The sequence below is a fragment of the Epinephelus fuscoguttatus genome, linkage group LG16 (genome assembly GCF_011397635.1).
Source record: "Epinephelus fuscoguttatus linkage group LG16, E.fuscoguttatus.final_Chr_v1".
NCBI lineage: Eukaryota > Metazoa > Chordata > Actinopteri > Perciformes > Serranidae > Epinephelus > Epinephelus fuscoguttatus.
This window is the reverse complement of record NC_064767.1, coordinates 12,802,566-12,874,654: the sequence shown is the minus strand read 5'-3', so window position 1 is coordinate 12,874,654 and position 72,089 is coordinate 12,802,566. Positions and strand designations below refer to the sequence as shown.

The following is a 72,089-nucleotide window of genomic DNA, read 5'->3' as shown; positions in this document are numbered from 1 at the left end:
TTCATCTGTTGAGGAGGAGAAGGGAGATAGAAGACTGTGCTGTGGTGAATGGAAACCAATGAGTGCAACTCTATCTCAGCCCGTTGCTATACACGCTATATATGTCATCGTGCCAGAAGGGCAAGGAAATGAGCATGCGCAGAAAGACCGGAATGAACTTAAAGAGGAATGAGCGTATACAAGTGCGAGAAAATCTTTCATTCGGAATTAGAAATGGAATATTCCAGCCCCTTGCATCAGACTGAATTTTCAATCGCATTGGCCATTTTCATTCCGAATTAGGTGTTTACAAGATCACTTTTAATAGGAATGAACTTTCATTCTGAATGAAAAGGGGATTAAACTGTCCATGTAAATGCACTCACTGATGAAAAAAGCTGTCCTTTCACATTGACGTGATGCACGGCCAGTCTTCGTTATTGTTTAAATGTGCCCGGTGGCATCAGGGGGAAATGTGGTGGGACAGCAACAAAATATAGGGTGGCGAAAGTTCAAATCAGGCTTGTGGTATGGGTGGTGGATGAGTCCAACAACCACCGACTTTTTATCTGGGAGGCCGGCGTTCGCTTCCCGTAAGATTCTAAAGCCAAACCATGTTCTTTTTTCCTAAACCCTACCATGTGCCAACGCAGTGTGTTTATTTTAAAAGAGACTGTGTGTAAACTGTACATTTCCTGTGAAAACAGGAGTGTATTTTGAAAATAGACAATGCATATAACAGAATGAACTTGCATCCCAGAATGTCAACGACCAATGCACCCAGGGTAAGTTGCACATTGTATTTTGAAGTGGAAAGTCCATGACCAAATGTCAAAATGTGACAAGGTCAGAGTAAGAATGTTTTGGTTTTTGTCTTCCAAATGTATGTCACCTTTTTTCAATCATCCTCACTGTGCTCCTAATCAGTTTTATATATAAAATAAAATGCCATCCACAGCTTTAAAAGAGCAGCACATTTTAGTAAGGATGACAAAGTGTCCTCACACAACTTTGAGTCGCCTGACTTGGATTGTTTTTGTGACCCTACTATCACGGCATGGGAGGATTCTGTCTTTGCATCCTCATTGCATCATTCCATTCCAGTCACTCTGTGGAGGCAGCCCGGCCTCCATTAATGTTTGACCAGCTTTAGAATGAGCTACACGTGACTCCGGCTGCACATTTCTGCCTGTCAATGAACCAATCTGATAAATAAATGTGAACTTGTCTTTGACGCGTCCATGTTGCAACTGATGTTGCAACATGGATGCTTTTTTACGGTAAAAAAGGATCAGCGTCAGAATTGGTTGACGTGGTTTCTCATTACTAGCAATGATACTTCACCTCTGGGTACAACAGCCAATATTTCAAGCAATCCAGTGTAACCAACAGATTTCCGGGCCAAGACTTCCTTTTCTGTGCGCCGGTCATTGTTTACAGTTTGAATAGCAATTTGAGTCAGATCCAGAAAACATTTTGACGAACTCAACTTAACCCTAAACACAAATATCTGCATCTGAAAGATGAGTTAGTAAAAGCGACATCAGACAATAGGTGAAGGGTTCTGAGATTGCATTTCAGCCAACGCATTTGGCCTTGTTTGCTCTCCACATGGACTGTCTACCTGCAGGCAACCAAAGCCCTCTCAAACGTAATTGGTCAACACTGCTAGGATCTACAAACAGAAACCAAAACACCTCAGTGCCTAAATCTTGTACTGCTGCCCACAGATTCTGCAGTCATACATATAACAGGACAATTTGAAGACACTATTGGTTAAGTGACTTGGAATTTCCGTCATTCCTTACTGTCATACCCTCTGAATTCACCTAAAGGAGAAAGGAATGTAAACAGGAAAAATGAACAGAGAGAAGGAAATGAGACTAGGCCCTGCAATAAACAGAAAGACAGTGAATGCTGCCGTGGAGACAAATGTACGTATGCAGAGGGAATGAAAAACAAAATGATGGAGGGGTTGCAGAGAAAGAGGCGGTGATCCACCAGGAAATTACAGGTATTAAAGGAATGTGGTTCCATCAGCAGGCAGGTGGAGATGAGCTGTTGCCTGGGGGGCAGGTTGAGTTCAGGATAAAGCTGTCTTTTGAAGCTGACATGGGATCAGCTTTTCCATTTTCCATAATAAACCCCACAGTGAAAACTGGAGGTCCACCAGGTCAGACTCACCTCTGGAGATCAAACTGGGATATAGGTATACTGTAGGGATTATCCAACCATTACAAAATGAAATGCTTTTCACAAAATGGATGCTTATATTGGATCGTTTTGTCCCAATGATCAGCTATGACTTATTTTTCAAAAGATCAACAGTCAAGGCTCAAAACGTTGGTGAATAACAACATAAAAAAATGAAAGAAAAAAAAACTCCCCTAAAACACCACTATGACCCATGAAAATGTTATGTCATGGTAGTGTTAAGTGCTTTGAGTAAAGATCTGCCACATGTAAGATAAATACCCAGAAAGAAAAAGTAAAGCCAGTACATTAAGAGTTAACTTTATCATATGAAACAGGAATTTTCTGGCATTAGAAGGTCATCCCAGTCCAGCCTGCGGTCTTTCCTTTGTGCATGCCAGAGAAAGGGAGTGAGCATTCTTCCTGCTGAATATGAATCATCCATGGACAGCAGCATGGACAATTGAAATGAGTCTGAGGAAAGCAAAAAAAGATGTCTGCAGGCAAAGAAGGCCTCTGTTTTCATCCTCAGTCCACATGTACGATAAACAGAAGAGTGTGCATTAGTTTGATACTGTTAAAGTGTGTGGTGTGTTGCAGCTGTGGAGTCTGCATGTCAGAGTCTGTTGATGTTTAATTATTCATTTAAGGGTCTTGCAAAATGTGGGAAATTTTGCATAGGCCTACATTCATAAATTGAAATGCATGTCATAAATTTATTGTTCGTAATCAGTGTGATGATTTTTGGTGGGCGGAGCTTAGCTGGAAGCAAAACAATTCTCCACAGACATTAGCTAGGCTAAGTTCTGTTGGCTTGTTTTTGACAACGGAGGAAGATGTTGAGAGTGTTGCATTCAGAAATACTCATTCTGAGTGCGGGAGCGCACTCCGGCACAAACTGGCCCATTCATAAATTTGGAGCGCTATCAGTACCGACCCCTATCTGTCTGGGGAGACGGAGCAGCAGAGTGCTGATCAGAGTGAATGTTTGATTAACTTAACCGTTAATTCATATAGACATGTAACGCTCCGTTTCTTCCACCAACAGGGCTCTCATTTTAGTGTAGAGTGTCAGACTGAATTTACCAACGCACCATGTCAGGTCACTCACTCTCTGGAACGGCGAGTGTTACTTGAATAAGTAAACACTGACCAGCAAGATCAGACTGGCTGACCTGTACACTCTCACTCAGTGCATAGGTGATGTCACAGGAAGCCAATCTTACAAAGGAGGATGACACTTGAACTGTTTCCTCCAGATTGTTTTGCTATCAAAGCTAACGCTAGCTAATGCGCTAAAAATTTAGCATCACAGAGAAATCCAATATTCCTCTTAATACCTCCCCAGTTTCTGATGAGGCGGACATGATAACCCTTAACACACATAACGTTATTCATCCCTACAACAGGAAATACTTTTCCCCTAACCTAATATGAAGTGTGCGCAGCACATGTGAGCATTTCTAATGATCGCCTCCATCCAGTCCTTTCGTCTTATTGCATTTAACCATAGTTGTTTTGAGCCATGACTCCTTCTATTCTGGCTCCCAGTAACACAACAAGATGATGTTTTAAGACTCCTGCTAACACACTGACATTATTGTCGCGTCATCCCTAAATGGGTCTATAAATCCATGAGACAGACTGCACATTTAGATATAAGGAATGGAGAAAAATAAAAAATAATAAAAACAGTTTACATGTGCAGAAAGGGCCAGAAATGGCTTTTCATGGTACCTCACCTACAGGGAAGAATAAATTGTAACATGGACTTTTTAAGTGGTTACACTGGGTCAATCCTGTTGTGCTTCTGATCAGTTGACCACAACACCACCAAAGAGTGACCTGCCTAATTCCACAGAAACTGGATGTGTTTCAGTAACAAAGAGTGTTTTCAGCCGACATAAGTTAACTTCTTTGTCATACTTGTTTTTCGATTACTGAGTCGTCACTGAATCCAACCTTGTATTACCTGAATAACTGTCTGCTGCCTAAAACAGAGCACTGTTTTTGAAATATGCAACTGTGGAGGTGGGTCTGGTTAGCAGTTAGTTGCATGGGGGAGGTGTGGGAGGATGGCTCATGAGAGTAACACAGATGAGTTGATCGTCATAGCTGCTGCTGGTTTGTGCTGATTACATCTCTCCCTTTTTAATGCAGTGGTGTGATGACCCTTGGATGAGTGTAGCCCTGACCAAGGACAAGGACACTGCCTGAGTTTTTGATTTAAGACTAAATGGACTGGAAGACATGAAAGAGGAGCCCTGCAGCCATAGTCACATGCTGTGGACTGATTTTGTTGTTGTTGTGTGCTGGGCCGCAGTAAATAAAAGTATTAGTGCTGAATCTGTTACATCAAAGCCACCTATAATGCATTTTCTCTATTTTTGCACATCAGTTTGAAATAATGTCTTTAATTAAATGAGATATACTTAGTTTTTTTATTTGGCAGGTATCTTATACATAAGTGCTCACCAAGACACTGTAAGATATGGATATATTAGACTGTAATATAATGTTAAAACTCAAGATGAATGTAGCAAAGGACGAATTTCTCTAATAATTCCCTGACATTTTGTGACCTTGTTGCAAACAAAACTGATGGGATATTTCCAAGTGAGTTTCTCATCAATTAAAATTCCAACAAATCTTGTTAATGTGACTATAAAAACTTCTTCACCATCAAAATATAATTTTGCTGATTTATAAGAGGCTGTATTGGTGGCTCTTGCATGTATCACTGCATCTTTCAGGTCAGTGTTAACTGACCCACTGATGACTGGTCACACTGTTGAGACCAGTGTGTTTGTATTTGTGTTTAAAGGCGCAGTGACGTATTTTCAACTGTAGTGTAATTTAATATATCTCGCTTAAATAATGAGAAGGTATTCATTTCAGCTTTGGTTGGCATCTGTATGGACGAATAAAAGGAGTAACACGATCACATGTACTTATTGTAATACTACAGTGGCTTGTTGATTCAGTAATTCTGATTGCACTAGATATTTAGCGGTTACTAAAACCATTATTTCCTGCTCATGTTCCATAATAAAAACTCAAGGGAAGGTACCTCCTCATTTAACAGCTGTTACGCTGTTAATGTGAAACAGATGGAGGAAGTTTTGTTTTGGTAATAATAAAATAGAACTAAAGGAGCAACAGTAAATCAAAATAACAGTAAGGAGCATAGCATGTATTATATTTACAATAATACATAAATAATGGAATTTATAATAAAGTCGTGTGTCTTTTAAAAGCCTTGCACAAATAAAGGCCTGGTTTCCTGCAGGTAAATAAAGGCACCACTTCCTGATTACTTAACCACCTGCATACATTTTTTATGTAACTCAGATGTTTGTAAACACAGGACTGTTTTTATGTTTTGCTACTATGTTTACAAACATCGCTCGTGTAATCAAACCTTTAACAGCATAATAAACCATGAATAACTTTTATTTGTTGTTGTGTATGAGCCACACTTTTAAAGGACGTGTTGGGGTTTTAACTTTGTACTTGGAGTTTGATTACATTATATTATATTTGATTACACTGTGAGGACTAACTGTGATTTAGCTCATGTCTATGTTTATTTTGTATTTCATTTTATTATTTATTTTTATTTTATTATATTTTTTATTTTGATATATATTTTTTTAAATTTAGATTTTTTGTTTTAGTTTATCCTTAACCTAATCCCCATACACATTTATTATTATTATTATTATTATTATCATTATTATTATTATTATTATTATTACTGTTGTTGTTGTTGTTGTTGCTGCTATTTTTTTAAATATACAAATTGATGGAACTGATGATTGCATTCAAACAAAATGGTAGTATATTCATATATTGGAAAGGTATTGTAGACAACTGTGTGGAAAAATTAAGTGAAAACTGTGTATTTAACTGATTAAAAATATTCTAAAAAAAATATCAAAATTACTTTGTTTTTGGATTTTATTGTTATTAACATTATTTCAAATATTATTAAATATTTAAGCACTTGACCTAGTGTGTTTTTCGTGATGAGCTGCTCATCAAAAATTAATTCAAAAAGCATACTGTGCAAAAACTAACCAAAACATTCATAACAAAAGGGTCAGGAGTCATGAATACTGTAGCACAAATATAGAAATTTATTTTTTTGAATGGGATGTACATGACACACACCTTCAAGTTAGATGAAATGCTGGGGCACAGACCTTTCTTCACAGTGAGAAAAAAATAGATTATTCAAGAAAGAAAAATCTTGATTCCAGCCACACATACTGTACACTCATCAAAAAAATTGCACTTGTTAAAACAAGCAAATAATATAAACATCTGGTCTTCAATCATTCCTTTTTTCCACATACTGCATCCACCCCAAATTCCCCAACACCTCCCCTGTTCGAGACAACCAATCACGTGCAGAGTCTCTCTTGCGGCACATCTGTTGATAGCAGCTCTGTTTCTCAGCAAATTCACCTCAATATTACATCATCAAAACATTTTACATCAGAGATGTGCAATTTACATGGAGGGAAAGAAAGGGCTGCATGACTCAAAATTTGAAAATTAAGGCCATTTTGAATCATGTTTGATTATTTTCTCATTTGAGGGTGCAAAAGTTTAGTGTGCATTTTTCATTAGAAATAAATCAGCTATGTGTCTTTTAGTAGAGAAGCATTTTGTCGCCATGCACTCCTGGACTTTCCCTTCAATATGAAGGATTTAATCAGCTCCATTTCCACTTCTTCAGTTTACAGACATCACATTGAGAGGGACATCTCAATCAGTGCATATTTAACCATGACATCAGGCCCTCAAAAGGGGCTTAACATTTGTTGTGGGCTGTACAAATAGTCTGCATTTTAGTGGGAAGGCACATCAATATTTTACAAAAGAGGAATCTGAAACATGATAGATTTTTCCCATTATCCCTCATCCTCCAACCACTGATCATTAGGTCTCTCAGACCAAAATGACCCCCATACAGCAAAAAGCAGGTCAGTTGAACACTTTACAGTTAGGTTTCTGTCTGGTTTGTACACTTCCTCTGCTATAAAAGCAGAGGCTGTTTGCTTCAGTTTACTTTCTGGCTGAGAGCCAGTCTAAGCTCAAACCCACAGCTGGATTTGCACTGAATGCCCCGTCAGTGTCCATTATCTTATTTTGATGCCATTTCAGCAACCATTTAGAGGTTTTCACCAGTAAGGCACGGTGTTTTCAATCTGACCCCAGCTCTGCCAGCCGGGGAAGAGTCCGCTGGACATGCGTGGGCTGCCAAACTGATCGAACTCCATCTCCAGCACTTTGACACCCCCGTTTTTGTGTTCTGCATCCTTCTTCTGCCCAACAGAAGTTGGGGGCGTAGTAATACTCAGGTCCTGTCCGTTCCAGCCAGCATGCTGGATAATGTAGTTTTTGCCATCGTTATTGTCCCAGAAGGTCTGGCCCTGGGCTTTATAGCAGATGCAGAACTCGACACGATTCTGTGGTTGGATGACGGCTGGCAGCTCCAGGACGAATGTAAAGGTGTCAGTATCCTGACAGCTGTAGACGTTGTTCATGAAGGTGCAGTCGATGTCAGTGAAGCTTGCCCATGAGTCGAAGGTGGCACGCAACTGCACCATCTTCTCAAACCCCATGTTCCGGACCTTGATGGTGCCGGTCAGCGAGCGTTCCTGCAGTGAGCAGTTCTCCAAGCAGACTGAATTTTTAATCAGGCGGTTCCGGAAATCCAGATAGTCGGCTGAGGGCTGTTTAAAGTCCAGCGCCAAACTGCGAACTGAACTGATCTTAAGATCCATTGTGGCTGTTTCAAGGTCTGTCATGTCAAACTGCAGTTCCTCACTAATTCCCCTTCTCTTGTTTTGATATGGCTCATCGTCAAACTTGGAGAAGACATGGATGGCGGTGAGTGACATTCCCTTCGAGTCTGCGAACACCACCTTCTTCTTGCTGGCCTTATTGTTGTTCCAGCCCACACAGTTGCCATCATCCACTGCTTTCTGCTGGCTGCTGAGGCAGGGTCGCAGCGGCTTGTAGAGCTGCTGGTTGCGGCTGTGGGTGGTGGACTGGTTAACCCGGTTCTTGGCCCTCTGGAGCTCCTCGTAGGAGCTGAGGAAACCACGCAGGGGAGGTGGAGAGTGGCTGATGTAGAATCTCATAGCCACGTCCATCGGCATTACTGGACCAGGCATTGCTGATGGACTGAAAGACCTGAGCACACTGAGGGAGGGAGAGCAGAAGAGAAGAAGGGAGGTGGTGTGAGAGGGAGGGAGGGTGGGGGAAGAAATGTGACGGAGCAGGAAAAGAAAGACACAGACGGGGAGAATTAGAACTGTGGCTTCACTTTTTCTACTTTAAAAAAGTTCTGCCTTGATGTAACACGTTACTTCTGCAATCAGGAAGACAGCGGTACTTTGCAATGTCTGCACATAATGTCCCCATCTCGCAAATTATGGGTTTTACAATGGCTCAACTTTGCAGATAAATTTAATTACATTTAGACTCTGTTTAAAAATCTACACATGAAAACATGAAAAATGATACAGATCTAAATGTTACATCTCAGCATGACGCACTTTTGCAAGAATCAAAACTTGTTCTGATCCTTACCTTGCAGCACTCATGAAGTAAAGAAATAAACTGTTCCAAGGAGGATAAAACTCTTTTTTTTTTTTAAAGTTTTCGGCCCCTTCGACTTCTCTCTACAGATTATCTTTTCTCTCAAAGTGCATGCTGTGGTCACGCCTCCTTCTCTTCCACCTCTCTCTTGCTCTTCCTGTCTTACAGTGCAGGGGTTTGCTCAGCACTCAGGGATTTCAACTGCCACATCGAGACAATTTGCATATGCTGAAATATGGTTCCTCCAACAGCCAATGAAAAGTTAGTGAAATCCCTTGCCAACCAATCGGCACAGACTTGCCCTGGCTGACAGCCAGCTGATAGGGGAGTGTCGCCTGCATGGGCCTCATGGTTGGGATGCCTCAGGCTGTTGCCTCAGCTGCTATTTGAGAAACATGACAGACCCCTGCTGGTGCTGGGATGATATTCACATTAGTCACTGCGGATTGCTGCTTGAAGCCTCTGGCTCTTCATGACTGGGATTCCCACACTGAATCACGGCAAGATTATTTTTGCCCCGGTTACTTTGTCACTGCTTGGCACTGAGTGTAACTTATTAGAAAAGATAATGAGTTACGGGAAGAAGAGTTGTGAATTGTCTTATATGATGGCATTTTTTAAAATTTTAAGGGTATTCTTTAAATATAGTACAGAAAGAATTCAGATAATACTTCTCAAATCTGCTTAAACTGATGTTTTGTAAGTCACGATGTCCCTTTCTGGTGTCTTAAACCATTCACTAATGATGGGTGATCACATGTTCAAGGTGTTTAAATATCGCACTTCTTCAACAGAATTTCATTTTAGTTTGTGTGTTAGTTTGGCACATCTGTGGATCAACAAAAAACATAAAAATAAAAAATAAATAAATAAATAAATAAATAAATAAAATAAATGCAAAGACGATTTAACAGTCAGCGGTGAGATGCCTTTAAGGGAAGAAATATGTTTGTAAAGGTAAAAAACAGACCGACGTCACACTGACATGGAGACAGTGTGATGTCTGAAATGTGTTTTGCGGTGTTATATAACGAGGGTGATGAGTTGATCTGATGTGATGCATCTGATGGCTTTTTAACACCTCAGCTTTAAATGAAATAATTAACGTTGTCACTGTGACCTCGCTGGCTTTTCCTCCCTATTATTGGTCTTACAGAAATGTCAGCGCAGATCAGACCAAGAAAGCACTCTTAATTAGTGGTTACTGAAGGCTTTAATACTTTCAGTGTTAAGAATGTTCAGTTAAACATATTCGTGTCCAAAGACGGAAAAAATGTAAGTGTAAAGGATGAAGTTTAGGGGTTTTGGCTTCTTTTTCCTGGTTGCAAGTGTTTTGACTTCAGGATATGTTGACAAAGATGCTATTTTTAAAGCATGTTTGCTTTATTGATTTCAGCCGTGGGTTAAACATTATCCTCACAGTCATCAAACTGAGCAGAGTCGACTTTATTTGGAGCCCGATCAGGGAAGTTTCTCCACAGCCAGTAGCAATGGGTGAACTTAAATCATCCCTTCTACTTTTAATTTGTGCACCAGAAAACAATTCACTCAGCCACACTGTGAAATCTCAGCTGAAGGTCATCAGGTCTCAGGCGACTGCATTTTTCAGTGACAAGGCTGAGAGTTGAGAGCCCTGTTTGTGCCCCCTAGAGGCCATGCTGCTTCAGGACTTTTGTTCTTTCTTTAAATTTGGAGTTTGTTGCTGTGTCTTGGAGTGGGGTTCATTTTGACGTGGAGCCAGATGCAGACTGCTTTCTTACCTTTGCAAAGATCAGAGAGCATCGCTGAGGGGCTTTCCCCCTCCACCAGGCCTCTGTGTACCTCTGAATCACCTGCAGGGAGACTTTGACTCCAAGTGCCAAACATGCCACTTCCACATGCTCATAAAGACAACAGACAGTATTTACCGCAGCCTTAGGTTGCACAAATCAGTCCCGACATTGCATCAGAAAACATATTTCTTTATATAGCAGCATTTACAACCAAGTAAACTCAAGAGTGACGAAATAATGCTTTGAAAGGTGATAAAGATAAACAATAAAACATTTTGAAATACTGATAACAGGTTTATATGAAGACAAACAAAGTAAATATTATGGTTTATAAAGAGCTCTTTCCAATGGGTTTGTATCAGGAAGATATGGGATGTAACCAAACTTTGTTATTTAGACATACTTCACATACAGTGCTCTTTTGTCTGACAAAAGAGATCTCTCTGCCAAGATCAATTGACGATTTTTGCTGTGGTGCAAATATGGGTATTTACACTCATTGGGCCCCTACTGTCACGCAGTGTTCATGTGATCACGTCAAATTTAGAAGTCTGGAATTTCAAACAAAGGTTAAACAAACTAAAATCATACTGAGGCAGCAGATGTGCAAGTCAGGATGACCTTGAAGGTAAATCAAATCAGTTTTGAAAGCTGGGAAATGACAAATACATGGGAGGAGGACTGCCAGCGGTTAGATTTCTGTCTCTCAGAAGATGTTACTTCACAGTTTGTTGTAGTTTATGTGGTCGCAGCTGTTTATCCGAAACTGTGTTGCACAAGGTGCACACAGAAAGGGAGTTATCTTAAACCAACAAATGAAAGCTGCTGAGTCTCACTCCACAATATGATAAGACATTCACCTGGCCATCTATCCATTCTAAAATCAAATAATTCAGTAATATACAATCGAAGTTAATAAAATGACAAGACAAAATTATAATTATAAACACTACGTATAAACTAATCATAATAATATCATCATCAATATGTGTGTCTCTATTAAATCAGACTGAATATGTCAGCTTGAAAAGGTATGTTTTCAGACAGGATTTGAAAGCAGAAAGGTAGTCGATATTGCGAATGTCGTGGGGGTGAGAGTCCCAAAGGCAGGGGGCAGAGCGGCTGAAGGCTCTGGAAGCCATGGTAGTCAAGAGAGAGGATCGAAGAGTACGGGAGGACGTGTAGATATGAAGGAGTTCAGACAGGTACGAAGATGTAATACTGATTTTACCATTTAAACCAGGGATACTTAACTTGCTTTGCCCGAGGGCAAAATTACTCGGACCTCTGTCTGGGGTCATGGGATCCTCCTTTGGCACTTTTTTTTTTTGCTCTATTTTGATGCTTGTTTGTGCACTTTGGCACTTTATTTACAATCAGAGTACGACAAAAATTCAATGTGAATCAATTTCGTTACATGGTGAATTAGAAAAGGATTGGTAGGCCACCTGGCACCATGCCGTCAGTTGAGTATCAGTGAGCTAGCCTATCTGCTAAATCAAAAAAGTGTTTTCATAATATGTAATACTAAAAACACCATCAGGTATACAGGCTCAACTTTGCATTACTATTGTCTTGTTACTCTACATTTACAGATTATACTTCAACTTAAGTAATATTTTTAACGCTGTTTTATTTGAAATGGTGTTTATTTACATTATGGTAATGCTACACTTCACTCCGTCACAGAAGCTTCATGTTTCAGTTCTTGTAAACGTTCTTCTTCTCAGTCTGTTTGGAAACATCAACGTTACGACACAAACCCAACAGAGCTGAAGACGACAGGAAGGTTGTGACACTTTTGGTAACGCAGAGAGCCACACAGAGAGGCCGACCTTGTAGGACTGTTGGCTCCTGTGTGATTCTGCGGCTGCCAGTTGGCATGGTTACTACGCACGTAGCAACCAGTTGATGGCCTGCAGACAAAAGGGGATCAGGAGAGGGGCTGTCAGGGGGAGGTGATTGGCTGACAGCTGTCACATGACTTGGGTTTATCTTAGCAGCTTAGAGGAAATGACTCCGTTTCCCACAAACACTTGAGTCCTGCAGAGTAGTGCATAATATCAAGCATACCTGTATGACAGCCAGCATAAAAATACTCCCTGCCATGTGTTATTTAATTTGACCGCAATATATTCAGGTCATTACAATGAGAGAAATAGTATCCAGTTAATGGTCAAGGTTGCACACACCAGTTAAGTTGCTGACAGGGTCAAAAAGGTCATATTAAAATGCTTTGCAGTCCGCTCGGTTTTAAATAGCAGCTGCAAACTTCAAACTGCAAACTTAGATCTAACAGGAAAATGCAAGTTCACATGCAAGCAGAGGTGTTATCTGATAAAGATGAAGCAGTGGAGAAACTTGGGCTTTATTCTCCCTTTTTGAGTTTCAAAAGTTTTAAGTTGAGTGATCTTTGGATGCAGTCAGAGCTGTGCTGCAAAGTATTTTGTGCATATTCAATTGTGTCTTCAGTATTCACACTGTAATGAATGAACTCTATAGACAAACTGGCTCCCAAGCAGCTGAGAGACGTGCTGATTACAGTCGACCAGGTGTGGAAAAAGACACTATTACTATATATATTTTCTACTCACTGTGAGGTCATTTGGTCAGAGATGCCTTGGTGCATTTCAACACTGTGGTGCGTTCTCACATCACACTTCACAGATAGAGAAAGAGAGCTGAGGCAGTGTGGGCAGATCAAAGAGGTCAGACTGCAACGTGCAACATCAGTGAGAGGAGGTGTTTATTGTTGGATTTAGATGATGGATTTATTACAGGAGGAAGTAACAAGCGCTTTAGAGAAAAAGAAAATTTCACATTTTAATAGCAGCCACCATACAACCCAAACACACTGATGTGCACCAGTGTCTAATTAACCAAACACCTGTGGAGAGTGGAAACCTCAGCCAGACATTAATCAGATCTGGTGGCAGCTGACACAAATGCTAAACATGTAGCTTACTGCACTGTGAGTGGCTTAGCATGATTATATAACCATGTTTGAGGGAGGAGTGGATTGAAAAGAGAAAATTGAGACATGTTTTCAAACATGAATGTTGACCCCAAAGATCAATAGATAGGGTCCTTGTCTAGACGCACGTCAACCATTAGCAGCCGCCAAACCACCAAACCAACGCAGCAGCCATGGATACTGGACTGAACTTTTACGTTTACGTGCACAATATAATCAATTTTTCTTGCCCTTGTTCTGAAAAAGAAAAGAATCCCACTGAGCTGTTTATATGTCCAATGAAACTGAATATTTTGCTAATACTCCTGTTTGTAAGCAGCCATGCATACTCTGATTAACGGGAAAATATAGAAAAGTAGACCTGATTGTGCCATTTTGCGTAAAAATGGGATCCTAAGTTCTCTACCTGTAGCACACTTGTTAGACCATGCACACACAACCTCTTTTTTCATTCCTTCAACCACCTTCTTTTTTTTTGGAATATTTTATTTTACTTTTTCAATTATTAAAAAAACATATAGACAAACAAACAGACAAACAAGAAAAAAAACCATTACCAACTTGATAAGAAATAAGTTATAACAATAACAAAACCTAAAACATCATTTTAGCCGTAATTATTGGAAACAGGGCACAAAAATTCATCAGTTTAATGCTGAAGGTTCATGTAGGTGGTTGTCTAACAAGCCCGTCTCACCCACAAACCAAGAGGTAGAAAAGTAAATTAAAAAAAAAAAAAAAAGGGAGACAAGTTAGATTTGACCACAATAACATGATTTTTACAGCGCTAATGTGGTGGGAACAGAGCTATTCACACAAATTGGTCCATCAATCAATCAAATGGGGAGGGGAGATGCCATGTTTTATAGAAAAGCTTACTCTTGTTCCTTAGTGAGTAGGTTATCTTCTCCAGAGGTATGCATCAAACCAACTGACAATGGGAGATCTGACTTCCATTTTGTTGCAACACATTTCTTGGCAATGGCCAACAAAGTTTCAGCAAGTTTGATGGAATGACTGTATTTCAAATCAGACTTTAAAAAGTCGCCCAGTAGGCACACCTCTGGGTCCACTGGGAAAGTGACTCCATTGATTATGGATATAGCTTCACAAATCCCGAGCCAGAAACCTTGCAGTTTACTACAGTCCCAGGTAGTGATGTCATGAGAACCGATACTCGCGATACCGTTCGATTCCAAACTCAAAAATACTACCAATACCAGCAGAAGAATCGGTGCTATGACTCCTCCAGACTTTAGGCCAGGAAATAGATCTGCTAGCAATATATGCAGTTTTAAACACCACTTTGTCCATTTATTAATTGCTTTTAACTCGTTCCGAATTGCTTCTGAACCGTCCATGCTGTGTTTTGGTCCATGCTGGACGGAGCCTTGCCCGACATCTCCCTCTGTCCCCCAGCCCCTCCCCTGGGAGAGCGTCTGGTGGTTTCCCATGAGCCCAGCCTTCAAGACGTGCAACACACCGTTAAATGTCATTCAGTTTTAAAATCAGTAGCATAATAAGCAGATATGTTCCATGTTATTTTGTTTAATTTCAACAATGCAGAGAACAGCTCGAACAAGCTGCGTGTGAGCTAACGATCAGGGATTTCACTCTCACGTGACTGCGCATGTGCATCTACTTCCGAAACACAGCGGTTGGGGTGCGTTTGATTTATTGTACTGCGACGTTTGATTTTTCCACAACTGGACCATGGACGTCAAAAAATGCCGTTTGCTCCGCGACAGGACAAACAATAAATGAAACCAAAGAAATGCCACACATTCTTGTGGTTGGCTCAATTTAAATAGTAAATACTTAAATAGTTTATTGAGTTTATTGCAGATGTTGATCAGTATTTTTCACAACGAAAAACACGTAAAGTGGAAAAGAAAAAATATATGTAATATCAATCTGTTGAAAAATGTTACTTTATATGCAAATATTTTAATAACGTATTTCTTGTTTAAGTACATGGGATCTTAGGATTTTTTTTTTTTTTTTTTTTTTTTTACTGTGGTATCGACTTTGGTATTGAGAATCCTGCAATTTTACTGGCATCAACATCGACTACTGAATTTTTGGTATTGTGACATCCCTAGTCCCAGGTGGAGTGAAGAAAAGTGCCTTCCACTTGGCCACATCTAAAACAGAGTGAGAATTTAGAATTAAACCCATGTAGCTTAGGGGGGGAAGATTCAACCGCCATCTTGAAAAAGTCTGTGTTGTAATATTTGAGTGTATCCAAAATCCTCTTAATATCTGTGATAACATTTAAATATGTGCATCTCCTTCCAACCAGAAATGTGGGCTTTTCCTTTGGGCAGGCAGCTCTATCTCACAGCCTTGCAGACTGTTGGCAAGTTGGTTTGTGTACAACATACCAAGCTAACTGTAAACAGAGAAGATCCTGTGTGTTGCAAACTGATTCAAAAACCCCAGTTAAGATGCATACTCTGAATGTGCTGTGCACATGTCCAAAGAATGCTCCGAAGAAATGCATGATTGGGAAAATACAAGTACAGTACCACAGTTTTAACAATTCACAACCAGCACAGGTCAGGGTCACTCACTGGGATCAGTTTTAGAACAACGGAGTAGGCCTATTAAATATCTGGCAAAATATACAAATATATAAGAAAGAAGTGCTTTTAAGGAGCAGAAGCAAACACCAGTACCTAACAGAGTAACAATAGGAGCATATGCTGTTGACATGACCTGTATCAAAGTCTTGTAAAGTCTTGTTCAAGTTGATGAAGCGATAAGCATCAAAGTTCAAAGACTTACATTAATACAAGTGGAATTTCAACACCTTGAGAAAGAGAAGGCTTGTGTGAAGAGTGTCATGAGATGTGATTTGAGTTTGAGTCTGTTTTGATTGAGGCACTTGAATGCCAGACGAGGTTGATATCCACACAATTTGGTTCCAATCAGATAACAAGTCACATCAGGTAAAAACATACAAATATCAGTATGGACAGGCTACATATGAGTCATGATTGGTTATTAATAGTATCATTTATTGAAAGTGTCTGATGTCCTGCTGTGCGCTGGAGAGCCACATCCTGATCAACGCGCTGAGGCCGTGCGAACAGGCATGTTTTTAATGGTACACAACAAATGTTTATTGTCTGAATGAATGCTCGGCACATGCACACAGCAGCAGCAGGCTTCATGCACAAAGATACGTGACCAGAACGAGATCTAATGATAGTGATACAGTTGGTGATACAGTTTTAATGCATTTTATATTGATCTGCTGATCTACTCACAAAAAATAATTAAATTGAATTTTACAAACAGAGCAAAACAAATTAAACACAAGAAGGCAAAGTTTATTTGAAACTGAAATTGTTGAGCATTATTCACCTTTGGACGTCCAGAGTCATTATCAATTTCATATTTTTATTGCTTGAATGAGGTCACATAAGTAAATATTAACATTCAGACTGAATGTCTCTTATTGTCTTATTGTTTGCCTTGAGTGTTGTAGGACAGTCTGCACAAAACCTGCCGCATGAAAAATATTCTCTCTGATATTTTACGAGCTTCATAAATGTGTCTTTGGCCCCTCAGATTCAGATGACAGGCGTCTGCACAGAGAATCTGGGTTGCAAGCCGACCTCAAGTAACCCTGGACACAGCACCGTGACACAACACAACACGTCTATTCTTATGACCCAGAGGCAAATGGTGCAGGGATTTACCAACTGAAGCAGCGGCAGCTCTCGCTTCACCAGAACTCGAGCTATTTGTGAGCCATTGGAAAGTTAAAGAGCTGATGATTTAAAAATATGAGCCCTCTTTAAAGACTTAAGGCAGGATTTCTGCAAGAATGTATCGCCTGATGAAGGTCCGTGACTGTATAAAAATAATGGATGTAGCCACCGTAACACTATCAGACTATTTTAACACTAGCTGCTAGCTTAGCTCTGTAAAACCAAATGTACGTCCTGGAAAAATGTAATATCCGTCTCCTTAGAGGGTCTTTCACTACACCCAAACACTGCATAAAACATTTTTAGGCAACCAGATTGTTACAATGAACTTTCATGAACTGAAAACACACTGAAATAGTGACAGCTATGACTACGCTTATACTTTATGAGTCTGGGGTCACAATATGGTTACGTTACCTATCCAACGTTGTTGCTGTGATGCCACTTGTCATGGGACAGCACTCACAGCAGCCACACCCTTAATTATGCACAATTTTAAGCCTTATTAACATTCAGACTGTTATGTTATATAAAAATTGCCACACACATGACATGCAAGGTGGCCTGGGTGCGTTCATTGTTGAAATTCTGGGATGCCATGTCAACTTTTCAAAATACACTTCCGTTTTTACAGAAAATCTACAGTTTGCATACTCTTTCAAAATAAATGTAATATGTTGGTACAACACCGTGAATTGAGGGTTTTTTTCCCTTCAACTACAAACGGATGTGGTTACGTTTAGCCAACCCATGCACGTGGTCAGCTTTAGGCAACAAAAGCACCTGGTTAGATTTAGAACAAAATGACAGGCTTTGGCTTTACATACAAATCAGAAGCAAACACCGGCCTGCAATTGGCAATTCTAGGACTTATCCACGACAAGCTGACTATCATGCCAACGTTAAAAGGATGTCTTTTCTCGTCACTGTCTGACGTGGAAATCACTACCCAAGCTCTGGTATTTGACGACTTCGTACTGAGACCGAGTTGCCTGTACAGTTGCCATGAATGTTGAAATTAGCTATAGAAATCAAAATCGTTTTTTGTACCAGGCTGTAACCATATTTATTTCTGCTGTAAAGTTGGGCATTTTAACATGGGGGTCTGTGAAGATTGACTCACCTCTAGAGCCAGCCTCAAGTGGCCATTTCGTGAACTGCAGTTTTTGGCCCTTCTACGTTGGCTTCATTTTTCAGCCCTGGACATTGCGGCTCAATTGAAACATTGCATTTCTGATAAACTTGCTATTGACAGTGTGCAGGACTTACCACTTTCTTCCACTTCTGCTCACCAGTAACATGTTCTTTATGAAATAATTCAAAATATTACAGAGTAAAGAGTTAATTCGGGGAACATGGAAAAGTGCTTGACCCCTTATAAGATTTTTTTTTTACCTTTTTTGTTTTCCTAAAAAAGTTTTAATATAGTGACCCAGAGTCAGAGTGCAGGATATTGAGTATGAAATTGCTTTTTAAAGTCAATATTGACTATATATGATTTTTCACAAAGTCTCATTAACACCCCCTTTGCACTTGTGTGCACTTTTATCATTAACTTTATTTTGTATTTATTTTTAAAGAAAAGGAGTAAAAAACAAAAAAAAGCAGCGTCTCTAAAATATATTTTTTTATTCTGCATGAAGTTGAATGTGTTGGTGTACGGGTCCATGTCATTGGTTCGACAGCCCATTAGTTTGACATCCCATTAGTCCGACTGTCCGTGGTGCTGAACGGCTCGCGGCGGGCGTATGGTGCACCGCGACCGGCTTGAGGCGGAGCAGGCTCACGACTTATGAGTTTGTCACTTTCTTTTTCATTTTAACCCACACCATGATCTTTTCCTGACCCTAACCAAGTGGTTTTTGTGCCTAAACCTAACCAGACCTTAACCACAGGGCATCATGATGATTTCAGAACGGACTTTGGGAAAACAATGAGTTTAATATGGTCGGAACAATGGGATGTCGAACCAATGGGCAGTTCCCCTATCGTACATGCGAAGTTCGAGCTCAACTGCAAATAAAGATTTCACATTCTGCACACTGTATGACTCACCTGTAGTGTTATTCAGAGAATCTCTGTGAATATCAAACCTAATTTTGTCAAACGAATCATCAAGGTGTAATCCGTCTCACCCAATCAAACAACAAAGATTGAAGCATCAGAAGAATGTCACTCACGCGTCACTCCTGAAAAGGTCTAATCAGCCAGAAAAACTGAAAACACCTGTGTAGGTGTTCAGAGTGGCTGAGTCACTGAGGAGAAACGACACACACCTGTGTCTCTCTGCACCTCACACACAGCGTTGTGCCATTTCCCAAGAGACAAGTGACATGAGGAGAGAATTGGAGCCATGTAGCACTCATATGATAGGGTGACATGACCCCACAACTTACAGAGACAGCAGCTGTTTCACTGTGGCAGGCTGGATTAGTAATTAAAGGCATCGGGAAACGTGGCTTGTATGAAAATAGAAAGAAGATCTCTGCCAGAGCTTCTGTGAGACTCCAATCACAGCCAAAAACTGCAGAGAGGTTAAAGGTGTGAGCAGGCTGTTTATAGTCAGCAATGAAGATGCATCACAGTGGGTGTCTTAAAAATAAAAGCGATATATTAGCATGTGCTGTGCATGTCAGCTCTATCTCTGAATTATAGCATCTTGTTGTGTCTTCTTCTGCAATAATTTAATTATTTTAATTAAAATATATAATATAATAATTGTAATTTAATGGTTCACTTTCCATAAGATTGTAAGGCCAAACGTTGCTTTTTTTTCCAACCACATGTGTGTGCTGCCAAAGCAGAACCATGTGCTATTGTATAAGGAAGAAAAACATTGATTTGTTGTGTTGTGGTGACATGGTGCCTTTATTTTGAAAGAAACTGTATGCAAATGGTAAATTTCCTGTGAAAGCGGAAGTGTATTTTGAAAGAAAACTATGCATGAAACAGGCAGAACTTGACACAGCATCCCAGAATGTCAACACACCCAGGGTACTTTGCACATTGTACATAGAAAGATATAGAAAGTCCACCAACTGACCAAACATCAATATGAGAGGAGGCTGGAGTGAGAATCTGTTGTATTTAAAACACTTAAGCTTACAAGTGAAGCATGGGAGAGTGCATGCTCAAACTTATGCACATCTGCATGCCCGAGCACACTTGTTATGCAAGAGTGTTTTGAATAGTAAGATTGTAGTGATAATGCATGTGTTAGACTGGATGAATGAGACTTGGATTATGCTGATTATGCATGATAGTTTGTGAACAGATATTTTTCTTCACAAATTCAAGGTAACATAAGAGTAATTGATCCACAAATGATCATTTGGTGGGTGAAATCCTTCTTTGAGGAAGGAGATGTATTTGCTCATTCACCACATTTTTTCCTCAGACTAAGAGTTAAAGGGGAAGTTCCGTTTTTTACAACCTGGACCTTATTTCTGGCATTAAATATGGTTGTTTACTCACCCAGATAAGTTTGGTGTCATTTGGAGTCCTTCGGAAGATATTTAGATCCGCGAGAGCCGCGTACATCCATATAGTGGGAATGATCAGGGCACCGACAATGAGGCTCTAAATAACACATTATCTGCCGTGAAACTCGTTCATTTCACCAATATGTTTTTATGAATCGCTAGAGTTGCTTGTCATCATCATTCGGGTCATTTATACTGACCTACTAACCTCTGACCACCGAAACATTCACCTTTCTGTTTCTCGCTTTTTGTCACTGAGCACCATGTAATAATAAATTCATGTTTTGCATAAGAAGTGCCTCTGCTTTTTGTGCAGTATGCGGGCCGTTCTACACAAGCGATGAGAAGAAACTAAAGAAATGTAAATTCTCATAGTTATTTACTTATCAAGCAAACAAATTCAAGGAAAATAAACAATTTATGCATGTGTGTAGGCTACTTACGCAATCGAAAGCTGCCTGTTTGGTCCTGCAGGCTTTGGCTGGGTCTTCCAGTTTACTTTCGGGACACGAAAAAAAGTCTCTACAACAGCCCGGTTGATCATAGAAGTGAAATCCTCTGTAGATGTGAGACAGTCATTTCTGGAGACATCCAGACGTGTATCTCCTGGCCTCAAATCCCACTCAGAGCAACAAAGGCATTCCTCCTCTGTTGGCATAGTGGAACATTGTCCACAAGAACACCACCAGTTAGCATCTATTCTCAGACATGCAGCGGTTTGTTGTTCTCTGGCCAGCTGTTCCTCTCTCTGCCTCCACATCCTCCTTTCAAAGAGCTCCTCATCCGTATACTCTGGCTCAAAACGGTAAGGACGTCCATCATATTCAAAGTCGTCGTCCACAACCTCAAAATCTGACAAATATTCAGCCATGTTTCAAAAAACTAACAGTGGCAAATTCCAGCTGTAAACAAAGCCGTGCTGTGGATGTGCGGCGGCGCGCACAGCGCACCTGGATGACATCATCCAGGTCAGAGGTTAGTAGGTCAGTATAAATGACCCGAATGATGATGACAAGCAACTCTACCAATTCATAAAAACATATTGGTGAAATGAACGAGTTTCGCGGCAGATAATGTGTTATTTAGAGCCTCATTGTCGGTGCCCCGATTATTCCCACTATATGGATGTACGCGGCTCTCGCAGATCTAAATATCTTCCGAAGGACTCCAAATGACACCAAACTTATCTGGGTGAGTAAACAACCATATTTAATGCCAGAAATAAGGTCCAGGTTGTAAAAAATGGAACTTCCCCTTTAACTGAGCAACTGAACTCACCTGACTTTTTCTGCAGGGCTGTTATCTTTGCAGTCCAGTAACCCTCACAATCACGTTTCTATGTACACTTCTGCAGTGCATGCTTTACCTCAAGTGCCCTTGGAGTTTAGTCGTATAGCAGCCACAATGCAACAGCAAATGTTGTTGCTTTATCTAAACCTAACCAAAATCTTTAACCATAACTTTAACCATACCGTAGTTGGCATACGTACACGCTGCAGCAGTTCATGTCATTTGCATTAAAAGTTTAAAAACATAATGTATTCTGGGGTTTGCAGACTGATTCTTTTCTGGTGTCAGGATCAGCTGTGCAGCCTGAAGCTTTATGCATGACTTGTGTGAATATCAGGAATGTCCGATCCCTGAGACACACCAGTGAGCACTAGTGACAGAGTTTTCGCAAAGCTGTTCTTCTAGCAGCTATACCTCTAAAAAGGTCAGCTGACCTGCGGTGAGGAGTTGAGGACAAACCAGTTTATGGCTCTGCTGAGATTAAGGAGGAATGTCCTCTATCTGGAGCAGTTACACATATCTCTTATTCCAGTGTCCAAGAGTTCAGTTGGGGAGAGGTTTTTTTTATTTTTTTAAATAGCTTCAGTCACGCAGTATGAGCATGCTGAGGTGTGTATGCCTCTTTAACCCTGCAGTCTGGCACACCCAAGCATTGTGGGGAAATGAGGTCGGCCCTGCCAACACACACACACACACACACACGCACATGCACGCAGCATGCAGACTGTGATAGGAATGCAGTATTATCCAACTCCCATTACATCCAGGCTCACCTTATGTTGGAACATTTTGAAACACACTCGTGTCTTTACGTGAACCATATCATCAAACAGACACAGAGGCGGCGTGTCACCTCAGGCTTAGCTGGTCTTGAAATAGCCAGGCGCCCATGGCCTATGTGTTGACTGATGCTCCGGCCTGTGTAAATATCCTGACAGCAGCATGAGCGGCTCTCACACTGCAGGAAATGGTTCAGGCCAGCGGTCATTTCAGTCCAACACAGGAGGGCATCACAAGGTCAACGAGACTGTAATAATAAGTATGTTTTCTTTAGTCTTCATTCATCTGAAAATAACAATCATGTTTTTGTTGCCTTAGGATGAGCTGCTTATATCTACTGTAGATAGGGAGCAGGTCCTCATCTACAGAGACAGAATGAAACACTGTCTCTAGATAGAGCAATTCACATTTTTGCAACGAGCCAAACAGCATCAGAAAAACACAGATTTTTAATGTGAAACTGCTTTGTTCTGGATTTTTATCACTTTAAACCACTGCAGTTGTTTGTTTTGGAGAGGAAGAGACACCTGTGGATAATTCAGCCCCTGGTAAAAACCTCCTAAGCAATGAACACTGAGGGAATTCTAACCAGGACAAGTTTGAGCTGGTTGCAGTCTGCAATCCTCAACACTAGATGCCACTAAATCCCCCTAAATCTTACACAATTCTTCTTTAAGGACACACTCACACTGGCACTATTTGGTCCGCTTTAAACAAACCCTGGTCTGCTTCCATGGATAGTTTGGTTAGTTTGGAGTGGAGTGAATGGTAATTCAAACTATGGTGTGGACCAAACAAGTGAACCCTGGTCCGCTTGAAACCTGGGGGTCTCAGTTCAACCCTGGTGCGGTTCCCTTACAGTGGGAAATGCAAACGGACTATTCAGCAAACCAAAGAGAGGAAGTGAACCAAAGAGAGGAAGTGAACCAAAGAGATGAAGTGACGTAGAGCATAGTGCATTTTGGTGTTTGGTGTTTTTGTGGTGACCAAGCCGATGGATTTCCGTTTTCGGTCCTGGCCAATTGATGAGCCAGGTTTTCTTCTTCCTCATGCTTTTTTTCTTCCTGGTCAGTGGTCGTTTCAGGCAATACCGCCCCCAAACGAGCATCTGTTGTAACTGCGTGACGTTGTCCAGGCGGTTTGGGCCGCTTTAAAAATGGCAGTGTGATAGTGAACCGAACCAAATGAAGGTGTGAAATTTTTCGCATATGCGCATATTCCAATGCACATATGCAAATACAATATTGAATTTCAGACACATTACTGTGTAAATTTGTGATGGAAATGACAATGTTTTCCACAGTATGGATTTGCCTAATAAAGCTCTAGTTATGAAAATGCCACAAAAATTGCATGTTGGACGGTGTGTAGGAGGTTGTGTCAAAATAGTGCCCTTCTCCATACGCACATAAGTTTTTTTTTCTTATCTCTATAGCCTAGTCCAATTCTTTGATGAAATAACTAATAATAAATAAATACACTGAACAGAAATATAAACACAACACTTTTGTTTTTTGCTCCCATTTTTCATGAGCTGAACTCAAAGATCTAAAACATTTTCTATACACACTAAAGACCATTTCTCACAAATATTGTTCACAAATCTGTCTAAATCTGTGTTAGTGAGCACTTCTCCTTTGCCGAGATAATCCATCCCACCTCACAGGTGTGGCATATCAAGATGCTGATTAGACAGCATGATTATTGCACAGGTGTGCCTTAGGCTGGCCACAATAAAAGGCCACTCTAAAATGTTCAGTTTTATCACACAGCACAATGCCACAGATGTCGCAAGTTTTGAGGGAGCGTGCAATTGGCATGCTGACTGCAGGAATGTCCACCAGAGCTGTTGCCTGTGAATTGAATGTTCATTTCTCTACCATAAGCCGTCTCCAAAGGCGTTTCAGACAATTTGGCAGTACATCCAACCGGCCTCACAACCACAGACCATGTGTAACCACACCAGCCCAGGACCTCCACGTCCAGCATGTTCACCTCCAAGATCGTCTGAGACCAGTCACCCAGACAGCTGCTGCAACAATCGGTTTGCATAACCAAAGAATTTCTGCACAAACTGTCAGAAACCGTCTCAGGGAAGCTCATCTGCATGGTCCTCGTCCTCATCGGGGTCTCGACCTGACTGCAGTTCGTCGTCGTAACCGACTTGAGTGGGCAAATGCTCACATTCGATGGCATGTGACACGTTGGAGAGGTATGGAATAGAGGTATAGAAAATGTTTTAGATCTTTGAGTTCAGCTCATGAAAAATGGGAGCAAAAACAAAAGTGTTGCGTTTATATTTTTGTTCAGTATAAATAAATAAATAAAATATATAATAGCTATTGGATGGATTGCAATTAATGTCATGAATCCTATTAACTTTGCTGATGCTCACTGTGATTTAATATCAACATTTACACCTGTCCAGCACTTCAGTTCATGGCAGAATGCCTCTGAGCTCATAGCATGCTAATACTGCATGCATGTTAGCATGCTAACATTATTAACAATAGTAATAGTGAGCATCAGCATCCTAACAATGCTCATCATTGGCAACTTTTGAATTTTAACATGCTGCTAAGTGAATGCTAACAAACACATCACTTACAAAATTGTCAGACAACGGATGTATTGGCACTCAAACTGTAGCACTCAGACTGAATTCATTCAGCTAAGCCTGTAAGTACAGCTGAGGAATTTGAGGAAATTGAGATTTCCTGAGATGCTCACCATACAGAGGATGAACTCTTCTGATTTAGTCAGGCTACAATATGACCTTGTCTGAGGTCACTTGGATAAACTGTCCCACTAACAGTAAATCGAAGAACAGCAAAGAAGTTTGACTTTGTTGTCAGGTGTGTAATGGAAAATGAATCCTTAGGCTATGGATCCACTAGCGTATAAAGACTTTTAGTTTTACCTTTGTTTACCTTGTTTGTCAGTTTGAGTCTATTTACTTTTCCTCCACAGCATTTCAGAGGGAAATGTAGTGCAACTTCCCCCTCTAAATTCTTTAAAGGTGTACCAACCTCTTATTTTGCAGCTCATAAAATATGATGCAATGCTAGCAAGCATTATGTAAAGTAGTTGGACAAGTTGCAGCATGAATTTGCTAATTAAGGCCGGGATCACAAAGGATGTAATTTCCTTTTGTCTCATGTTCCTCTTGAAAGCGAGGGATGTAAAATTATTCTCCAAACAAGCTACAATCTGTTCTCAACAAACAAACACGTCCCTACAGGAAGACACCTACGTACTCTGTTTGTTTGTTTGTTTTTGGAGTGCAAACACACTCAAACTGTGAAGTAAATGGCTTCATCCAAAATATGAAATTATGTCAACAGCACATTCTCGCAGGCCAATTTTCAAGACTGCCCTAATGTTCACTTTCTGTTTTCTGTTCCTATTTTCTCACGTGTTATCTCCAGCTTTGTTTGCTCCATTAGGAAGTTTTATAATGTAAGCCAGATCACTTTGTTTTCCTTAGCCTTGAGGGAGAGCCACATGAAGCCACAGTAATGGTTGACTGGACGTGGGATGAAGGGAGTGATTTGTGTGTCTTGAGGTAAATGAGTAGCCAGACTTGTTGAACTTATTTTTCACACAGGTGGTAATGAGAATGAGGCCAGGATAAATGACTTGCTTCATGTGTCAGACTTTGGGTGAAGAAATCAGGTTATGATGTAAGAAGCAGCAGCTGTGTGAAATTCCCACTTTCCAGTTTTTGGAACTGCGTGTTGCTATCAGGTGGACAGTCACAGTTTAACAGGACAAACCAGTCAGTCAGAATGAGATAAAGCAGCTGATGAAATGAGGGGAAAACCAGCCAAACTCACTTTTTCTCAAAACTGTAATCGTAGATTACGAGCAAGAGTTAAAACTTGTCTCGTGTGAATACGTTTTTTAAAAAGAGTGTTGCTCCTCTTAAAGTGTGTTAGTTTGTTCAGTCTGTTGCTGCTTTGATGATGAGGTATGATGTTTGTCGTCTGTGACTGCAGGACATTTTAAGTGGATCTCTGTTTCGATCTCTCACTCGTCATCCACCTAATAATTTCCATTCAAATCTTTATATTGCAAACACTTCACTGTGACTTCATTAGTTCCTTCTGTCTTGAACTCACGCATACATAGTGTTTTGTGGTGATCCAAAGGTGACCTCTGGTGGTAAAATCTTCGCTGGTCATGTGTCTGTTCCTCTGAAAAAAGTTATAACATCTCATGACTGTCACTTCATGCTTGTTAATGACATTCAAGCTTTTGGAGTACACAAGGGTCTACATAATGAACACTCAGTGGGTCAGGTTTTATTTTTTGTTTAGGAAAGCTCTAAGATTTGATCAAGCATTCAAATACTGTGTATTTATTGTGTATGTAAAGCATTTCCCCCCCTAGACTTTAGGTTTTCTTCATTTATACATGTCAAACTGTGCTGGAGTAAGTGTTTTAAGACTGTGTTACATGCCTATATTGTGTCACACCAGAGTAAGAACTTTCTTTCAGTAATTTGTGGTAAATATCAAAGCTTTTTTTTTTTTTAGATTTACTGAACTTGACTGACTGACATTTTGCATTTATAAGTATTATCCAGCAGAGAGCAGCAGAGAGCTATTGAACTCAGGGTTCAGACTACTGCAGCTGCAGGGTTGGACAAACATGAGCAAACATGAAGGACACCAGTGCTTGGCAGGGTTTGGTCTTTCCAGTCAAACAGGAAAGCAGCTGATTTTATTGATTGAAGACATATTGAAGAGAGAAAACAGGCACAGATGTTTGTCTATCATCACAGTGGACCTTAAAACTTTTAAGTCTCATGATTGATCCTTTTGGATGAATTTAAACTTTTAATTCGGAGCTTTTTAGTGACCTGTTTTATTGCTCCTGATGCTGTATGTATATGCTTGTGTGTGTCTTATCTCTGTGTGTCTTATATTTCTCGGCTGTGCTCAGTGCTCTCTTGCATAGGTCATCTTAGTGAGATCACCTGATTAAATACATTATATTACATACATCATGCCTGGATTGGTGCAACAGTCTCTTTTCTTGCTTGAATCAAAAATCTGTCCATAGTAATCTATGGACCCCAGACTGTACTGAATTCAGCTGCCAGAGCCACAATCACATCAGTCCAGTTTTAACCTCTTTACACTGGCTCACAGTATGTTTTAGAATAGGTTTTAAGCTTTTACTGATTACTTTTAAGGCTCTTCATGGTCTCTTTCACAGCTATATCTCTGACCTCTTAGAACTGTATACACCAGGAGCACTTTGAGGTCCTCGGGCAGAGGTCTTTTTCTATTTTAAGTCCCTTCTTAAAACATACTTTTATCAGAGACCTTTTCCTGACTTGAGTTTTTAGTTCATTTAGACTGTCTTTTATTTCCTCAGTTTTCATTTACCAGAATGTTTCTATCAGTTCTTTTAAAAGTTTTCATGTCTTGTCTGTTTTAATTATTGGCTTGTAAAGCACTTTTTAACTCTGTTTTGAAAAGCACTTTATAAATAAAGACCATTATTATTATAAGGTTTACTAATTATTGAACTCTGACACTATAATGGAGCTTTTTAAAGTCGAAGGACTGTTTACAAATGGCAGCACACAGAATATAGTGATGTAGATTGTGTAAAGAGTAAGAATTTCTGTGAAAGCTGAAAGAGTCCTGATTGTTCAGCTAGTAAAGAAGGATGTTAAGCAACAGAGAGGTTGTGGGCTCGATTCCTGTCTGCAACTTTAAGTACACAGTGCATCCAAGAGGTGAGAAACTGTCGTCGTGCCACTCTTGAAACATCATTTCAATAGCTAGACAAAAAAAAATGTATTCTCTATGTTTCTTGAGGATCTGTTTTTCAGACAGACATCTTGACTTCATAATGATGTTGATCATGTAAAGAGTAAGAACCTTGGGTTTGTTTGGCAGTGTGCATGGAAGTGAGTGCCAACAATGACCGAAGTTGAGAGGAAAAATGAAGATGGTAGAGAAAAGCTGAGGAATAAAAGCTGAGCTGAGCCGATGCAGAGAGCTGCCAGACCCTCACTGTGCCTGAGTCCTTATAGGCAGGCAGCCAGCGTCCAACATGGGGGGTCTTAGTGTCCAAATCTATGGAGGATCTGACCCATGCTGCACCCTGCTGTGTGTGTGTGTGTGTGTGTGTGTGTGTGTGTGTGTGTGTGTGTGTGTGTGTGTGTGTGTGTGTGTGTGTGTGTTGTACAAGGACAATCAGGCCACCGTGGAGATGTGAAGTGGGAGAGGTGATTGCGATGTGGGTATTGGAGTCCTGAGTGTGAAAAGCCTGCAATAATAGGCAATCCACCTGATTTCTTTTTCCCAATTTTGCTCTGATACGATCTTCAGATTTTCTACATCTAATACACTGGTGTCTACCCTGGAGTGGTCCAGCAGAGAGTGTCAACTACATCATAAACACTCATGTGGAAAGAGGAGAGTGAACCAAATACCAAGCCTGTGAGATAATTCAGAGAGACAAATTCAGGGCAACAGTGTCCTGCTGCAGAGCTCCAGCCCTGGACCCACCTGTGGCGCTGGGACCCATGGTGAAATATCACGTGTTTTATCGCACTTATCGCTAATAAATAAAGTAGCCTGCTTAGCATATATTTACTATATTGTATTACGTCCAGGCCACCATGTAAGTAACATGCACCACAAGATGATGTACAGTACAGGCCAAAAGTTTGGACACACCTTCTCATTCAATGCGTTTTCTTTATTTTCATGACTATTTACATTGTAGATTCTCACTGAAGGCATCAAAACAATGAATGAACACATGTGGAGTTATGTACTTAACAAAAAAAGGTGAAATAACTGAAAACATGTTTTATATTCTAGTTTCTTCAAAATAGCCACCCTTTGCTCTGATTACTGCTTTGCACACTCTTGGCATTCTCTCGATGAGCTTCAAGAGGTAGTCACCTGAAATGGTTTCCACTTCACAGGTGTGCCTTATCAGGGTTAATTAGTGGAATTTCTTGCTTTATCAATGGGATTGGGACCATCAGTTGTGTTGTGCAGAAGTCAGGTTAATACACAGCCGACAGTCCTATTGGACAACTGTTAAAATTCATATTATGGCAAGAACCAATCAGCTAACTAAAGAAAAACGAGTGGCCATCATTACTTTAAGAAATGAAGGTCAGTCAGTCCAGAAAATTGCAAAAACTTTAAATGTGTCCCCAAGTGGAGTCGCAAAAACCATCAAGCGCTACAACGAAACTGGCACACATGAGGACCGACCCAGGAAAGGAAGACCAAGAGTCACCTCTGCTTCTGAGGATAAGTTCATCCGAGTCACCAGCCTCAGAAATCGCAAGTTAACAGCAGCTCAGATCAGAGACCAGATGAATGCCACACAGAGTTCTAGCAGCAGACCCATCTCTAGAACAACTGTTAAGAGGAGACTGCGCGAATCAGGCCTTCATGGTCAAATAGCTGCTAGGAAACCACTGCTAAGGAGAGGCAACAAGCAGAAGAGATTTGTTTGGGCCAAGAAACACAAGGAATGGATATTAGACCAGTGGAAATCTGTGCTTTGGTCTGATGAGTCCAAATTTGAGCTCTTTGGTTCCAACCGCCGTGTCTTTGTGAGACGCAGAAAAGGTGAACGGATGGATTCCACATGCCTGGTTCCCACTGTGAAGCATGGAGGAGGAGGTGTGATGGTGTGGGGGTGTTTTGCTGGTGACACTGTTGGGGATTTATTCAAAATTGAAGGCACACTGAACCAGCATGGCTACCACAGCATCCTGCAGCGACATGCCATCCCATCCGGTTTGCGTTTAGTTGGACGATCATTTATTTTTCAACAGGACAATGACCCCAAACACACCTCCAGGCTGTGTAAGGGCTATTTGACCAAGAAGGAGAGTGATGGAGTGCTGCGGCAGATGACCTGGCCTCCACAGTCACCGGACCTGAACCCAATCGAGATGGTTTGGGGTGAGCTGGACCGCAGAGTGAAGGCAAAGGGGCCAACAAGTGCTAAACACCTCTGGGAACTCCATCAAGACTGTTGGAAAACCATTTCAGGTGACTACCTCTTGAAGCTCATGGAGAGAATGCCAAGAGTGTGCAGAGCAGTAATCAGAGCAAAGGGTGGCTATTTTGAAAAAACTAGAATATAAAACATGTTTTCAGTTATTTCACCTTTTTTTGTTAAGTACATAACTCCACATGTGTTCATTCATAGTTTTGATGCCTTCAGTGAGAATCTACAATGTAAATAGTCATGAAAATAAAGAAAACGCATTGAATGAGAAGGTGTGTCCAAACTTTTGGCCTGTACTGTATGTTACAAGGCTTGTTATTAGATGACTGATCACATTTGGTTTCACATTTAGGCTACATACGTATTTTTTGTTTTAATTATCTTTAATAGATAAGTGTGTCATATGTTTAGATCACGCTGCAAACTCCTAGCCTGGAAATCCAGACCCAAATCTAGAAAGATTTAGGGTCTGGCCAGGAGTAATGTTAATGGCCCATCTCGAGGGGCGGCACCAAGCATGCATTTGAAAATATCACTGCACGCAATTGGATCTGCACCATACGACTAATCAGAACAATACACTGGGTGACTTATCCAGAGCTTAGCTACCAGCGGAGCTAACTGGTAGATTAGACTCTTGCCGTATCCGGTCGGCAAAACAGCAAAAACGTCCTTCTTGCAAAGGAAAGATTCGAGCGCCGTCTTCTGTTCCTCTTTTAGAGAAAAACCCAAGTCTAACTCGTTCATTGTAGCAGCCAAAGCCGTTTCAAACAACTGGTGTTCATCCGTAGCCATCTTGCAATGTTTACTGACTGATTCCGGACTTCATTGTTGCAGCGCTGTTGTCATCTGTTTAGCTCACCTCTGGCCTGCCTATATCGGATACACCGATGTGATTGGTGCAGCTCAGCTCCAAGGGCATAGGTAATGAGCATCATTACTGATTGCCAGAGTGACTCGCTGAGCAAATTCAAATTGTGCTCTAGCGAGAACTCTGGATTTCCAGGGTAGCAAACTCCAGGGCTGAAAAATGAAGCCAACACTGAAGTGCCAAAAACTGCAGTTCTTCTAATGGCCACTTGAGGCTGGCAAGTCAATCCCAAAGACCCCTATGTTAAAATGCCCAACTTTACAGCATACATAAACATGTTTACAGCCTGGTACAAAAAATATTTTCATCTCTATAGTTAATATCAACATTCATGACAACTGTAAGGCAGTGAATTTTTTTTATAACTTGGCCATGTGCATTTTATTTAGGTTCAAACTGCTGTGGCTGCTTCTCAGTCAGATCCACTCATGCCTCCACAGCTTCAGCCTCTCACCCAAATATGGTCACTTCTGGCTCCAAAAACCCAAGAAAGCAACAGCCAAGATGCAGGACTGGAGTCTTCAAAATGTGAGTGTACAAACCAATGGGTGACGTTCCACTGCATTATAGGCCACAGAGTGTAAAGGGTTAACTTAGATGCCACATGACCTCCACTAATAACACCACAGTAAATAATACACCGTTAATAACTGGATATAACTGTAACTTAGTTAGATAATGTAACATAAGGCGGCAAATAACTTACACAGGCTACTAATGCAACCCAATCACCAAAAAAAGGTTGGCATTGTACATTAATGCAAACCAGGGATACATTACATTTGCACATTACAGTGTAGTGGATACATTTAAACTTTACATTCAACAATGAATGGTTTTGGATGGCATGGTGGTATGGTGGTTAGCACTGTCGCCTCACAGCAAGAGGGTTGCCGGTTCGATCCCGGGTGTGGGAGCCCTTCTGTGCGGAGTTTGCATGTTCTCCCCGTGTCAGCATGGGTTCTCTCCGGCTTCCTCCCACAGTCCAAAGACATGCAGGTTAATTGATGACTCTAAATTGTCCGTAGGCGTATGTATCTAACTTGTATGCACTTGTCTACAGTGGGGCAAAAGGACTTTGCAGCTTTAAAAATAGAACATCTAACTGCAGTGAACTGAGTCCCTAGGACAGAAAAAGAGGGAAGAACCAGGAATTTGGAGAGCCTGGACACCTCTCGGTCGTTACCATGCCAACAACCCGAGAGGTGGAGTGTGTGTGTGTGTGTGTGTGTTGTAGTAGGATCACACCAAACACCCAAAATTTGCATCATTGGCTTATTTGCCTTTTTTGAAGTCTCTAAACTTGTGCATGAAATTTGCAGGACGCTGTGTTGCACAAGCCTGTCAGCATTAAGATTCTCCTGATGCTGTACAGCCAAAGTGTGGCCATCATCCAGACGCACTTCCTGGAGATGGTGGTGAAGTTCACCGAGGCATGTGTCTCTTGTTGATGTTGTCAACCCAGAATCAACAGCATTTGGTTTTCCAATGTAGCTTTGACTTCCACAACAGGTACAAAGCACCAAGTGTTTATTTTGGCCATGCTTGATGATGGAAACATGGTGGAATAGACATGACGGAGGTAAGTCCCTCTTTAGATATGAATATGGCATAATAACATGATGACTTGATGAAGTTACAATCTAAAATGGTATGGTGCTTATATGTCGCACTGCCCTGCAAGGGAGACTTTTAGACTTGCTCTAGAAAGATTTTCACCTTGTTGGGTACTGGGGCGGCACGGTGGTACAGTGGTTAGCATTGTCGCCTCATGGCAAGAGGTTCGAATCCAGTGTGGGTTTTCAAATCCCAGGGTATGGGAGCCCCTCTGTGTGGGGTTTACATGTTTTCCCTGTGTCAGTGTGGGTTTCCTCCGGGTACTCCAGCTTCCTCCCACAGTCCAAAGACATGCAGATTAATTGATGACTCTAAATTGTCCGTAGGTGTGAATGTGAGTGTGAATGGTTGCCTGTCTCTATGTGTCAGCCCTGTGATAGTCTGGTGACCTGTCCAGGGTGTACCCTGCCTCTAACCCAATGTCAGCTGGGATAGGCTCCAGCCCCTAAGCTCCCTGTTTACTACTGAACTGACTACAAAAACCATCTGCTCACCTTCAAAGCCCTCCACAACCTAGCCTCCACTTACCTCTCTGGCCTCCTCCAGGAGTACACCCGCCTCCTGCTCCCTGCACTCTTCCTCTGCTGGTCTCCTAACCATTCCCATCTCACGCCTCAGCACCATGGCTGCCAGGACTTTCAACTGCACTGTCCCCAGGCTCCCGACCCCCCACATATTTGACAGTCCAGGGCTCCAGACTGCGCCTAATTGTTCGCCTAATTATAATTGCATTTCATGGAGGAGCGGAAGCAAGTGCGTGCGTGCGTGTGTGCGTGTGTGTGTGTGCCTGTCATGTGTGTCTGGATGCGCACTGCGAGGCAGGGGGCGGGGGGGGCGCAAGTAACCATAGCAACGTGCAGCAGTTTTAGTACGTGTGCACTGTGCGCGGGGTTAGACAGAGAGGGGTCACAGAGCCGGGGTCGAGTAGAAAGTGCTGTGTCGTTTGACCATAAAGTGACGCTATGAAACAAGCTATAGATTCGTTTTTCACAAGAAAAAATAATCCAGAAACTCCTGTCGGTCCTGTGCCAGTTTCCCAAACTTCCGACGACGATAGTTCAGAGGACGAGTCAGCAGGTGATGTCGCAGCACAGAAAAAGCCAAAGCCCTATAATTTCCGACCAGAATGGCTCACTGAATTTACGTGGTTGAGATACTGTAAAGAAAAGAAAGTGACGTCCTGCATGTACTGCCCTCAGTACATGCCTCGCCGACTCCACCACACACTTCAAACATGAAACGCTAGTTAAGCACAACAACAGCATCAGGCATAAATTATGCAGGGACAGATGCAATGATGGCACAAAAGCACCGCTGCACACATCATTTAAGAGGCAGGCAAGTAAAAATAGGTCTGCAGAAGAGGCTGAAATGACAATGAAATTCATTCATTTCAAATGAAATATTTGTTTACTTGTTTTGTTGTGATCGTGCTGTATCGACAGTAAGTTACAAGTTACTGACCACATACTTAATGTTTACATTTGTTAATTTATTATTTGGTGCCTCTGTTGAAGGAAGCCTTTAATTTACCGTAATGGTGTTTTCTTAAGCACTAGCCTACTGCACTTTATTACTGTTTCATTTGAAATAAAGCAGTACATTGCTATTACTGTAAATTCTGTGTTTATTGTTAAATTATCAGTAACGCAGTTAATATAGACAAAATTATGAATATGTTGTGTCGATATGGATAGTGCTCCTAAATTTTGTGCTGGTGTTCCTAAATTTTTCAGTAAGGAGCACTGGTGCTCCTAGTGGAAAAAGTTAGTCTGGAGCCCTGCAGTCTGACAGCATAACGTCCTTCATCTCAAAACCCACCTATTCAAACCACCACCCTGGGTTTTAAAAGTCTTACTGATTTTATCAAAGCAATTAAAGCAGTCAGAATCAAATCAAAACAGTAGAAATAATTTAGACTAAGACCATTTGCTTATTAAATGCTACTAGAAGAGCAACAGTGATTCCAGTTGTTACAGCACAGTTTACAGGTAAGCAGACAGTCATTATACATGGCAAAGTGACAGAGTTGGCATTAAACTTTTAAAAAGATCACCCTTTTCCAGAGGGATACACAGATGAATCATAAATCACAGGAAGTATGAAGTGTCTCAGTGAGGTGTAGCTTCACTGTGAGCCTCCAGGATAGCTTCAGCTCGTTGGCATATATCCTCTGAGTCTGTAAAGCTTGACTGGAAGACTGGAGCACCTTTCTTCTAAAAAATATTCCCTCATTAGGTGTTCAACTGGGCTGAGAGCTGGGGACTGCAAAGGCCAGAGCATACATTACCTGCATACTAATCAAACCATTCAGTGAGTCCTGTGTGGAGGAATCTGCGCTCCTTATGTTCCTTCACTCATTTATTCTGGTTCTGTCTTTAGCTTGTCACCCATGTTAAATATGTCATGTTGATGTGTAGCACCACGCTCAATGAGAAGGGTCTAGCAGCAGAGCTCCAGGCTTGGGCCCACTTCCTCCATTGGACCCTTTCCAGTGCATGGAAAAGAAAGTTTGAGTTTGAACGATGCTGCGCTTTAGCCAATCACAATGGAGGGGGCGTGGCCGTGACATGCAGGTGTCCCCAGGAAATGTGTACCTACAGAAGCAGCAAGCTCCGCGTCCATAGCGACCGCTCCACCCAAAACGCCGTCTCGTCAACGTGAATTTTTTTTTTTTTTCCAGCGGATGTCTTAGTTACAACATGATTGAGTTAACTGGAGTAGTTTCATGTCATATCCGACAACGGGAGGCTTTTAACAGATGATGTCCTGATGTTAGCTTTGCTAACTATCCCTGTCAGCTGCAGCCACTGATGCTTTCTAGACATCGTGATTTCCCATAATTGAATAAATACCACACATAGCAACACAAAACTGCTTTGCTAGCTCAATCATGTTGTAACTAAGATATCCGCTGGAAAAATATTTTATTCACGGACCGTTTATTGAGTTATTACCTTATTTTTATACAGTCTATGTTTATTACAGACACCGCTAACGGCTAACGTTAACAGGTAACGGTTAGCCCAGCTAATCTCTGATAACCATGTTAACGTGCACACGGAAATAGTAACATTTGTTCAATCATTGTGTCTATAGACTTAACAAACATCAGATTAGTCTACACGGTGATATAGTGACGTGGAAAATGTGACATATAGCTAAACTCTGCTGGGTTTCTACCTGAAGTATTTGTAAACAACACGGCGATTCCCTGGGGTCATCCCTATGTTTCCCGGGTTCTATGTTCCCCAGTTAACCCTGCAAAAAAGGTTCTATGTTCCCCACTTACACAAAAAGGGTTCTATGTTTCCTGCTTGGTTGAGCAGTCAACATAGAACCCGGGAAAGACAGAACCTTTTTTTGTGTAAGTGGGGAACATAGAACCTTTTTTGCAGGGTTAAGTGGGGAACATAGAACCCGGGAAACATAGATACGTTCCCGTTACAGTACATGAACTCCCCATCAATCTGTTTGTAAGGAGCCTCTCTTCACCTTGGAGATTGTTTATCTATTTCTGACAACTCAAGCTGTGTCTCTCTATTTCACAAAACACATCAGCTTACAGCTGTATAAATGCAGCCACAGATCAGTGGAAGACCCAGATTAGGAAAAGTGCAATGCAGTAATCACAAGGAAATGGAACTCTTTCACTCACTTCTCATTTCCTTTCCTTTCCCCTATCTCCGCTGTCTTTGTTCTTTACCACCGTGCTGCAATACTGCGTCAGTGTGAATAAATCAATAAAGTGGAAAATAATCAGAAAGATGAGGAAGGTTGAATCAATGTGAGACACACAGAGAGAGACAGGGAAAGGGAAAAAAACAAGAAGCAGAGACACATTAGGTCACACTGAACAACTGCTACTTATCCATAATTTATAACTTTATGAGACAGGAGGATGAAATACCTGAAATGTGGGTATGTCTAAAAGGTTTCACAAGACAGTCTCCTGACAGGTACACAGGTTTGGTTGATTGAAGACTCTAAAAAAAAGACTAGATACAGATTAACTGGAATTTGGATGTGCTTGTTCAGTTAGTACCCTGATAAAATGGGATTAGAAAGATTATTACCATGCTGTTTCTGAGCTGTTCAATACTCTCGCCCTTTTTCCCAATTCAGAATCCTACAACAGAAACCTGCCTTAATACAGTGGAAACCTTTGATCACATCTATCTTGGTCAAACTGATCACTACAAGAGGATTGTTATTATTCATCCAGATTACCAATTTAATTGTAATTTTTATAAATATTATATGAATATAAAATAATGAAACGGAAAGCTTTGCTACCAATATCAGCCCACTTGACAAGGGTGGCTTCAACCACAGGTGCTTTCCCAGTGTGCATTAGTTTTCCATTTCCATCAGCGGCCACAAGGTTACAAGGTAGCCTAGGGAGCGCCAGTTTTTGCTGCTGCATCTTGTTGGCTCATATTTGGCACTCTGTCTTAAGCCTTTAGGAGATTACATTTTCATTGAGAGAAAATAAAATTCTTTCTCCCATCATGATTTCAGTGTGCACAGGATGGAAGCAGATGGATAACTGGGAGGCATAGTATCTGTTTGCCGACCACTCAAAGCGCTTTAACATACAGTACCTGTTCACACACATATTCACACACTGGTGGCTGAGGCTGCCATACAAGGTGCTATGTGCTGCTCAGTAACCATTCAGTCGCTCTCACACACTGATGGAACAGTGACTGGAAGTGGGAACTGCCCATTGGTCCGACAGCCCATTGGTTTGACATCCCATTGTTCCGACCATATTAAACCCATTGTTCCGAAGTCCGTTCCAAAATCATCATGATGCACTGTGGTTAAGGTCTGGTTAGGTTTAGGCACAAAAAACACTTGGTTAGGGTCAGGAAAAGATCATGGTGTGGGTTAAAATGAAAAAGAAAGTGACAAACACATAAGCCGTGAGCCTGCTCCGCCTCAAGCCTTTCCCAGCTGACCCAGAGCCGGTCGCGGTGCACCATACGCCCCCTGCGAGCACCGCTTGCAGTGCAGTCAGACTAATGGGATGTCGAACCAATGGGCTGTCGGACCAATGACATGGACCCCTGGGGTCCATGTCCACCCAACTGGGGGTTCAGTATCTTGCCCAAGGATACTTCGACATGCAGAGTGGAAGAACCATGAAAAGCAGTTGGGGGTTTTTCCCCAAGACATTGCTGCGTTTTCTGCTGGGATAGTGGCACAAAAAGAGGTTGTTTATGACTGTTGTGTTTCCAGCAGGGATTGTGCCACCAGAGTTGGGTATTTAAAGCCAAAGCATGATCTTTTCTGAACCATACCAAGTGATTTTGTGCCTAAACTAACCAGACATTGACCACAGCATGCGGTCACTGTGGTTATAATCTATGTAAATTTCATGATATTACTATCATTTGTATCCTCCAATGGCCAAGATATCACCCCATTATACCCATGGGTAGTTGTGTGCATCTCCAAGGTTAACTTAGTAGAAAAAAACCACTTGTTTGTTTTTTGCATTTTATTTTTATTTTAGAATTCAAGACAGTGTTAACATTTCTTTGAAAAAAATATAAAAAATGCTGCACAGGACTAACTGCCACGAATCATATCCAACTGTAACCAGGTTGCTTTTACAAAACAGTTACACAAAGTTTATAGAAAATATTAGTTACACATCACAGAATAAACTATTCAACTAGTTATCACTACTATAATCACCATTACCATCAGTGATGATCACTGACTGATTGTTCACCAAAACACTATTTTTATTTGTTAGACAGTTCCAACATTACACAGTTTATTGTCACTTTAGCATCTGTTTCATCTGATTGAACATTTCTAGAGAGCAAAACTACGACAATGACATAACACAACCCAAAGCTAAATATGCTCCATTATCACAAACTGAACTCACAAATAATCAGATAATCTGTTCCCTCCACTGAGGATTTACATGAGCAGATGGTCTGTGTGACTTTGAGGGACATTTATAATGAAGTGTGGCTCTCATGCACTATTAATAGGTCTGATTTAATTTTTACAAAGTTCAGATTGCCAAGTTTAAATTGTCACTTCACTATTGCAGTCTAGACGCCACGTGGCCCCATTTGTAAAACAGCTCATATTAACAAAGTGTTTTATGTTTTATGACCAAATCTTGACTCCGCTTTTACTTTGTACTTCAAAAAACATCTTTATAACGGTTGTTTTCAGATTGTGAACTCACGCCATCGTGTAACAAAAATGAGCTTTACATTTTTTTTATACAATTTCCAATCAACCCTCAAAAAACTTGACAAAGAACGAGCAGACGGAGTGCCATCCCTCGCTGCAGTAACTCTGCACCGGCTCCATGTCGTTCACCAACCCTTCATCATCAAACCCAGTCCTCTCCTCCTCCTCCTTCTTCTTCTTCTCCTCTTCCTCCTCCTCCTCCTTCTTCTTCTTCCTCTCTGACTTCCCTCCGTCTGAGTTCTTACTGGCTGGTGCTACTCTCTTCTTCCCTCCTTCCTTTCCTCCCTTCTTTTCCTCCTCTCCACTGCGTTGGGCGAGCTTCATGTGGGCCTCGGCCGGAGCCTTCTTGCAGGTTTTGGCCTTCAGGACTTTCTCTCCGTCACAGGCGTTCTGCCTCTTCTTCAGCTTCCCCACCAGCTGCTTCCAGTACTGGCTGGACTTCACCCCATAGGCCTGGCAAAGGTCTGGTTTACCGGCGTAACGGCACCAATACCTGGAGAAAAAGCAGAAACAAAATCAAGGAGAATAGAGAAGTCAAGAAAAAGTCAAAGTACATTCAAGGACTGAAACTTCTCTTCCAATTTATTCCCCTTTCTCTGTCTGTTTATGACTTCTGTCATTAATTCACAACTAAGCAGTTCCTGATAATGAAGAATTTGACATTTCTTAATGAAGGAAACTAATGAGTCTTTTTTTAAAATGACTTTCAGACAAATCACCCAGGACTTTGTGTCAGACATTTCCCAACTTTAATAGCACACCTATGTCTTGGCAAAAGTAATCACCTTTTTGCATATTGAAAAAGGTTATCAATAATCTGAGCTCAGTAATTCCCATTTAAAAAGTTTTTTAGGGCAGCATGTCTATGAGGGAGACAGTTTTATGTCTCATCTGGTGTGTGCTGTGGGCATTAAATGCTACGACTCTTTCGGGATCTCAACACATCTGTTCTGTAATGTAATTAGGAAAAACATCCTCTAATCGTAAAAGGCCATATGGAGAGTAGGGTAGTTGTTCTGTAATTAACAGTTCTGCCATGGCTCATATTCAAACTTATAAGACTTAGTTACTTTGTTGGTTTTAGGGCCGGTACACGTGGCATTTTTTGCACCTCAAATCCATTATTGTCACTGTAGACACTCAGAGGGCTTGCTCAAAAGTGACAGCAATGACTTCACAGTAAGCGAGCATTGCCAAGCTCCTGTTTTTCGAGGCTGTGCCCCGTAAACCCAGTCTCACTCCAAAGTTGCCAAATACCGGCGCTTGGGCAGTGACTTCTGGCATCAGACACCAATGAAAAAAGTGTCCTTTCACATTGGCATGATACGCAGCCAGTTGCCGTTATTGTGCCTAGCAACATCAGGGGGAAACGTGGCCAGACAACAACATAAGCTGAGGGGGCGAAAGTTTGAGTTGTGGTGCATGGGTCCAACAACCACTGACTTTCAGCTGGGAGGCCAATGTTTGTTTCCTGTGCGATTGTAAAGCCAACCCGTTTTTTTGTTTTGTGTTGGGATTTTTTAAACCCAACCACATTTTTTTGTTGCCTAACCCAATCACATGTGTGTGTTGGCTAAATGTAACCATGTGCATTTGTTGTTGAAGGAAAAAAAACATCAACTCACTGTCTTTTACCGACGTAGTGTAAAACAGACAGTGCGGGGTACAGGCAGAAGTTAACATGGCGTCCGAGAACATCAGCAACCAAAGCCCTGAGTACCTGACACTTCATATCTTGACATGAAAAGACCACGACCAAATGTCGATATGTGACGAGATGGGAGTGAGAATGTGTTGGCCCTGAAAAAGGAGAAGTTTTACTTTTGGAATGCAGCAATGCAAACTACATGCCACTTGACAAGGAAAAACCAGTCACCAGTAGATATCTTTCCTTTCTTCTGTTAATATTAGTCCGTGGTAAATATGAAGGAGAGTTTTATCAGTTCATTGCAGGGCTACCCAGAGTGTTACATCTGTCCAACAGACAAAGTTTTAAGCCTAATACACACCTAAAAGAAACAACAACCGGAAGACGACAAGCTCTGTCATTGAGATTTCTGTTAAGTAGGCTATGATACAGTAGCTATGTTTCCATCCAAAAGTGATTTGAATCATTGGGAAATGCGCATTAGAAGAAATATGAATCCTGTGTGTTTCCATTAAATGTACGGACTTTGGTGAAAACTATGAACTTGCGCAAGTTTTCCGCAGAATTAGAAACAAAACAAGTCTCACATTCTTCTTCTTCTTCTACGTTTTCTGGTGGTTGGCAACCAGCTTGTAAATGCATTACCGCCTTCCTGACCCGGATTGTGGATATCACCATGGAGAGAGGTGTGCTACGTCAGACTTAATTCGAACATAACTGTTTCCATCCCCCATTTTGCGAATCAACATTTTTTCGAATCAACCAAAACCCAGCTAAAGCAAGCATATTTTAGTTTGTGTGAATCAGAGGATTTTAATTCGAATTTTGGCGTTTCCATCATAATTTTCCAATGCGATACTTCTAGATGGATCTAAACAGGCTGATGGAAACATGGCTAGTGTTGGTAATGTTTGCTTAGCACCGTCAGGAGCAACCTGCCTCTGCTTCCTTGAAAGTTGGCACAAGAATCGCACCCAGTGCTCAACCTCATATTTTCCAGGCAGTGAAAGACGCGACATGTGTCCCGGCCCATAGTCTTGAGTCTAAAGTTGGGGCATCACTGTAAACAAGCCACTTTATAGTGTGTGTGTGTGAAAAGACCTGGTGACTAGGTAAATGATAATCGATGACTACATTTGCATTGTTTCTTTATGTTGAAATTTGTACAAAAAAAAAAAGAAAAGGGTAATCAATCCAAGTGAAGTGGTGGATGGATAGATAAGGACAAAATGGAGAATAAACTCCCAACACATAATCTTTCCTGTTTATTTTAGTCTGTGTCTTCCCTTTGCCTTGAGGCCCCTTTATTGCCATTTTCCATCCATCCACCAGGTGCCCTCTGACTTTACCTTCTTTCCCCATCACCTGACTGCTTCACTCGTCTTCTCACCTGATGCCACTCCTCTAATCAGTTGTGCAGTTCACCTGCTCAGCTGTCCCTACTTTCCTCATTAGTCCTCCAGATATTTATCCAGCCCAGTTTCACTCACCCCCTGTCAGTTTGTAGTTGCTTTATTGGTGTCCTGCTTTTTGCTTTTGTGTTCAAGCATCTGTTATCTTTGTGTCTATATGGGCCTGTATCTACCTACCTGTGCCTGCCTGTCTCTCACCAGTAAAATTACTGAAGTCATCTTGCAGCCTCCTCAGTCTGCATTTGGGTCCTATCCCCATTGTCTGGTATAACCAGCTTTGACAAAGTGTTATTGTAACCTACCCACAAGTGGGATGTGAGCCCTGGTCTCTGTTTGAGTTTTTCTGAAGAGGACACAACTAGAATCATTAAACATTACACACTGTGTGCTTTTATCCCTTCTAGTGGTGCCAGACTTGAAGAGACTGTCTTACTTGGTCCAGTCCATAAATATGTATCATAAATCTTTCCCATCAGGGGTTTGTCCAGAATTAAACTACTCAGCAGAGGAGTGATTTAAATAATAAGCTCCAGTTTTGAGTGTCCTTCTCGATAAGTGAACCCCTGACTTATTTAAATGACTGAAAATGACTTGAAATGAAATTGACACTTTGGTCAGGTTTAGGTGACATGAATTTATGGGCACTAAAGGTGAATTATATTAATGTGTGTAACATCCACTAGCAAGATGTTGCACTCTTCGACCTTCAGTGAATCAGGTGAGGTATTAATGTTAGTGTTTCCCTTACCTCTGCTGGTCTCCCAGTGTTTCAGTGGTGCAGTTCACCAGCAGGCTCACCATGCCCTCACCAGACGTCTGCCAAATGCAGCGATGGCCCTCCTTGGTGGTCAGCTCCCCAGAGCCGGGCACCGAGCGATTTCTAGCCCTCTTGGCAGGTGGGGAGGATGTTGGTGGCTGGCGGGGTTTTTCAGGTTTCCCTTCACCAGACTGCCGCTTGGCCTCGGTGAGGATGGGGAGGCAGAGGAGGAGGAGGAAGAGGAAACTGCGCGTCAGGACACTCATGGTGGCTGGGAAGAGACATTTGGACACAGAAATAAGAAAGTCAGTTTACTTCCTGAACCCCTTGTTCAGTGGTTTGTCCTCATCTTGATCTTAGCTTTCATTTTGTGGCGGAGAAAATCCTGCTGAACACTAACTGCCTAGCTGGTGAAGAAAGTGGAAAATCAAGCAGCTAAAGATTCAGATGTTTTTCTCTGGAGCCGGTAGAGACCACAAACAGAGATAAAAGAGGGTGAATGTCGGACTTGCATTCATCAGGTGGACACAGACACAACTTCTATGGGAGGAACTTGTTGCTCTGTACCTGCTGGATGTGTAAAGCTAAAAATGTGTTTCTGTGAGTTCCTTTGGTGACTCATTTATGCTCAGTGTTAGATATGTGTACTGACATGGATAGAGCCTTTTGTTTTTACTCTGTTCATGTTGTTTGTATTTGTCCATGTTTTCTGAAAGCTTAATGACACAGACAGAATGGAGCAGTACCAGCAGGAATTATGGGGGGCAGTGTATTGTAGTTCAAGCTGGACACAATACAGACATTTTATAAATAGTAAAATGGAACAAATCAGTAATATTTTGAGATTAATTCTCTGTTCACATGTTGCAATGTATTTAATGGCCTCACAGACCACCTCCGTCTACAACGCTGCCTCTGTTAAAGGTACATTATCATGATCTTTTCCATAGTCGCCATGTTTGTTGTTGTCAGAACCTTTTGAGTCTGCCTTCTAGTGCCATCTAGTGAATGTATCTGCCAACATGAAGAATGCATGGAGATATGTGGGCAGTGATGGTTACAACATTTGAAATGAACAGATCTATATTTGTACATAAAGGGAGTAAATATGAGCCCTTTTTAGAATTTTTTTTTTTGGTCAAATATGGCTAATTGCATCATAAAGACAGCTGAATCCATTCTGGGGGTGTCATGACTTTCTGTACCAAATTTCATGGTAATCCATTCAATAGTCGTCAAGACATTTAACTCAAAACCACCAATGTCAACCTCATGTTGGTGCAAGAGGAAAAGTCGTGGGGTCACCAAAGTTATCACCTTTATTCCTCTGAGGAATCAGGCCAAGCTCTCAAAACAATGGATCCTACATTTTCAACAAGTCCTCCAAACCATATGACCACATAAATCATTTGTTCCCACCCTCTACTATGACCTACAGGAACATTTCCTAGTGTCCCTACCGGTTGCAGGAGATCAGCACATCTTCATACCTAAACGACAGAATGTGTTGTACATGACCTTTAATGGTTTTGTTATGTAACTGTCAGAGATGCAGCTAAACTACTTGATTAGGGTAAGAGAAAAAGATCCCAGTTTGGGTTAAAAAAGGTACATTTGTAATGTAACTTAACTAACGTGCGCCAGTTAACTATGTTACTTAAAACAACAGCTATGACTTTGGGTTACACACAAAACGCAGAACAGCAGTCTTCTGGGTCAAAGTCCTGTGTTTGTTTGACCTATCCATCCACCCCGACCTCCTTTCAGTATGTTCTCACACCAACTCATCAAACAACTTTCTGCAGTTGACGCTCTGGAACGCCATGTCCGCTTATGCATATTACATCTGTTGTCTCTTCTGTTTTCACAAGAAATGAAAAGTTTCTGCTTGTTAGATGCATACAGTCTTTTTCAAAGTAAATTTAAGACTTTGGTAAAACATCTCATATTTGTGTTTATTTTATTGTGCAGCAAAATAACCCGTGTGAGGTTTAGATAGAAGCGTCGTGACTTGGCTCAATACTTAGACAGGAAGCGAACAGCGGGCTCCCAGGTGAAAGTCCTGGGTTTGTTGGACCCATCCACCTCCCCTCCAACCTGTCTTATAGGGACCTTCCAGATCCTTATTTGATGTTGTTACCAGCTGCACTTCAAACAGATGCTGTCCGGCAGCATTATAAACTGACAGCGGTGTATCATACTGCACCGAAAAGGTGCCTTTTTGCTTCAGTGTCTGATGCTGAAATCACTGACAAAGCAACAGATGGACAGGTTGAGAATGAGAACAGGCTGCCCTTCTAAACAGACTTAGCCTCTCTTTATACTACGTCACCTGACTTCTGCCTTTTTGCTTTCGTCATACAGCCTCCAGAGGTCACTGCCTTACAATAGCGTCAACATGGGTCAATAATAAGCTGCTTGTATGGTCATATTTTGGAGGACAGTATTCACATTTCCAACAATGCAACTCCATTGAGTCTTTGTTAGACCCTTCATGCAACAGAGCACATTATACAACTGTTTCACCAGCTAGAAATACTTAATTCTTCAAAAGATATCTTTGATAAGAGCCACAATGAAAATATATTGACACTTGCAACTAGCAGTTTCAATGCTAGAACATGTGATTGGAAGAAACTTCACATGTCAAACTGAATGGGTTCAACATTGCCAATCTATAACAAGAGAGAAGCCTTCCTCATCAGTATCCCAGAGGGCCAGAATGTCAAAGAGTGACACGATACGAGTGTTAAATGTTAAAAAAAATGGACAATAGACAGAGAGCGGGGGTGTGAGTCTGTCAGCAGCTTATTGAAAATCAGCCAAGCGTCAACAACATTCTCCCAGGAAGAGTCCAGACCGGATATGCAGCTATCAAACAACAAGTGAGGGGAGGAGAGGATAACTGATGAACTCAGAGTTAATAACAGGTTTTGTCTAAAGATATGAATAATAAGAAAATACAGCTAAAGAAGGACAATGTTGTTGTCTTAAATTGGGAAGTCAAACACGCATCAACATAAGATTTAGTGCTTAACGTTAATGCTCTGCAGTGTCAAAACTGACGAACTGATAGTAACATCAGCTCATATCAGAGAGAAGAGGCATTATTAAGCGCCTATTTATTAGAATTCTAATGTGAAAATTAAGCCAATAAATGAATAAGACGATCCAAGTGGATCTAAATGTTCAGACTGTCCTTTGTCTCCTTTGTTTTGCCTGCAGTCTGTCTCCCAGGTTAGCTGTTGTGTGTTTAATGAACTGTGTTTGCAATCAGCACTCTAAACAATTAGAGTCTGGATTAATGAGAGTAAAAGCATTCATATCTTGTGTAGCGCTGTGCCCCTGGGTCAGCGTATAAACACTGAACAGGTTGCTTCCCTCTACCTCCATACCGTTAACTATGTGATACAATGGGGGCAAAAAAAAAACAGGATGCGCATTGCCATAATTAATCCCATTAATAATGTTTGTGCGTTTGTGTTGTAATGAGGTGGAAAATTAACTCAAAAGGACATTATGCTCCAGAGCTCCATGATGTTTTTGTTTCAGCTGAAGCCAAAGTGCTCCGTGAACAAACAAATGGATTTTACAATCAGGCACATTAGTATCATTACTATTCTGTTATCAACACTATCTTTCACATCGGGAACCAAAAAAACAAACACAAAGAGACTGTAGTGCTCCTTGTCCTGACCCCTCTGGGCTTTTATTAAGCCTGCAGTGGATAGACCAAGGCAGCTGCTGCTATTTGAGTTTGAGTTCCCATTGTGCTCAGACACTGCATGATAAAAATTACATGGTGAGATATTGTGAATTATACCTTTGCCTCCAGGAACACTCACATCTAACTGTGGAGCAGTGCTGCTGGAGTGACAGTCCGCCACTTTTTTCTTCCAAGTGAGGACATAAAATACTTGCAGTGAGCATAATCCAGCTGAAATTCATATATATTTTTTAAGCACTTGAAAATCCAATCATCACCAAAAGTTCAGCCAATAAAACTGAATGAAACAGTCAAAGTTGTCACACTAATATTCAAGGTCGTGATGTTAGCTCATGCACTGAGTATCATGCAAGAAATCTTTTCACCTCAAAAGCTGCAGGTTGCCTTTCAGCAGCACACTGAATTAAATTATTTTAAATTAAATTATTTTGTTCTATGTTTGTAATGCTTTTGCAAAGACACAATTCAAAGCCAGTCTGTTAAACTTGGCCAGCTCGTGCTGCATCCACAGTGAAATGTTATGTTTTCATAGCATTAGATGAGCTTGACCTCTGCCTGCACTGAAACGTTTCAGATGCAGCTTCATTTGCTCGGTACAAAGTAAACAAAATCCTTCAATGGTGTAACCACGCTAGTTACAACCTACAACACCCATGGTATTGGCAAGGGGGCTCTTCACGTGCTGCAGTTTTTGCACCCTCAAATGAATTGTTTTTAATTTAGACGCGCAGCAGGTGCGTTCAAACACCGGTGTGACAATGTCTGAGTTAAACAGAGTTCAACTTTTGGAACGCAGCAGTGCACACCGCATGTCACGTGACGAGGAACAACCAATCACAGCCAACAGATATCTTTCCCTGTAAATATTAGTCTGTGATAAATATGGAGAAGAAGTTGATCATTTTAGTGCAGCGCTGGCAGAGCTTTACGTCTGTCCAGCAGTCAATAGCCCGAGCTCCTGGAAGAAGATCAGCTCTGCACTCAGGATTCCAGGTGAATAGGCTATGATACGGTGCTTGTTAGGGTGCTTAGCAACCTCAGACGCAAACTGCTGCCAAGCCGTTGAAAACTGGCACAGAAAAGGCACAAGAGTAGTACCCATTGCTTGACCCTGCATTTTCCAGGCGATTAAAGACACTGAATGTGTGTGAGTGGTAATACTGCTTAACTAACTACTGCATAGCCTAACATTCTCAACATGATGAGGTTAACCATGCACAGGCGCCAAAGGTATGCTCCAAAAACAAATAGTACTACACCCCTGGCTGAAGGGTGAACATTCTGTAAAACTGTCTACACTGACTGGACATCAGCAGCCCAGCAGTAGCCTCACTTCTCTTTCAGTGTCTACAGAGCGATAATCATGTTGGACTCTCTCTGCCAGATGTGTAAAATAAGCAGCTACTACAGATGTATTGATTAGAGGAGCATCATGGCAACTTGCCAACAAACCACCATTTGTAATCAAAAAATATCTGCCATGAAACTGCACCAGCTTAGGGCAACAAAAAACGTAAATCTTGGGTGCATCGGTACAACAGACAAGACAGAGGAGAACAGAAAAAATACCCGCACACCAATTAAACTGCCCTGGTGGGCCACAAAAAAGATTCACAGGCTGAGATTGATGCCAAAAATGTATTCAAAACATCCATGCAATATATAATTCTCAATAGACAGGTCATTGTGGTTTGGGAGTCAGGCTGATCTCATCTAATTAGTGGCTCCAGCTGACTAATTCATCACACCTGGTAGGAATCTGTCTGTGTCTCTATATGTTCTGTGAAGCACACGTCAGCAGCACTGATGATAGTCAAGGACTGAAACATTTGCTGCTGTTTTTTTATCACTTTTTATGATTATTATTTGCACTTTGAGCACTCTTCTTTTTATGCACAGATGGTTTGAATAAAATGACATTTTTTGCCATCCCAAACCCTGACCGACACAGTGCCATTTCCAGCTGGCTGAGCACGGTTTCCACTCCATTTCGATACGGCACACAAAAAGACACATTCCACTTGAACTGGTTTAAACCAACGGTGTCTGTGGCAACATAAACAAAACAAACTAATATTCACATTTCACACATTTAGTTGTGACTTAATCCAATTTGAAAAAGGTCTGTGTAAAGTTTACCACAGCATCTCCACCAGCTGCTGCTGTTTATCGGTAACGCCTGCATCGTAGGTGTCCCATTATACTGTCTGTTACAAGAAATTAACACATGCAAGCCAATCAGAACTGAGAATTCTCAGAAGCCATATTACAGAAGATGCCATTTTGAATGGTGGTAACTGAGGCATGTACTGTTGGAAATTGTGTGCATCTGTAATGTGCTTTGTCCTTCCACAACGGTTCATTGTGTGTCTTACTATATAAGTCAAAGAGGAGTCAATGTTTGAGTTACAACCTAAATTCAGCTGTCTGCATAATTCATATTTACACAGATATTCTACTGAACCTTGTTAGGTGACATTTTTTGTATATTTGCGTGTTTTTCTTAGTTTATATAATTAAATTTTGCATCAAAGCCTGAACTGATCTGATGTCCAATAGCAAAAGACCTCAGAGGTCTGAGCTGAATGTCAAGACTCAAAGCATTGGTATGAATTTGGCTAAATTAATTACAAAGACTGAAAAATGAACTCAATTTCTCAAAGTGTCTCATCTTGAAACAAGAAATGACGGAAGCTAAAAACTTTGAAAATCTTTATATATGCAGCATTATATATAAAAGTGTCCCTATTTTCCTCTCAAATTTGGTATGTTATTTTTTTCTAACTTTCACAGGTTCATGTTCATCTTGACATTAGAAAAAAGTCTCAACAAAAACAGTTCTATTTTGCAGTATAAGTCAGCTCTCCACTGCAGCAGAGTTTCTAGGAGATGAAAAACAAAGACACACAGCACCAAAACAAAAATAATCCCCTTTCCAAGCACACCCCCCACCACACACACACACACATACACACACCTCCAAATACACCCCTCATCAATAAGTCATGACACAAAGCAAATCCTTCTTCGTCGCCTCTCACGCTCTAATATTTGGTTTGACAGTTTTAGAAAGAAGCAGAAATGCAGAGTAGTTAAGTGTTCAGGGTTTGTTGTTTAGTGTGAGCAGAGGCCCGGTGTTCTTACCATGTGACGCTCCACGGCTCTGAGTCGCTGTGGGAATGAGGGGACCACGAACACTTGGATAAAAGAGGGGAGAAGACGGGGATAAAGGAGGTGGAGGAGGAGGAGGAGGAGGAGGAGGAGGGAGGAGGGGGTTTGGGGAATAAGGAGGACTATACCAAGAACTGCCCACCAAAAAACCTCAGGGACGCCTCCCACATTTACCCCTTCTGACAAAACCGTGTGTGTGTGTGTGTGTGTGTGTGTGTGTGTGTGTGTGTGTGTGTGTGTGTGGGATCAGGACAATGGACACACTTGCCAAGGTTTCTCACTCACTGTGGGACAGTGACGACACCTCAAGGGTTGCTTCAGTGTCATTCAGCTCACGCGCTTTTTTTTTTTACTGTTACTGTATAAATACGTTAACTGCAGCATCTTGGTTTTTTTACATTATTTATTAAGTAGACTTTTCAAATTAAGACTTTATTGGGAAATAATGAACGCTGTCTGGTTCGTTAGAGTCCAAGCACTCCCAGTGGCACAAGGTTAAACACATTCATCACTGCATGAAAAAGTCCAGTGTTGAGTTTGCCAATAGAAAGCACTCAGCTGTAAATAAGCAGCCAGACAAAACAGACATTAAAAATTTAAAACCACAAGAATCACATCAGCAGCTCAATGTGGCTCCAAGACACAATCAAAGGGAAGGGAAAGCAGAAGGTGATTTCAACGTCCATGATGCCAAAAAAAATGCTTTTGACGCAGCAGGCAACACAATATCACAACATTTTGTGAATTAGGCATTGACAGTTTTAACTCTCCTTCAAAGGTCGACCCCATCTATGTTCTTCTCCTGTTTTTTCAGATGTAATTGTCCACTCAGCAGATTGTAAAAAGCAGTGATGTACACTGAAGTGCTACTTATAGTAATAACTAGAAAAGTGCACTTATTGGAGCACAGATCCGGTGGCGTTGTCCCTCCTGGCTCCTTTACAGTCAAGATTGTGTTGAGAATAACATAAATAGCGATAAATATATCTAATGCCTAATTTGAGTTGATCGTAATATATGAGGTATGGAATTATTCTGCAGATGCTCTGGTTCAAGATCAGGCCAAACTTTTGAATGAATGTCAGTTTTTGAGCCATGATGAAATGCCAAAAAATGTGTCCTACAACAGATGGTAAGGCTTGTTGTTTTTAGCCAAGCAGTTACAAAATGTTATCTCCTTCTTGCCTGTTAAAGGTGTTGTCAATGACAGTATTAACTGGCAATAAAACAGTTTGCTCAACATTTGTGAATCACTGCAACCACGAGAGATCCTTGAGCCTACACTCATAAATGTGCACACAACATATTAGGATTATTGGTCCATTAGTTTGTGTGATTAGCTGCAGACAGATAGATAGACACAACCAGTTAAAACACATTCTCACGCTGACCTTGTCACATAACGACATTTGGTCATGGAATTTTCATGTAGTGATTTGACATACAAGGTACCCTGAGTGTGTTGGTTGTTGACATTCTGGTATGCTGTGTCAAGTTCGGCCTGTTACATGCATTGTCTGTTTTCAAAATACACTTTCATTTTCACAGTTTGCATACCGTCTCTTTCAAAATAAACGCACTACGTCAGTATAACACCGCAAATTGATGTTTGTTTCCTTCAACAACAAACGCACGTGGTTACATTCAGCCAACACACGATTGGGTTTAGGAAAAAAGACCAGGGTTTGGCTTTACAGTCTTTCAGAAAGCAAACACTGGACTCCCTGGGGAAAGTTGTTGGTTGTTGGACCCATCCACCACCCCTCCCGCCTGATTTCGCCGGACTTTCACCCTCTTAACTTATGTCTATGTCCCACCACATTTCCCCCTGATGCCGCCTGGCACCGTTAAACAATAACAGCGACCGGCCACGTATCGTGCCAACATGAAAGCATGAAGGCATCTGTGTTTGATGACTTTGGAGCGAGACCTGGTTGCCGGACCATGTCTGGTGGAGATAAGAAATATTTCGAAGAGGAGTTGTATAAGGTGCTTATCCATAGTCCGTTTATTACACACAGTAGATGGTGGTCGGCAGGTCCCCAGTTTGGAGAAGCAGACTACTGACACAAAAGCTAAGCAATGTTCTTGCGTTGATTGGAGGAGCAGCAAGAAGTATTTTAGCCACCAGTTTAAGTATATACTATATTTAGCATATTTTCACTGCCTTACGTTGCCATCGGACAGACCTTTCACAACAAGAAACTGACACTGTTGTATCACTCTCTTCAAAGCCAGACTCCTTTAACAGAAACAGTAATTTTACATCACAAAAACACGTGAGTTACTGGTTCTACCACTGTCTTGATCAGTGAGCTTATTCCTGTCCCCAGCAGTACATCGCTTAGTTTCCATGCTGGTGAGGAGACTGATAGGACAATTCTCAAAGAAGGCTTGGCTCAGGCAAGGCAGGCTCCTGGGTTAATATGTAGCAATGTAATCATGCAGAAAACATTAATATATACATACCAAAATGTGAATGTTCGGATTTAAATGCAAAATGAAAACTACTAGGAAGATGCAGAATGATTTATGCATAGATAAATAAATAAATAATGGACCTGGAGTTTAACCATTGTGCTACAAACTGGTTAAATGTGAGGTGAACTTTATACAATTAATCTTAATGCTAACCTTAAATGTCTTCACATTCTTGGGTTGTAGTAAATAAGACTCTTGAAGTGACATGAAAAAATAGCTCATTAATTTTCTACTTTCCAAGTGCAGTTCCTGAACTTTTTTGCTCTAATACAAACTGTCTCTTTGCATGGCCCAAAGATAATTTAATCCAGAAAAAGCTGAACTACAGTCTTTGACCTTTTTTGTCCCTTTGGTCTTCTATGGTCTAAAGCCTCACAGAGCAGCCTGGTGACATGTATCAGCACGTTTTTATGCAGTTAACCTCACGAGAATTACACAGAGTAAACATAAATAAGCTGCTTATTATGTGCCAGACTCTCTTAAGATAATTGAAAATAAATAAATAAAGAAATAAATTATCTCCATGTTTGCATAATAAACAAGTTATATTATGCTGAAAGTTGAGTTTCTTGATTTAACCCAGTGAATGATGTTAGGCTGTAAATCGTTTTGCTTTTAAGGGTAAAAACAGTGAGTAATGACGTTTAAATCTGTTTTTTAAAGACTAGACAACAATTTTAGCATTTTATGCAGTCATAACTTTAATATGCAGGGCTACCATAATGGAAGCCTGTAAGAAAAGACTGCTACAAGTTCAGGTTAAAGCTGGGTTAAAATGTTGTCACACATTTCCACAAGGTTGTTGTTAAATGCCCATCATTTCAGCGTGAAGTAGCTCCTAACTACATGTTGAAATGGCTGGATGACGACGGTAAATATGAAGAAGCACTTGAGAATCCCAGAGAAAACCAAAACTGAGTGTTCCTCCTGAATGTGAATGAGACATGAGCTCCTGCAGAGACGGTGGCCTTCACAGCACAAGTACACAGAATAGGAGATAAACAAATACAGTATAAACAAAAATCTCATGAGTTTCTCATTTGCATGTTTCCCCAAATAATAATCCATAATGCATGACCTGTTGCATGAAAGCACACTGAAACTCAAAGTCACTTTTTCTCTTTTTTCATCGGCCCGAGTCTCTTTCTCTCTCCCCCTCCATCACTGCATTTATAACAGTAAGTAACCCGGCCCTCAGCGAGATGAATGAGGAGAATCTTCTCTCTCCTCCAGGACAAAGACCCGTGCAGGAATCTGGGTCACAGCTTAACCCCCTGCCGACACCCTGTCATCGCAGCCCAGCTCCTTCTCATTCAGCTCAGGGGTTGGTGGAGATCCGAGGACGGCTCCTTCCCTGCGCGCGCTGCCAAAAATCTGCTTGGCGAGAGAGGGATGTTCTGAAAAACAAGCCAGCAACAGAAAACGTGCCGTTCCGCCCAGTCTGGGCCAATCAGGAACAAATATGTCACCTTGTTTTCAGCTGTAAGTGCACCTCGCTCTTGAGCCGAGCAGCGTCAATCTGAAAGGCAGAACGTAGCGAGGAGAGGCATCGTTTACTTAAGTTTCGTCAAAAGCAGATCAGTAGTGTCAGGGTTTGTGTGTGACTCATGGAGGAGTGAATAAATAATGTGTAGAACTGATGTGTTTTTCATCCCCTATCAATTTGATACATATTTGTGTGTTTGTTTTTATACCAGAGAGTTTTCTGCTTCTCCAACAACTTTTTATTTCATGTTTACATGTTTATACCACACAGAAATAGAACCCATATCCTCTATTGAGTAAAACTGAGAGTATTGCAGTGGAAAAATTCTTAATTGCAAGTAAAATCATTCATTCAACTTTCTACTTAAAGCGACACTCATTATTTTTAGGCCACCAGGGGGCAGAAGAACTACACATGTCCTGACATATTTTACCCTTGTCACATGGTTCTTACTAACGTGTCAATAAACAGCTAATTACTTCCACATCCAGCAGACACAGAGCAACATTACCATTCAGTGAAGCTGTGTTTGTGTCCACCTGATGAATCTGAACCCTATAGTCGCTCCTAATTTTCACTCTGATTTGGACTCCACCAACTCCACCAAATGTCTGTCTCTTTAGCTGCTAGAACTATCACTTTCTTTCAGTACCCAGTTGTTCTCGTGCACAGTTCGTACCTTTTCCGATGAAAAGAAATGCACCATAATTCTTCTGTTCTAATGGTGCAGAAAATTGTTTTGGTGCCTGCTTTGAGTGACAGGCTGTCTGGGAGTTGTCACCAAAGTCTTTGTGTCAGATCCACCCCTCGCTCCTCCACAGCTCCACCCTGTCATTCAAATGTGGTTACTGTTGGCTCCAAAAATCCAAGATGGGAATGGCCAAAATGCCAAACTTGAGGCTTTAAAATGAGTCCACCAAACCAATGGGTGGCATATTTTTTATACAGCCTGTGGTGTCAACAGATATTACATTTTGTGTTATACATTTTTATTATGATGAAGATTAAAATATGCTTTACAATACAAGACAGAAAAAGTGGAAGCAAAAAGTCAAAACCACCTAAGGGGGAGAAACCACCCGCCTGATTGAATGTGAGTGAGAGTGTGTGTGTGTGTGTTTTATGTTTGTGTTCCTCTGCTAAACTGTTAAATGATTTATGTGACTAATCATGTGTGCACACCAGGAAACGTGTGTATGAGAGAGTGTGAATTACTGTTTCATGTTTGTTTCATGACACATTGGAGAGCAAATACGCAGCTGGGACTCTGTTGCCTCCTCCTGGTGGTTTGTAGAAACAAACACAATCAGAAGAGCTGATTAGAAAAAGAAACACAATGATGTGTGAAACCTAAACAGCATGAAGAACAGATATGCCAAAACGTTACATCTGTTGCTCTAAAGAAAAATTACATTACATATTCATCTGCAGATTTATTATTTCTGCACACACATTTGTTCTTGCTACAAAATTTGTAGTTCTTCACTCTCTGTTTGGAAATTCAGCCTCTGATATCTGAATTATCTTACCTATTTATTAGCAGCGGGCAGCAACAGCGCAAGAATGGCAGGTCTTTTCCAGTTATACCAATACTATGCTGACATTCTTATGCACACACTAAGATTCATTCATGTTGCAGGGTTTGTTTCTGTTTCCTGGAGGCTCAGTTTCAATGCCTGATTCTCTCAACACCTGCTGCCACTTTCTACCTTTTCTCTTTTTACAATGCTGTTTGTTAACTGGAGAGTAAAATGTCTCCCACAAGACTGAAAACCTGACAGAGTGTCTGCAAGGTCACTATATTGTGTGTGTGTGTGTGTGTGTGTGTGTGTGTGTGTGTGTGTGTGTGTGAGTGAAAGAGACAGACAGAGAGAGAGATGAGCTAATAATGACTACGAGCCCTTGACAGCAAACATTGACGTCCACTTTCTGGGCTTCAACAGTCGTTGAGATGCGGCCGCAATCAACGCTCCATCGCCGCTGTCGCCTCCTCTGTCGTGATTACTGCAGTGATTATGACACCAAACTACTATCTAGAGTGTGTGTGTGTGTGTGTGTGTGTGTGTGTGTGTGTGTGTGTGTGTGTGTGTGTGTGTGTGTGTGTGTGTGTGTGTGTGTGTGTGTGTGTGTGTGTGTTTTAGAGAGACAAAAGGGTGGTAGATAGAAGGTGAAATGGAAAGAGGAGGGGATGGGACTGAGAGAGGGCTGTCTGTCTTTGAAAAGGCATTTAAAGTGGAGGGAGCTGGTCTCTGCTGACATGTTTAAACTGCTAATGGTGTGGAGGGTGTTACATGTTTAAGCTGGAACACAGGATTTATAAAATTGCAACTGTTTTTCCTTGGCAATTAACACTTTACAGTGTGCGATGCCACTTAATACAGGAAGTGCTGTTTTTGTGCACCTTATTGTAAAGTGTTACCAAGGCTTCTTACACAGAGTGCTAAGATGTCATCAAGTGGAAAGGCACATCTCTCTTGCCACACAAGCACCTGCACACAGACTGAGTGTATTTGCCACACTGAAGGTTTAGCTCTGCTGGATGTTGTTTGGATGGGCTGTCTATTTTTGTTCCACCTGTTTTCTCCTGTTTACCTAAGTGTGGGAGGTTAGAGGTTGTATTTTTGTTTCTTTTCTTTTCTGAAAGGTTAGATTTGGTCACTTGTTTGAGGTGTTTTGGTTTATTTGTTGGCCGCGGCCCACCCTGAATTAGAACCAGGATCCCAGTGTGTTCAGCCGGGGTTGTAAATAAGCCAAGCTGTTTGCACATCCATTGATCCGTCTCTGTGGCAGCTGGAGGCTCGGAGAAGATGTTGTGTCTCGGTCACTCTGAGATGGGGTATAACACAGAAAGTATAATACTACAGATGTGAATGTTTTATCATTAAAATGATGAAAATGTAACCTGGGTGGTGTTTTGTTTACTTCAAAATGTACTATCCAACTCAAATGTGGTGTTTCTGAACCCACTTTAATGCTGAGTTGACACATGACGCATGAGCATTTCATTAACAGAGTCTCAGCAGAAAGAAATCCTTCTTGCTTTGCACCCTTGGGACCACAAAGGCCCTCAAGGTGCAAGCCAGCGTCACCATGTTCAGTAGCTTGCAGTTTTCTTCTTCCTTGTCTTTGTTGGCACATTGCAACAAAGACAGGTCGAGCGACAGTTACGGCTCAACTAGGCCATTTAATTGGACTACTGTCCTTGCCCCAGTATACAAGCATGGGAGTGTAGCCAGGTAAAGGTGCTGTGGACGAGTGACTGATGGCTGTCTCTTATAACAGGATGCCTGTGAATACGTGGACTTCCGATGTGGAAGAGTGCAGCAATAGGGTCCCAACACCATATTATCCAGAGGATGCTGTCAGATGTTCTGCAAGACAATTGATTGCTTGTAATCCTTGAGCTGCTTCCCTGGAAAATTTTAAGAACATTTTCATGCGTGCCTCTTACATTTTTTTTATGCGATATTGCATTGTTTTTTAGTACTTTAAAACTGTACTTTAGTATTTTAACTCGTGTTTTTTTTTTTTCAGGTCTTATGAACACTAGTGTTTTTTTAGTGACTGTAACTACTTTGATTTGTGTAATAAATATTTTTTTAACTTAATCTGGACTTGGTTATTTCAGTGTTGCTCTCCATCTGATTTTAAAATCTACTTGGCATACCCTACCCTTCCTTACAGGAGGGGAATAGATTTATTGATTGCTATGATAGTCCGCTATGATAGGTAGCGATATGCGCTCTTTCAGCTTGCTAGTATTGGACCCTTTTCTGGTTGACCTACTATTGGTGCGTTCGTTTTGTACTCGGAGGTTGGAAGTCAGAAGTGGCAGTGACGTCACCTCTGAACAGTTTTTGCATTCTAGTTGACAACGGTGGACAAGTCGGAAAAAACATGAACGTTCCAGTTCTACCGTTGGGCTAGCCGAAGCCACTGTTAGCAATATCAGTTGATAACAACACTCTGTGGTATTTTGCACATACAGACAGTGCAGCAACATGCCCACGGATAAAAAGTGAGCAGTATTATGGGTATGGCTGACCTAATGTAAAATAAATAAGATAAAACTGCTATAAACAGTACTTGAGTGTTTACTCACTGTATGTGACCGGCAGCCATCTTGAATTCATAAGTCGGGGTTGATGCGGTTGCTCTGAGTTTCCGAGTTGGAAATCCGATCTCAGGGTGCGTTCGAGTTTAAACTTCTGACTGGGAACTGGGAATTTTCGACCTCCAAGTACAAAATGAACGCATCATATGTCACAGACCAAACAATTGCACGTCAGCCAGCTGTTCTGCCACTTTTTTTTGAACAGGTCGCCATTCTGTGTTTTCCTCCCATCTATGTATTTTAAAATATTCAACTCTTTCAGATGACACAGCATGAACTGTGTCTCCTCATCCATCCAAAAATGCACATCTCTGGGTGTATATTTTGCCATGTTGTTACCAGCGCCTTCTTCTGTAAGGCATTTAATGATATTTGACTTCCAAGTCAAAGTCCGGTGTGGAAAGTGTGGAGCGTGTGCCGAGCGCCTTGGTCAGCTTGGGTCCGATTGACTGTATACATGCAGGAGTAATTCCACTCCTAGTTGCATTATCTAAGTGTGTTGGTCCGACTTTCAGAAATTCAATTTAGTACGATTTCAGTTGGACTAGCATGTTTACATGTATTTTAAAAGTCTGATTTTAGTCTCTAATGTTATGTAAACAGACTGGGTGAAATAGTGTGACATCATTGGCAGGACTGTGGCTCTTGTCCATGATTGCATGTGCGTCCTGATGCACTGGATACACAAAAGTGGGACCCATTCACAGAAAACCTATGAAAAACAGTAGTTGTATGATTCACTGCTACGAATTCAAAATCTGATTATTTGAGCATTAACTAATTTTTTGAATGCAAATTGTAAAATTCATAAAAAGAGGAAGATTCAATCCGACTAACAGACATAAAGACACATGCACGGACGGACAAATGGTTCATTAATAAGTGAAGCACTGGATGAATGCGCTTTATAAGTTCTCCCTGAGGACCTGATGGGCCGTTTCTATGACGACTGTCTGACTGACCTTCATCACTGCATCACCAGTATCAGATGAATTGGTTCACTGTGTTTCTCTCGTAATTTAATTGCTCAGTTAGCATAGCAATATTAAATCCAAGGTGATTACGGGACGTTCTAATAATCACCTCCTGGCAACAAACGTGCGGCCACTTTCCTGAGGAGAGTTTCTAAAGTGCTTTCAGTCATTTATTTCATTAGACAAGACATTTCCTTTTCAGTAAATCAAGCTCTGATATCTTTCCACACATATTTCTGTTCAGGTTCGCCAGTTTCACAACGTGCACTGTGTGAGTAAGATGAATGATTAATGACCATGGATGGACGTGCACACTCACGCAGGTGTTTTCATGTGTAACTAATGAGACTCAGGCTGGAGTTAGATGAGGCTGTGCTGCAAATAAATGAATCAAATGAATCTGTTGTAGCTCCTTGTGTCAGTAGAATGCTGTGGAGGCAAAAGAAAAAGCAGGATATTGTGATTGAAGCCGCTGATGCTTGAAAATGAAACGTCAGTGGAGTTTACTCAAAGCCTGTCCTGTCTGTGACAGGTCTGAGCTGGTTTGGGCCAAATTAGCTGAACATTCACTGCCAAATGCAGCGATCAATAACACTGAAGAGGCAATGATATTTTTTAGTGCTGAAGCTGAAGGTGAGGGTGTGTGTGCCTGTGTGTGTGAAAGTGAATGGGAGGAAATCCAAAAAATTAAACCAGCAGATTTGGATGAGAAGTTTTGATAGCATCAAATTTGCCTTAACAGAGCACTCACATGTCTCAACTTAAATGTACCCTGTAGTGGCAAAAACTTCAAGATTGGGTTTTTCCTTTAACCCCTATTCCAGTTTGTTATGTTCTTACTACAGAGAAAGAGCAGGTGCAGTTTGTGTGTCACACTCGCAGCCTTCTTTCCAATAATGATTGCAGTGTCTGCTGTCACCTACCTTCTCTCTGCCATGCACCATGCACATCAACTTAAAGGACAGCACCCTCACTACCTTTGGAAGGTGCGCATATTGCAAACACAAACAGAGAAAAAACAGTAAATGAAGTGATTACAAATAGACTTAAATAAGGCTCCTACACAGCAGCCCCCAATTGTTCTCTATAGAATCAGTTGATTAATTACATTAAAGGAGCTATGAACAAATTAATAATTGACAATAAATTGTAAAGACAATAAAGCCTCCTCAAGAATATTATTGTAAGTCTTGTATGTTATTTATCATTCAGGGATTTATCCTGGCTTCATATGAGCAATGGAAATCTCCGCTAGCTGCTAGGCTAATTTATACAATGTAAAATATCATAGGCTTGTGCTAAAAACGTTAGCATGTTGTATTTGTGGGGAAAATATGTCCACATAATCTATATACTTTATACTTTATTAATCCCCCTGAGGGGAAATTCAATAAAGACAAGTGTTTGTCTGTGAATGCTGTGAGTTATAGTGAAGCTGATGTGTGTACTTGTGTTTGAAATGGTCTCTATTAAGCCATGTTTAATGTGTGTTTAATGTGAGCTTTGGGTGTGTTTTGAATCAACTTAACTTTACAGCACTTCACAGAAATCTCCGTCACCAACTAGTGTTTTGGAGGTGTAACTGCAGAGTGACAGACACACTGCACAAGAATAAATGCTTCCAATGGCATAGGCCACGCGCGTAGGCTACAGCATAGGGTCTGTCCCACAAGTATTTCCCCCTCTAGTCTGGAGCTTCACTGAGCGGACCAGACCTCTTGGATCCAGCACGGTCTCCAGCCCTCTGAACAATGGCCATGACTCACGAGGAGCAGTGTGGACAATGTCTCCAGTGTTCAAGTGACTCCTCACTTTTACTCATTTTTGCCTTTCGTGGAGCAGCAGAAGATATTCTTTTGTCCATCTATGCCAGAAAAGGTCGACCATGTAACGGACCTGTTTCCAGCAGTGCTTGGTGTTCCTGTTGTTTTAGGAATGATCAATAACAAAAAACATCACAAAACCAAAGAGCAGTTTGCAGAGACTCCCAGTGTCATTGTTCTGAAAACAAAATAAATTGATCTCAGCTGTGTGACTGAAATATGAAACCTTGTTGTATGACAGGTAAGTAGACAAACGTTTAATCTAATTATTAAATATTAAAATTTGTGTAGAAAAGAAAACATTGTCTGTTGGTTGGAAACAGGAAATTTACAGTGACCTCCAGTGTTAAAGACAAAAAAACTGATGTTTGTATGTTTGTTGCTGTCAGGAAAAAATATTCATTTACGAGTGTTACAACAGTGCTGCCATTTTCCCTGGCGAGGGCAGCTTCCTCCTATTAGTTACCCTCCTCTTCCCCCTGCCTACTGGCCAGCTCGAAATGATGCTTCTCCAAAAACAGAATGAAATCAGCGTGTGGGCAGAATGCAGAAATGGAGGATGCAGATAAACACCAGGTTTGAATGCAAGGTGGTGACCAGATCACTTATTATCTGGATGGAGCGTGTGCAGATTGCATTTTAATAGCGGCTGTTTAAAGGGAAGAAAGGGAGGGAGATGGTTGTGTAGGTGTTCAGAGAAGAAAGAGGTCGTTCTCATTGATTGTGACCTCAGTGTTACATGATTTAGGAGATAATTATGTAGAGTTATAAAATATTAACATTGCAAATTATATAAGAGCTCAAAATAGAAGCAGGGTTGGAGTTAGTTTACTTTATTACCAGTGGAGAGTGGCATACTGGTCTCGTAGTAATGAAGCAGTTAGTTTTCTCCGGATGGTGGAAAGTCATGGAGCAGATATATGGAGAAATATTTGTTTTTGGTTTCGTCAGTTATCTGTGCACCAGCCAGAGAATTCATATGTCAAGATATACACTTCTGTTTGCACAGGAAATGTACAGTTTGCGTACCATCTCTTTATAAACACTACATCAGTACAACACTGCAAATTGACATGTATTCTTCCTTCAGCAACAATGTAGTTAAGCTTTGCCAACACAGAGACACACATGGTTGGGTTTTGGTAAAAAGAACTGGGTTTGGTTTCACAATCTTATGAGAAGTGAACACCTGCTTCCCAGGTGAAAGTCAGTCAGTGGTTGTTGGACCCCTCAACCACCCCTTCCACAAACCCTACTCGGAATTCTACCACCTTAACTTGTGTTATTGTCCTGCTGCGTTTTCCCCTGACTCCAAAGGCCACCCTTACACAATAACAGCGACTGGCCACGTATCATGCTAACATGACAGGATGGCTTTTTTTGATGGTGTCTGATGCTGGAAGTCATTGACCATGCGCCGGATTTTGATGACTGGGGAGTGAGACCAGGTTCCACATTGAGCATTGAGGCTATTGTTAGACGATGACCTCTAGTGGCTGTGTGACAAAAACAATAGGAGGAAGTCAGGTGACGTATTACAAAAAGCGTCAAAGTCTGTTTAGAGAGGCAGCCTGTTCTCATACTCAACTCATCTTACTGCCACTTTTTCAGTGATTTTGGCGTCAGACACAGACACAAAAAGGCACCTTTCACAGTGGTATGATAAGCTGCTTCAGTGTATAACACCGCCAGACTGCGTCAGTTTGAAACGTAGCCGGTAACAACGTTATATAAGGAGCTGGAAAGTCACCAAAGGGCAGGCTGGAGGGGAGGTGGGTGGGTCCAACAAACCCCAGACTTTCACCTGGGAGACCGCTGCTTGCTTCCCATATAAATGTTGAGCCATTTCATCAGTACAACACCGGGCATTGGCATTTTTTTCCGTCAGCAACAAATGCACATGGTTACATTTTGCCTACACACGCACATGGTTGGGTTTAGGAAAAAAGAACAGGGTTTGGCTTTACAATCACACAGGAAGTGAACACTGACCTCGTGGGTGAAAGTCGATGGTTGTTGGACCCACTCTGTTAAACAAGAATGGCAACCGGCTGTTCATATCATGCCAGCGTGAAAGGACGGCTTTTTCTGACAGTGTCTGATGCCGCAAGTCATTGCCCAAGCTCTGAATTTCAAGGACTTCGGACTGGGTTGACTTTTAGTTGCCAGAGGGACTCTATAGCGCCTCCCAGAGCTCAAGCACTCGCACTAACTAAAGGGAGGATGGGAGCTATCTGCCAAGACACTCCTCACTTTCGTCTTCGTCCTTTCTGTAAAGAGCTGGATCAAGGGCTTTTGTGGTTTGCCAACTATTTTACTTGTCATAGTTACAATCCTAGAGAGTTTATTTTTAGATGTACAGTTTAGATGGCCGTACCAGGCAGGAAGGTGAAAAGTTAAAACACTTTCTTCTATAGTTTTGTACACTCATTCTAAAACCTTCTGACTAACACCAAGGCCACTGAGTTTCCTAAGATCTCTTGTAAATATACTCAGTATTTCCAGAGAAGGTCACAAGGGAGTCCAGGGTCGCACCAAGGTATGCAAACTTTCTACAGTTCCAACACATTGGCCATTGAGTGAAACTGGCTCTGTCTTCACGTCTTGTTTTGTGCAAATAATCAATTGTTAAATCTCGGCCACATTAATTTCTAACTTGCTGATGCGACACCATTTGAAGGGCCTTAGCATGGGCCAGGTAGGCAGCCTCACCTGATAGGTCTGTTTACTGTAGTAGACCAACTAAGGTGATGTCATCAGCATGTTTAAACAGTCTAAAATATTTCTCATCAGTAAACAGAAAGAATAGCACAGGGGAGAGAACACATCCTTGTGGGCAGCCTGTGCTCACACTGAGCTCATCTGATGTGCTCCCCCTGACACAGACTCAGAGAGGCGCTTAGAGAACTAATGTTGTGTTAATGTCAAGATCAATTAGCCTTTTCAGGGGTACGTGTGTCTTCATTGAGTTAAAAGCTGAACAAATAAAACCCTGGCGTAGCCTTTACAATGCATAAGATGTTTTGTAACTGTTGCTCTTATATGCAAACTGGAGTGGATCATGGTGGCCACAGTGTTGTGCAGGTGGCTGGCCAGAACACGTTCCATGGTTTTACACAGAATGAAAGTTATTGTGAGTCCATATTTAAGCAGTTAAACTTGCTGATGCTGCCCTGAGCGCACCTCAGTGGGCTCAAGTTTCTCGCGTAATATAAATTTTACATGCTCCTATGAAGATTTCTTTTTTTCTCTGTAACTGTATCTGGCTTTGCACTGTTAAAGTGGAGGTCAGTGAACACCATATAGTAAGCACAAGGTAAACATTGCCTCAGGCTACATCAGATTTTGCATGAAATGTTTCAGATGTGTTCGAATGGCCTCATAAAATATATAAACAGGGTTCACTGGAAGAGCATGACAGACAACTGAGAGGGCTATAAGGAAAAGTGTGCAAGAAATATATGTGTGTGTGTGTGTGTGTGTGTGTGTGTGTGTGTGTGTGTGTGTGTGTGTGATGAGAAAATGACAACATAATTGTTCATGAATCAGACGAAGCACCGACAGAAACCTTTCCATCTTGTCCTCTTTGTAATAATTGCATGTGCTGGAGCTTAAGTGTGATGCACGTATGCTTGTTATCCATGCATGCCTGTGTGTGTGTGTGTGTGTGTGTGTGTGTGTGTGTGTGTGTGTGTAGTAATTGCCTGGTGTTTAGGGATGTGAGTGCAGTAATGAATTTGGTATAAATACCACTGAGCTTCTGGAACAACGGCAGGCGCACTGCAGTTACAGTCATGGCATTTCATTTTCTGACGCGTCCACAGACGGACAGAGAGACAATCTGAAGACGCAGTGACCTTTACGTCATATAGAAACTCTTTGTCGCTTTCTGTCTCTGCAGAGAGAGGTGTGAAAGTAGTTTCATGCAGGGGGAACTGCCTCACACATCTATACATTAGAATAATTGTCATTTCAATGTATATTGTCTTTGTCAAGTTTATATTTATCTTAATATTTTCACAGTGGATGCTTTGTGTTATAGGATTTTGCCCTGATTTTAAATGATAGGTTAGGTTTGTAAGTCATGACGTGTTTTTAATTTTTGGGATCCTTCCTGTGGGTGTGAGGTGACTTCGGGCAGCCGAGCATATCCTGATGCAGCGCTGATATGAAAACACTCAACACACAGTTTGTGTTTACTGTGATGGATCTCATGCTCCGAGGTTGTTTTCTGTCTGTACATAAATGTATCAGGAAAACAAAGCAGTTTATCTCCAGACTGTGGGCAAGAGAAACCCAAAAAGGAAATTCGGCTTTTTCAAGTAAATGAATCTGATAGAGGCAAATTACTCATCAAGACCATTACACAACTTGTTTACCCTAATATCACCACAGTCCGACTGTAATGACATGACAGCGCTCTTGTGTGATTTGTTCTTGGTCATTAGATTTCAGTCCGTCACTTCCTGTGGGACTGATACCCACACTGACAGCAGGATGTCAGACAAATTGGGGAACTCAACAGAATCTTAATCAGGGCTAATGCGCTGCTTCTTTCTGCTGCGGGCAAAATCCAGAGCAGGAGTGTCTTTGTTTCTTGTCTTTGTCTGATTCAACTTCAACCATCTGGTTCTGATTTTCAGCTCTCATTTTCTGTCTCATGTCACACGCCATCTCGTGTCTTTGCAGATGCCTGTTCCCTGTCAGCTTCCTGCCCACCCTCACCCGACCTGTCACCTGCTCACACACCAGCTCCCTGTAAGACCATTATTATCAGTGTATATACCTCCCAGCCTGCCCTTTGCCATACTGTGGATTATGTCTTGTCACTGTAGATTTCCAGTTTTTTCTCTGCGTCTGTCTGCCTGCTTTTATAATCTCTCACTGCTGATTGAGTAGAAGTGTTCTACCTGCAGTGTGCCTTTGAACTGCCCTACATAACCCCTATAATAAAAGAGTTGTTAAGAGATAATTATATATCATGAGTGTATTACATACAGCAGATGGTGGTCAGCATGCTCCCAGTTTGGAGAAGCAGAATGGGTCCAAAATGGAAGCTAATCGATGTACTGTTGTGGACCAGTGCGGCAAAAAAACATATTTTAGCCACCTAAAAATAAGTCCCACCTTAACAAAAAACAGTTTAGTATATGCTATCGTTAGAATATTTTCACTACTTTACCTCGCCATCAGACAGTGATATCTGACAGCAAACTGAAGCAGCTATTTTGTTCTCTTCAAGGCCGGACTCCATTGAGAAAAACAGTGATTTAACATTGCTGATCAAAGGGGCTGCTGGTCCATTGCTGCCTTCATTAGTTAGTTTGTTTTATCCTGCAATTAAACTGGTAAACTGGTTTATAAACAGTGTGCTGTGAGATCTGCCGCTGCGCACCTCACAACCGTGCGTAATAGTCGCGGGTAATGACCGCTCCTCGTCTGCACGTCTTTGATGTTTGTCTCACTGACAGGAGGAGAGCCTACAGACAGGTACCCATTAGCTATGCTCCGTCACAACCGTGCATAATAGTCGCGCGAAATGACCGCTCCTCGTCTGCACGTCTTTCATGTTTGTCTCACTGATAGGTGGAGAGCCTACAGACAGGTACCCATACGAGCCACTCTGCCACAACCGTGTGTAATAGTCGTGCGTAATTACCGCTCCTTGTCAGTTAGACTGCACATCATTCATGTTTGTCTCACTGACAGGTGGAGAGCCTACAGACAGGTACCCATTGCTCCGCCACTGACTGCACTTGTCCTGTCCTCTCCCTCTTCTTTCTCTCCTGTCCTCTCTGACTATCACTAAACTCTGAGCTTAATCATTAGCTTTTAGCTTAGCAGCACTCGTAATTGAGTAGGCTTTTGAACAATGCAGGAGAATTGTTGCAGACAGTTTATATTATCAGCCTGGGCCTGGGGCTTGTTGTAACAGTAAATGGGATGTGTTGTAACTTGTGTAAGTTAAACTGTGTCTGTGTGAGTGAACATCTTACCCTGCGATGGGTGATGTGGGCAGCGGTTCCAGCCACACACTGCTACTGCTGCCAAGCAGCCCTGCCCGTTGGAAAGAGTGTGGGATATACCACTACTAGGAATGGGAGGGGGGACTAAATCTTTTAAGATTTAAATAGCACGTTATTGTGCGATTATAATGAGCACCGCTTACATTGTGCTTTCAATAAATACTACTGCATTGTTCAAAAATTATTAATTGTGTCTCAAATGATTCTAGGGGGGTACAGCTTTACTGAAGGGGGAGTCATGCCCCCCCTGTCCCCCCTGTCCTCCCCGGGATTTCCGCCCCTGTCCTTAGCGTTAATTATAACAGCCAACTTATTGAAAAATATCGGGTTTAAATCGGGCTCGGGCCCATAATTACAGTTAATTGGAAGGTCCGGGCCGGTCCCAGACATAACGTGCACGGGCTTGGGCCGGGTCGGGCTGAATTTTTTTGGGCCCGATCTAAGCTCTACCTACACCCCATTCACCTCCAGTCACCTTATCCAGAGCCCAGGATGAGCTCATCAAAAGCCCATTCCTCTTCACACCCAGATCCTCCGCTTCATCACCACCACCAGCATCTAGACTCCACAGGGGGGTTCCCTAATCTGCTACGTCTTTACCAACCTCCTGGAATGGGTGATATCACGATGGGGTCTAATCGCCAAAGACGTTTCACATTTTTCACACTTATGTGCACATGTAAATGAATATTCTTCTCTCTCAGAGCAAGTCTCTCCTGATTTAACTGTAAGTAATACACTGACTATGGATAAGCAACCCATACAACCCCTTTTCAAAAAATCTGAACTATCCCTTTAATGTCAGGTTATCTAGATGCCTTAATTTTTCTCATCTATCTCCATAAACTCAACCACGTTGTGGTTAATATGGAGTCAGAGGTACGTTATGTTTTTGTTCTTACTCTGGTTACGAAGGTTCTTTGTGCAACGGTTTAACAAACTTTAAGCAGTTCCTTCAGTATAAGACAAATATATGGAGATAAACTTAAATCCTTAAGTAAACATTTTAAGGAAATCGTAAGGAGAAGACTCGAGGATGTTATTGTTAAGGAAACCTTATCTCTGTCTTTAAGGAAAATCTTAACTTAATTTGTTTTGGAGTTTAAGGACCTACTGAAGTAATGCAAAGTTACCAGCACAGGTGAAATATATAGCTCCACTTCCTCTGAGCCCGAGCCTGAACCTCCAACACTCTCAGCCACATGAATACAGAAACACTGTGATGATGCAGTCTGAACAGCTGAACCTGTAGAAGACACCTGTGGGGTTCAGGGTGCCGTCCCCCTGTGGCCCCTGGGTGCCTCTGCTCTGTTTCAACTCCACTACTGACTGAAGATGAAAGGAGTCAACAGAGGGATGCTGGAAAAACAAAACAAACTGAACCAAGCCGAGAAAATACAAGCACAGAAAGAGGAAAGCCCAGAATCCCCCTGTGCCATTTTTCATCTTTGATTTTGTTTTAATTTGATCAGCAAGCATTTTTGAAAGTTCCTCATGACCTGACCATTGGTCTTCTGAAAGGTTTCTTAATAGCTATGTAACAACTGGAAGCTCATTCTCTTGTTGCACTCTGTAATTTACTCAGGATAGCATCATTATAATAAAGCACAGGTGGTTCAGTTTTACAGGAGAGTTTTTGAGCAGATGAGATGTTGACATGTCCTCACTGTTCTGGTCACAGACTGCACTGCTGTATGTGGAAAAATAAGCTTTTCCCCCTTTTAATATATATATTTTTTCTTTTCTTCTGACCCTAAAAGATGTGATAACCCTTCCCTTTGACACAAACTGGACGTGCACACGCTTCAGGTACTAAATACTGAAATCACCATCAATCTGTGTTATTACACCAAATATGGAAATATTTCATGTTTTATTTTATATAGCATATTTATATGGCCATCTGTTATGATCCTGGATTTCTGTTTATATTCTGAGTTTTTTGTTTGTGTTCCTTGGTTCATGTTATTCGTTCATGTTTTATCTGCTTCCTGTTTTATTTTGTAGATTCTCTCCTCATGTGTCGTGTCTGGTTTCACTTCCTGTCTTTGTGTTTTCCCACCTGTTTTCTATCACACCTGTCTTCCTTCAGCCTCGTTAGTCCTTCCCTGTTCCCAGAGTCTTCCCTTCATACCTGTTCTGCGTTAGTCCATGTCCGCACACAGACGAGATTAGGTGTATCTGCAAAGGTTTTTTTTTTATCGTATAGATCTTTCATAAACATGGAACCAGCGTTTTAGGAGCCCAAATACGCCAACTTTTGAAACCGGGTCCCATAGAGAAAAAATCTTAAGGCGCCACCTTCGGGTTTCCGTATTTACAACACAGTACACCTCTTTTCTGAAGCGATGACGCTATAACCCCACCTCTCCCTTAACCCGTATGCGCTAGGCGTAAAGGCACCACAATAACAATGGCTGACTACGCCGTGGTTGCGTTTGTGCTACTTTTGTAACCCAGTCTTCAGTACATACTAAGTGGGCTCTGGCATTTGTATTTTCCGCCATCTTCCTCTTCGTGTTTGTTTATATCGCACGAGTTTTATGCGCATGCTCCATTTCTTATTCTCTGTTTTGGTGTAGCGTTGCAGCGCCACTTACAGGCCTTGCATATATACTATAGCGTTTTCAGTGGCTTCATGTTTACGTACACATATCTTGAGACAATTCCGTGTTTATGGAAAACTTTTAAAAAATGACATCAGTTCCGTCTTTGTGTGGATATGGCCTGAGTCTTGTTTGCTCCACCCTAGTGTTCCCTACCACACCCTTGTTGTTAACCAGTCCCCATTTCCCTCCTACTGTGTCCTCCTACTCCAGCTGTGTCTCATTCTTGTGATTAGTTTTCTGTGTATATATACCAGTGTTTCCCTTTGTTCCTTGTCAGTTTGTCCTGTGTTCATCCCCCTGTTGTTGGTGTCATTCCCTGCTCTGATTTACCGCACCATCCTTATCATCATACTGCAGCTTTTACTTTCATTCAACATCCACTGATGGCAAAAACATTTTTGCATCGCTCCTTACCTTGTATGCTTCTTTAATTTTTTTAAACATTGCAATGACAAACTGGAAATGTTATGTTCACACCTTTTGTTACACTAAATTGGGAGATTCTTCTCACTTCATACAACAAAGTCTCTCGTCTCAGTGATTTGTATTCAACAGTTTGTCTTTGCACCATCAAGAAGAACAGAATTCACCTCAGAGTATAAAGAAAAAATGCAATAAGAAGAAGAAACAGTCTTCTGTTGGTGGTTAGAAGTGATCTCATTACACTCCAGCCCCTTCATTTATTGCACAAGAGCTGACAAAAGATGTCCTGCTGTAAAGAGTAACTGCAGAAATGCAGTGTAATATATCCTCAGGTTGTTCATCTGACTCAGAGGTTACCTGACCAGACTTCTTGAACTCCCCCTCAGCCCTCTCGGGCTCTGCAGGAACAAAAAACCTCCTGCTGCTCCAGTTTGACAAAAACCTCTATTAACTGCAGACGTGTTTCTTAGTGTTTCTCATGAGCCTCAATTTCTTTGCAGTGTTCTGTCCTCAGCTCCTTATCTTCATTTTCACTGAGCATTCAATCACTTAGAGCTGGCAGGTGGTTTTAATAGTTCTGTCAGAAATGTATCACAGTTCAGTTATCACCTAAATGAAACACGTTCAGCTTTGTTGCAAATGCTTTAATCTTCTCTCAAATGGTGTGTTGTGTTTCTCAGACCTCAGAGGTCTGTAAGGAAGCATGTGTTAAACCCCCTGTCAGCATTGTTCCCTGCATTAAAATTACTAATGGCTTTCATACTACAGGAAACAAGGAGGGCAGGTGGTGAGGTGATGTCGAAGCTGAGAGCAGACACAGCCTCAGTGCTACATGTTTCTGTTGTGAACCCAATCTTTATAAATGAACAACCTCACCAGTCCATCTATACATAAAGTAGCTTCAGAAGTAATCTAGCAGTAATAGGAACTGATTAACTATTAAGTACTAATCTTGCAAAGCTAATCAGTATTTATTGGTCCAGTGTAGGACCACGTCAGTGATTCTGTGTTTCAGCCCATTAGCTACAAACTGCACGTACGATTGAATTACCTCAAACAATTGCTCCAAATATACGACAACTTTCAGATTAATTTATTTCATTTGGGCTGCCGCTGATCTCACTTAATGTCAGAGAACAGTGAAAATAAGTGACAAGCTACAGCAGACAATGACCCTGATGAGGACCTGTGAGTCTCTCTTCCTGCTCTTTTTGTCTCAGATATCTCGACCTACCCTCCCTTCATCCTCTCCTCCCTTCTCCCCTCATTTTTTCTTACTCAGTCTGGTGCATACCTCTCCCGTGTCTCATTCTAGGTATCGTCTGAGGGGGCTGTAATCAGCTCTCCTGAGACAGAACGCCCACACTGAGTCTCCCTCTGCCTGATCTCCAGTACATCCTCCCAGATCAACCTAACAGAAGACATCCCTGTTCCACCTTCACCTCCACTTACATCCATTCACCAGTCCTCAGTGACAAACACCTCCTGAATTGAAGTTAAACATTTAAACGACATATTGTTGCGGCATGGTCCTTGCGAGTGAATTGATATTTGTTTAAAACAGGTCGTCCATCAGTCACAGCTAACATTCAATCACCCTCATTTTTTGGGGTATATCACATTCAAGTATGCTCCAAGGTCTGAGAAAAGACAATCAACAACTAAAATAATTGCTATCTCTTAGTGCCCAGAAGCTGGATGGCCCTTGAATGCACCAACAGAGACAATCACTGCTTGAAAACTCCACAGGACAGTGATTTGAGTATCCCCTGGTTACCATGGATTACCCTGACTTCCTGCAAATTGAATTTTCACAGGACTTAATTGATTCAACGACCGTCCTTTCAGAAAGCGAAGAACCTCTCTAAAATATTGTGATTTGGTGAGTAGTTGCCTATAATTTGAAATACAGGCAAT

The 72,089-nt window shown here is 41.4% G+C and overlaps 2 protein-coding genes across 2 annotated transcripts; both read right to left on the bottom strand.

The window, feature by feature from the left end:
- Nucleotides 1-6,288: 6,288 nt before the first annotated feature.
- On the bottom strand, nt 6,289-8,971 carry LOC125903674 (protein phosphatase 1 regulatory subunit 3C-B-like). The gene is made up of 2 exons (XM_049600734.1): nt 8,779-8,971; nt 6,289-8,388 (listed from the first exon to the last, which is right to left on the bottom strand). Exons 1-2 carry the CDS (start codon nt 8,790-8,792, stop codon nt 7,362-7,364), a joined length of 1,041 nt encoding a protein of 346 aa, XP_049456691.1. The 5' UTR covers nt 8,793-8,971; the 3' UTR covers nt 6,289-7,361.
- Nucleotides 8,972-38,832: 29,861 nt separating this feature from the next.
- Nucleotides 38,833-50,291, bottom strand: fgfbp3 (fibroblast growth factor binding protein 3). Its single transcript, XM_049600767.1, has 3 exons — nt 50,210-50,291; nt 43,330-43,609; nt 38,833-40,014 (listed from the first exon to the last, which is right to left on the bottom strand). Exons 2-3 carry the CDS (start codon nt 43,602-43,604, stop codon nt 39,564-39,566), a joined length of 726 nt encoding a protein of 241 aa, XP_049456724.1. The 5' UTR covers nt 43,605-43,609; nt 50,210-50,291; the 3' UTR covers nt 38,833-39,563.
- Between the last annotated feature and the right edge of the window lie 21,798 nt (nt 50,292-72,089).

Bases quoted from the DNA above. Each gene is read 5' to 3' on its own strand.
- fgfbp3 (XM_049600767.1), bottom strand. From the start codon at position 43,604: ATGAGTGTCCTGACGCGCAGTTTCCTCTTCCTCCTCCTCCTCTGCCTC. The intron at 40,015-43,329 runs GTAAGGGAAACA...CTTTTTCTCCAG, and splicing joins ACACTGGGAGACCAGCAGAG to GTATTGGTGCCGTTACGCCG.